The 72089-nt window shown below is 47.3% G+C and overlaps 2 protein-coding genes across 2 annotated transcripts; both read right to left on the bottom strand.

The window, feature by feature from the left end:
• Window positions 1-35818: 35818 nt before the first annotated feature.
• Window positions 35819-37102, bottom strand: LOC123091664 (phytosulfokines 4). The gene is made up of 2 exons (XM_044513249.1): window positions 36354-37102; window positions 35819-36257 (listed from the first exon to the last, which is right to left on the bottom strand). The coding sequence occupies exons 1-2, from the start codon at window positions 36489-36491 to the stop codon at window positions 36087-36089; spliced, it is 309 nt and encodes a 102-aa protein (XP_044369184.1). The 5' UTR covers window positions 36492-37102; the 3' UTR covers window positions 35819-36086.
• Window positions 37103-37502: 400 nt separating this feature from the next.
• On the bottom strand, window positions 37503-42619 carry LOC123091663 (probable inactive heme oxygenase 2, chloroplastic). The gene is made up of 4 exons (XM_044513248.1): window positions 42075-42619; window positions 39517-39740; window positions 37902-38009; window positions 37503-37799 (listed from the first exon to the last, which is right to left on the bottom strand). The coding sequence occupies exons 1-4, from the start codon at window positions 42565-42567 to the stop codon at window positions 37707-37709; spliced, it is 918 nt and encodes a 305-aa protein (XP_044369183.1). The 5' UTR covers window positions 42568-42619; the 3' UTR covers window positions 37503-37706.
• Between the last annotated feature and the right edge of the window lie 29470 nt (window positions 42620-72089).

Below are 72089 nucleotides of genomic sequence, written 5' to 3'. Positions count from 1 at the left end.
CATACGTTGTTCCCTTTGTCATCGGTATGTTACTTGCCCGAGATTCGATCGTCGGTATCCAATACCTAGTTCAATCTCGTTACTGGCAAGTCTCTTTACTCGTTCCGTAATACATCATCTCACAACTAACATATTAGTTGTAATGCTTGCAAGGCTTATGTGATGTGTATTACCGAGAGGGCCCAGAGATACCTCTCCGACAATCGGAGTGACAAATCCTAATCTCGAAATACGCCAACCCAACATCGACCATTGGAGACACCTGTAGTACTCCTTTATAATCACCCAGTTACGTTGTGACGTTTGGTAGTACCCAAAGTGTTCCTCCGGTAAACGGGAGTTGCATAATCTCATAGTCATAGGAACATGTATAAGTCATGAAGAAAGCAATAGCAACATACTAAACGATCGGGTGCTAAGCTAATGGAATGGGTCATGTCAATCAGATCATTCTACTAATGATGTGACCTCGTTAATCAAATAACAACTCATTGTTCATGGTTAGGAAACATAACCATCTTTGATTAACGAGCTAGTCAAGTAGAGGCATACTAGTGACACTTTGTTTGTCTATGTATTCACACATGTATTATGTTTCCGGTAAATACAATTCTAGCATGAATAATAAACATTTATCATGATTATAAGGAAATAAATAATAACTTTATTATTGCCTCTAGGGCATATTTCCTTCAAACCGGTACTAAAGGTCACCTCCCGCCAAGTCATTTGTACCGGCACTAATGGGAGCATTAGTGCCGGCTCATATGCCAACCGGTACTAATGTTTCACATATTAGGTCCTTTTTCTACTAGTGCCAGGTGCTTCAAAATCATGGATTTGGTGCAATTTGTTCTCCATGAGCCTGGGAACGGCCGCGGAGGGGGCGTGGCGGCGGAGCACGAGACGGACGGCGCGAAGGAGGAAGAAGAGAGGAGATAGTAAATGGACCCGGCTGGTCTTCAGGGTGGATTTGGTACAATTTGGGGTGGGGTTGGGCTATTGGGTATGACGTGGCGGGCGTGCCCGGGCGGCCCATATCTGCTTCATATTTGGGCTGAATATGGAGGGTGCCGGTCAGCCCGAGGTGTTTAAGGGCTGTTTGAGGGGCCGCTTGGGTCAAAAAATCGTGACCGGACAGTGACCGGGCGGCCCGCCCGGTCATATGTGGCTGGTTTGAAGCGCCCGGCTATAGATGCTCTAATATGCTCATTTAAGTAATTCCCTAAATTCAGTTTAGGATTTATAAAATACCCAAATTCATTCTTATGAACTCCAGATGATGCAAAAATCATGTGATGCATATAATGATTTGTTAACATCCAACTTTTGAAAAGTCGGGATGTTACGAGTAATTAAACATGCTCTATAAATGTTGGAACATAATCCTTTTGCAATGAGACTGAGAACTGATGCTCAAACAAATGTGTAAGAGTAGTTTAAGATGTTTTAGTGTTCATATGCTTGCTTGAGAAATAGATATGTTGTCTGATGGTCAGTGCTTAATTTGTTCATGATTTCACATTAGAGAAGTTGGTATCATAACCTTTTCTGGTGGCGAATTTTTTATATCCTTTTTTTTGACTTGGCACAAATTCTGGAAGCTGGAGAGAAGTTGTCACAGAATTTGCAGTATACTGTCAGACAAAGCTAGAGAGCAATGAAGACACACAGTAGCCAGCTCTTACTTTGAGTAATGCACATGGTACTGTACCTATACCTGTAGAGATTGTCAGCGTATTAAAATGTGAGGATGCTTCCGCCGGACCCACATCGCCAGATTATGATATGCTTGAACCAATTCATCTGGAAGCACCATCAAGAGATACAGTCAGTGATGCTGGAGCTGTTTCTTCAGATTACATCAGTGGTTGTGTGCCAACTTTTGCCCCTATTTAAAAGATACCAGTGAGTTCTCACAATCTAGCACAAGCACACCCGACTTCCGCACAGATGATGTTGTAGCAAATGAGCAGTGTGTGCCATTTGTAGACACTGCTCCATCGGGTATTCGGATGGGAAGAAGATGAACGGAAACGGCCATTGAGAGCAACTTCAATGGGGCGACCCATTTCATCCGCGCGCGTCCGTTTTTCGTCCGCGGACGACCCATTCCCGGTCCAATTTTGAGTCTGATTTGCGTCGGTGCGGACACGAGACGGATGCGCGCACGCGCCTATTCTTCTCCCCGGGCCCGCCGGTCGGTGGCAGCCACCACCATTCCCCTCCATTTTCCCCAGAAACACTCTCGCCCGCGCGCGCTCGCTCCCGCCCCAACCATGGACGACGCCATCGACCTCGACCTCAACCTCGACGCCGCCGGCGGCCTCGCCTTCCTCGCCTCGTCCGGCACCGTCGCCCCCTCCGGGAAAGGCAAGCCTCGTGCCCCACGGAAGACCGCCACCGCGACCAAGCCGAAGAAGGCGTTGACGCCCAAACAGCGGGCAAGGGAGTCGGCCAAGAGGAAGGGCCGGAGGCACGCCACGTACGCGAGGGATGAGGCCGCCGCCGCCGCCGCCGCGCAGCAGGAGTTCACCAATGCGCGTGTCGCGCGGCAACGAGGGAGGCATTGTACATGCTAGGGGTAAACCCTAGCCAGCACAGCCTCGTCCAAGCCGCCGTCCCCGTGGCCAGTACCGGCTCGTCTGCGTTTTCTCGGATGGTGCTGCCCGAGTCACCCCGCGCGTTGGCTTGCAACCCGGTCCGCGGCTTTCACGTCTACCCGCAGGGCTCCCGCCTCACGGGGAGTGCTCACCCGATGTGAGCGTGGTCGCGCCTTCCACGCCCGCGCCAGCGCCCATCGACCTCAACGCCACCCCGGTGGTTGGTGGCTCGTCGTCGGGCGGCACGAGGAAACGCGCGCGGCAGACGCCGGTCGGCGGGCTCCTAGACGCCCGTAACCTGTTCGAGGGAATGCCGGCCGCCGCCGATGAGGACTTCATGCAAAACCTCATCTTCGAGGGCGGTGCGTGTTGGGGATATAACTATTTGTGTAAGCCGCCTAGGAGGGGCCGGGTTACGCAAAGAAGACTCACCAGAAAGAAGCCCAAGACCAAGCATGAAGATGGTGGTTCAATAAAGGGTCTAAGGCCCGCAGACGGCTTAAGGCCCATAGTGGTAAACCACCATGATGACATGACTTGTAACATAAGGTAGAATTAATTAGTCACTGAGCCGGACACTGTCTATGAGCCGGCAGGGACTCTGTAGGCCGCAGGGCGTCCACCCGTGTATATAAGGGGACGACCCGCTGGCGGTTTAGGGCAAGAGAACAACTCATCGAGCACCAGGCATAGCGTATCTCGCTCCCTGGTCATCGAAACATCAAGCAATACCAACCCAACTAGACGTAGGCCTTACCTTCACCATAAGGGGCCGAACTAGTATAAACCTCTCGTGTCTCTTGTCCTGATTAACCCTTTCAAGCTTCCTAGTTGCGATGGCTACACGACTAAGTCCTCTCACTAGGACATCTGATGTGACAATTCCACGACAGTTGGCTTCCACCGTGGGGCCAGCGCACGGTGGATTTGAGTTCTTGAAGGGCAACTTCGAAGGGCTCAAGGGATACGCAGTGGGCCGGATGACGAAGAGTCATCGCGGCAAGATCTACATCGACGACGAAGGCTGGGGCCCGACGCCGGCTCAATTGAGTACGGGTATCGGGTCCCCTTTCGGCGGAATCCACGTCTTCATCGGCCGGATTGGTGAGCCGGGCCCTGAGCCGGACAACTGCACCGACCTCGTCGAGATGGCTTAGCATGCGAGACCCGCCCGAGTTCAACCCGTCATGAAGCGTGCCTTCGTGGGCTGCATCCACGGAGAGGAACTTCCTGAAGGATCTGAAGATGGTGGAGAGACGGTCGTCCTCTTCGACGGTGATTCGTCTGCCAGTTCAACATATTCGATGTACCAAGTGCAAGACGACATGCTTGGGGGCTGTTCCGATGGCCCCAGTATTCCGGACCCCTATGAGCCGCCAAGATGGGCAGGAGTCTTCATGGTTGGGACTCAACCCGGCCAAAACTCTACAACCGCTGCAGCAATAACGTCCGGGTCAGGAGCGGCCGGGGCAGGAGGCCTTGTGCGCCCGCCGGCTCAGGTGCTGATAGATCTCATGGACAAGCTTACGGCCCTGTTAACCGCCACAGTTATTCCTGCAAATCAAGATGAGCATGACGCGGAGGTGGCACGGGTGCACGAGGAAATAGCTCGGGCCAAGGAGGCCTTGGCAGCTGAGGACACCAGGTTAGCCACAGAACGGGCGGCTTTGAATGCATGGGCACAACAGCTACAGTCAGAGTCCTTCCAGCTCACGATGATCCTGAACGCGTCTAACGAGGTGATGAGGAGGAGACATCAGAAAACCCAGTCCTGTTTACCTCCGGTTTATGACCCTCGGAATCTTTTTGCTACACCCGGAGCCGGCCCAAGTAACCCGCCAGATGCAAATCAGTTTATGACAGCCGGAACAGGAGGACCGGCTCAGCCTCGGGAGATGGCACCTCCTCATGGGAACATGGCACCGCCCCATTACGTGTCGATACCGCCGGGTCACTTTTCCAACCCCATGGAGAACTTAATCGCAGCATCGGCGCGCTTGGCAGCTCTCCTAGTGGACGGTGATGATCCGACAGCTGTGGAGACCCGGAGGATCAGAGAACTTGTCCAGACGGCCCTGGCTCAGCAAGAGACTTATTCTTATAGCCGGGACAGGATTCATTCGACTCCTCCACCTTGGTTAGCACCGCCTCGTCAAAACCGGAGCCCAAGTTACAGCAGGCACATGGAGTCAGAAGCTTTGTCAAGCAACGCCCAGCGCCGTAACCAGCCCGGTGGCTATAACCCGGTACAAGACCGAATACGTCAGGAGAACGAGTGGGCGGCTCAGCTAGCGGCTCAACAGACGGTTCATCAAGATTTCGCAGAGTATCCGACGACTTCTGTTGAGACGGGAGTGGCTACTAGAACCGGCGGTGTTCCTTGTTTGGTGCCGGCTCTGCGTAATGTACGCCTACCCAAGGACTTTAAGGGACCTCGAAAGGTGCCGAATTACACGGCCGACTTACAGCCCGGAGCGTGGATCGAAAGTTATGAGATGGCCATGGAGCTGTTGGAGGTCAGCAACGCGGCAATGGCTAAGTACTTCACCATGATGTTGGATGGAACGGCCCGGTCTTGGTTAAAGGGCTTACCGCCCAATTCCATTAATTCACGGGCAGAGCTAAAGGCCCGATTCATCCAGAACTTCAAAGACACTTGCAAGTAATCCATGTTGATTGTGGACTTAAAAAATTGTAAGCAGGAGGAGGGTGAATCCACAACTCATTGGGTGCGCCGGGTCAAGGAGATAATATATTCGTCTGATAAGCTGGATGTCGGCTCTGCAGTCCTCATGTTGGAGAAGAACTGCCGCTTTGAGCCGCTGAGACAGAAACTGAGGCGCCTTAAGCGTGATTGCAACGATATGGGTACGCTGATGGCAGCTTTAGTCAAATACGCCGACTCTGATAGTACCAAGGATCCCTTATCTGATGAGGAAAAGACAGAGAAGGGAAAGAAGAACGACAATGGAAAGGGTCAGCAGCATAACCCGATGAATCAAGGAGGCAATAAGTGTAAGGCGGAGGGTAACCTGGAGTTTGTAGTTAACGCCAATGCACAGGGTAACAATCAGAGACATAAGGGCAGACCGCCCCCCTCGATCTGGCGGGTCAGGCCCATCTCTTGAGCAGCTACTCAATGAGCCTTACCTGAGACATGGCACCCGGGAACGACCTGCCACCCACTTATGGAAAGATTGCACGATCATGAAGGCCTTTAAGAATTCTAACACGTTTGATGGCAATCATGGGTCGGGTGGCAGCTCAAGAGCTGGCGGCTTTCATGGCCCAGGGGGCGGTTCAAGTTTCGGCTTTTAGGGACATCAAGGCGGCTATAATCAACAGCAGTCTGGTCAAGGGGAACAACAGCAGCAGTAGTCGGGTTATCAAAGCCATCCGAAGCAGCTGAATAGTGGACAGTATCACGTGTTCACCACTAGCTTGTGCAAACGTGACCAGAAGGTTCATAAGAGGGCCGTGAATTCTGTTGAGCCGGCGGTTCCCCGTTATTTGAGGTGGTCAGAACAGCCCATTGTATGGAGCAGGGAAGATCACCCCCTCCGGGTTGATAATCCGGGTCAGTTACCCTTAGTGGTAGCGCCTCAGGTTGGTGGATATAAATTCACTAAGGTACTCATGGACGGGGGTAGCAGCATCAATATCCTCTATTATGAGACCTTTCGACGCATGGGGTTAACTGATAAGAATTTGAAGACGTCCAACACTGTTTTTCATGGAGTGGTTCCTGGTAAGTCGGCTTACCCAGTTGGCAAGATTGAACTGGAAGTGGCCTTTGGAGATGAGTATGATTCTAGAGCTGAGAATTGAACCTTTGAGGTGGTCAAAATCAGGAGTCCATACCATGCTCTGTTTGGACGGCCGGCTTATGCCAGGTTCATGGCACGACCGTGTTATGTTTATCTGCAGCTTAAGATGCTGGGTCACAAGGGCACCATCACCGTGCATAGAAGTCGAAAGGTAGCTCTGGAATATGAGGAGGGCGACGCAGCTTATGCTGAGTCTATTTGTACAGCAGAGGAGCTGAAGTTTTATCAAGACAATGTTGACCCGACGGATATGACCTCTCTAAAGAAGCCAACCACCGAGCATGACCCGACTATGAAGTTTAAGTCGGCTGCTGAAACCAAGCTTGTTGATTTCAATCCAGGTGATTCATCTAAGTAGTTTAGCATCAATGCCAATTTGGATCCCAAATAGGAAAGCGCGCTCATCGAGTTCATCCGTGAGAATCGGGACATCTTTGCATGGAAACCTTCTGACATGCCAGGTGTACCGAGAGAACTCGCTGAGCACACTCTCAATATTGATCTGAAGTATAAGCCGGTCAGGCAGTTTCTTCGACGGTTCAACGAAGAGAGACGGAAAGCTATTGGAGAGGAAGTCGCCCGACTCTTAGCGACTGGGTTTATTGTTGAAGTTTTTCACCCGGAGTGGTTGGCTAACCCGGTGCTCGTGCTCAAGAAGAACGGCACCTCGCGGATGTGTGTGGATTACACGGACTTAAATAAGGCTTGTCCGGCTGATCCCTTTGCTCTCCTCAGTATTGACCAAATCATTGATGCTACGGCGGGCTGCGAGCGTTTGAGTTTTTTGGATGCTTACTCTGGTTATCATCAGATCAAAATGGCAGTTAAGGACCAGGAGAAGACGGGTTTCATCACTCTGTTTGGAGCCTTCTGTTATGTATCTATGCCATTTGGGCTCAAGAGTGCTTAGGCGACTTATCAGCGATGTGTACAGAACTGTCTCCACGATCAAATTGGGCGCAATGTTCATGCTTATGTGGATGACATCGTGGTTAAGTCCAGACAGAAGGAAACCTTGATATCTGACTTGAAAGAGACCTTTGATAATCTTCGGGTTTATAAGATGATGCTTAACCTAGCCAAGTGTGTATTTGGTGTACCTGCAGGCAAGCTCTTGGGTTTTCTGGTCTCAAACAGAGGCATTGAAGCTAATCCAGAGAAGATCAAGGCAATTACCTCTCTGGCTAAACTGGCGTGCATCAATGATGTTCAGCGACTGGTGGGTCGTGTTGCTGCTTTAAGCTGGTTCATAATCTGGTTAGGTGAGAAGGCCCTACCGCTGTATCAGATGATGAAGAAAACGGACACTTTTGTCTGGAGTGATGCTGCTGATACTACCTTTGAAGATTTCAAGAGACAGTTGTCTAAGCCACCGGTCCTTGCGGCTCCCATTGATAAAGAGTCGTTGCTATTATATGTGGCTGCTAATTCACGAGCCGTCAGTGTTGCCATTGTGGTGGAGTGTAAGGAGGCTGGTAAGGAGCATCCGGTTCAACGGCCGGTTTACTACATCAGTGAGGTGTTCATTGAGTCTAAACAAAGATATCCACATTGGGAAAAACTTGTTTACGGAGTGTTTATGGCAAGCCGGAAGCTGAAGCAGTACTTCCAAAGTCATCCTATAACTATGGTAAGTTCTGCCCCCTTGGGAGACATCATCCAGAACAGGGAGGCCACAGGACGAGTCGCCAAGTGGGCTATTGAGCTTGGGCCTCATGGTTTGAAGTATATGCCACGTACTGCTATTAAGTCTCAAGCTTTGGTGGACTTTATCAATGATTGGACAGAGTTGCAGACACCTGAGGAGAAGCTAGATAACACATATTGGACTATTCACTTCGATGGGTCCAGGCAATTAGAAGGCTCGGGGGCTGGAGTTGTTTTAACTTCCCCTTGAGGTGACAAATTTTGTTATGTGCTCCGGCTTATGTTCCTTGTACTAACAATGTGGCTGAGTACGAGGCCTTACTCCATGGTCTCCGGATGGCCAAAGAGATGAATTTGAGCCGGGTAAGGTGCTTGGGCGATTCAGATCTTGTGGCCCAATAGGTGTCAGGCAAGTGGGATTGAAAGTGCTAGTTATCGACTAGAGGGGGGGTGAATAGGCGATTTTTATCAAAGTCTTCAAAACGTGGAAGTTTTGAAGACAAACAATAGAAATGACCTAATTGATATGCAGCGGAAGATAAACTACAACAAGCAAGCCATAGTCAAGTATGCAATAATGTGAAAGTACAAAGACTAAAAGCAGCTTGGTAGTAAGGATCAGGATGGAAGATAGTATGAAGCCAATCAACGATAGTAGTCAAGCAATGAAGTCAAACAGGCAATGACTTCACGAAGACAAACTTAAGGTAAGGGGAGTTAGAGGATAGAACCAGTCACTTGTTGAAGACACAGGATTTGTTGGACCAGTTCCAGTTGCTGTGACAACTGTACATCTGGTTAGGGAGGCTGAGATTCAACTCAGAAGACCGCGTCTTCACCTTATTCCCCTTGAGCTAAGGACACACAGTCCTCGCCCAATCACTGTGGTAAGTCTTCAAGGTAGACTTCCGAACCTTCACATACTTCGTTCACCGGCGATCCACAATGACTCTTGGATGCTCAGAATGCGACGCCTAACCGGCTGGAGGATACATAGTCCTCAAGTGTAATAAGTCTTTAGGTCACTCAGACAGAAAGACTTCAGTGATGCCTAACACTCTTTGGCTTTGGGTGTTTGGGCTTTGTCCTCGCAAGGATTTCTCTCTCTCAAAGGCTTCAAGGTGGGTTGCTCTCAAACGACAAAAGCCGTAAACTAACTCTGAGCAGCCACCAATTTATGGTGTAGGGGGTGGGCTATTTATAGCCACAAGGCAACCCGACCTGATATGTCCGAAATGACCCTGGGTCACTAAGGAACTGACACATGTTCCAACGGTTAGATTTCAAACACACACAACAACTTTACTTGGGCTACAAGCAAAGCTGACTCATCCAGCTCTGGATAAAATTTGCTCTCATTGTCTTCGCTCGAAGACATAGGATTTGGGTTGAGCATCACTTCAGTCACTCTGACTTTGTTCACTTGGACCCTACTTAATAGTACGGTGGTTCCTATGACTCAACAAAGAAGAAAAGGAAACAACGAAACAACACAGTCTTCGCGCTCCATAGTCTTCACTCAATGTATTCTCATGTCATAGTCTTCAATGTGAATATCTTCACATACCACCATTGTCGTCAATGTCTTCATACATTTTTAGGGGTCATCTCCGGTAGGTAAACCGAATCAATGAGGGACACTACCTGCGTTATCCTGCAATTCTCACAAACGCATTAGTCCCTCAACCAACTTTGTCGTCAATACTCCAAAAACAACTAGGGGCGGCACTAGATGCACTTACAATCTCCCCCTTTTTGGTGATTGATGACAAACTGGTTGAAGTTTTCAACGGGAATGAAATATGTGAAATTGTAAAGGATAGGGTATTGTCTTCATAAGTGGCAAAGGCTCCCCCTGAAGATGTGCATATAAGTAATTTGATTTTGGAATGCAAATGCACATGGCTGGTTGTACATGTGGAGATCCTCTTCAACTTATGAAGATAATTCATCATGCATGAAATGATATGACTAAGAGAATGACATGCATAATGAAAAATGGATGTCTGCAAAATGATCTAAGTGCGGAAATTATCATCGCATATGAAAGAGCAAATAAGTAGCATACGACCATCGAGTTTAAGTGTTACAACTCAAAGAACGAAATGTATCAAAAGCAAGAGTTGTAATCACTAGGCAAAATATAAAGCAACCGCCCATATGAACCCGCTTGAAGACTATCAAACTCATATGCTTCTCCCCCTTTTGTCAGTAATGACCAAAAAGGTTTGAAGACATAGAGCATCTACTCGTCCTCATGAGGAGTAGGTGAAGCAGTAGGGTTGTCGTTGTTGTTTGGCGGTGCAGACGAACTTGGTGCAGTGTTGATGCATGCAGAAGTAGGGGGTGGTGAAGTAGCATCGTCTTCATCATCGATCACGTTGGCATTCACAGTTGCCGCGGAGGAAGAATAGTCAGAGTCTTCAAGGGATGGAGTTCGACGTAGGACAGCATTCCGTGGAGGAGTGGAGTCAAACTTGAATCTTTCAGTGAAGCCATCGTCTTGAAGATCTGCTTTAGCACTGAGCAATGTCAAACTCTTCCATGATCGCCGACAGGTTTCGTGAGTGACAAATGCATTCTTGGTGGCAAGATTTTGAATGCGATTTACGTCCACCAAAAGGCTTTGCATCTGTCGCTTGAGCCAAAAGTGATGCTTGTCTTGTTTCTGATGCAGTGCCACAAGAAGTTCTCGGTCATTTAGGACACGAGAGCGCTTCTTAGGCCTTTGGGCAATTGTGCTCTCAGTGGCTTCAGTTGGCGCACAATGAGGTAGACGAGTGTTTCCATCCATCGGATAGACACGAGTTACTGCATGGACTCCTTCCATGGGCTGAGTGAAGCTTTGGTGTTCAGCATTTTGAAGACAAAGAGGCTTCTTGGCATGCTCAGGGTATATGGCTTCAACTGACATATCAACCTCTGGTAGAAAGATCACATGATTGCGAGCAGAGGGCTGATAGTTGATAGCAGAGTGTAGCTTGATGAGGCGCATGACCCATGGAGCATAGAATTTCAGGCCAAAAAGGTCAGATCCAGACGTAGCCAGTTGCCGGAGGAAGAATTCTTGTGCATTGAAGCTGATGCCATTGAGGATGTAAAAGACCAATGTCTTCATGGCTCCTTCAAGTTTTGCAGCTGATGAATGCCCTTTGATAGGCCACAGAGTCCGCCTGATGATGTGATATATTGTGCGAGGCAGATACTCAAGATCATCAACAAAGAACTCTGTTGGGTATTCAGCGTCATGTGGCAGAGGCTTCATCATGCTCAACATCTGGTTCATGTTGGGTTCTGGCTTATGGAAGATGCTCTCCAGTGCATTGCGGTGAAGTTGACAATCAGGTTCGTACAGCTCTCCTGGAGTGGATAGGCCTGTAAGCTCAATGATGTCAAGAGCTTTGGCTTCATGATGAACATTTCCTTTCATCCACTCGAGAACCCATGTCTTTGTATCCCTGCGCGAATGTGGAGGGTAGCATAGAATTGAAGCAAAAGTTCCTCATTCCAATGTTCTTTGTCTGTCACAAAGCTGAGCAGACCTGCATCATGAAAGCAGTCAAGTGCTTCTTCTAAGCATGGCAGTCCTGCAATGGCTTCAATGTCGAGGCGCATATGAGGGAAAATGCGCCCTTGATCATACAGAACGCAAGAGTAATAGCTTCATTGCTGATGACTCCAGAAACGATCATATGATATTCTTGGCCTTGAGTAGGGGTTCTTTGCGCTATCAAAGAAGGTGTTGTGGCTTTTGAAGCCATTTGCATTGAAGGACCCTGTAGATATGGTAGTACCTGGGAACCTTGGCAGTCTTGGCTTTGGTTTCTGGACCTGAGGCCTATGCTCAATGTGATAATCAAACTGAGGACCAGAGACATTAGGCGGAAGGACCAGAACGGGCCATCTAACAGTGATTAGCTGGCCATGGTTGTATGCTTGCTCAATTGTATGGGGCCTTGGTGGCGGAACAGGAGCAGTGGCAACAACAGTGGTTTCAGGCAGCATAACAGAAGCTTCAGGAGCAGTTGCAGCATTGACTTCTGGCATGTTGCTTGGTGCAGGCTCCACACTTGCTTCAGCCATGACTATGTCATGGGCTTCATTTGTGTTGGTGGTGGCAGCCTCAAGATTTTCAACCTCCACTTGATGAGCTGGAGGGTCTGGCACTGGCATGTTCACTTCAGGAACAACTTCTTCAGTAATGGGGGGAGTAGGGAGATGTTCTTCTTCTTGTTCGTCATCGGATGATGCAGCCGGATTGTCTTCAGTAGCTTTGGCTTCAGACACGGAGACATTCACAGTTGGAGTGGCTTCTGGAAGCACTTGACGTGCAACAGATTGGTGGTGCACTTCTCCTTCTGGAACGCTCGGAAGAGAGACTTGAGGCCTTGGTCCTTTGTGAAGCCTTTGTAGTACAGGCGACGCCTTTGGAGATGGAGTTGGTTGGGCCTCATCCTCTTCAACTTGCACAGGTGGTGTGACTTGTTGTTGTTGGGGAGTGCTGGGGGAGTCTTGTTGTTGTGGGCGATCAGCCCATGATGCATCCTGAGCAATTGGTGTCAGAGGACGACCAATGCTGATGATTTCGCTGTTCGTGAGAACAGGCGATGATACCAAGTTGTGTTCAATTTGAGGAAGAACTTCATCATCTTCAACATTGTCATGGTGACCATTGTCTTCAGCAGCGATGGGATCAATTGTTGGAATGTCTTCAGCTTCATAAGCCTCTGTGGAAGCAGGCTCATGAACAATCATCTGTCGTTCTTGGTGTTCAGATGCAGGGCGAACCATTGAGATAGGTTCAACAACAAGGGGCTCTGTGGGAGCAGCCCGATTCTTCTTGGTTTTGCGCTTCTTCTTGGAGGGAGCAGCATCAGAGGCTTCTGTGTTTTTCCTTTTTCTGGCTTCAGCCTCGGCAGCCCTTGTCTTCTTCTGTTCTGAAGCGGTTGACATGGCCTTTGGCTTCGAGCCAGTCATGCTGCTTGGGAAGACTATGCGAGGTTCATCTTGCCTTGAAGGTGCAGACTAAACAGTTGATAGCTTCTTCTTCTTTGCAGCCATTCTAGGGTCAATGCCAGGACGACCAAGAGCCTTGCGCTTCTCAGCCTCATTGTAGGCTAGCACACACTTGTCAGCCAGATTCTTCATGCGCTCTCGAGAGCCTCGAGCTTCTTCACGCTTCTTGTGAAAGGCTTCTTTGAGCTCGTGCAGCATGATCTTGAAGTTTTTGACATCTTGCACGCTGAGCTTGGCCACATGCTTCTTGAACTGAGCTTTTTCATAGTCGATCTTGTGCTTCAGTTCAACGATGCGCTGAGCAATAGCTAGCTCAGAAGCAATGGCGCCATTGAAGGCGACGCTGAGGCCAATAGGAAGTTGCAGATCATCAAAGCTGAGATTTGGGGTGTCAAACCACTCATCAATGAAGTTATGTATGATTGCCACATCAAAGAGAGGCAAATTATTGAAGATCTCTGCTTCTTCCTTGCTCTTGATCAGTTGCTCAAGAGCATCATCTGCAAGATCGTCATCGCTGGACAGATCAATGTGCTCTTCACGCAGAATGGCAGCAGGAGTCAATGTCTGATCAGTATTCTTGACGATTTCCTTTTTCTTCTCCGTCTTCTTGGAGATGCATGATAGATCTTCAGACTGCACACTGTCTTCAGGAGGTGCAGTGGCCAGTGGCTTCGCACGTGAAGCTTTTGGAGGTACAGCTGATTGTGAAGCCTTTCTCTTCTTTGGCTTCTGCGGCCTTGGAGGAGGAGTTGGGCTTTATCAGTGTCAGCATCATTATCAGAATGATCCACTCTGGCACCTTGGACCAAGATGTAAGTGATGAGGCCATCAAGGTTTGAAAAGGGCCCGATGACATTGGGTTCTGCATCACGTGAGCCGTCAGCACGAGGAGCAGAGGGACCAGGGTTGAAGTCTAATCCCAATGACTTCTTGTTTTCCTTGGCCGATGCCTTTGCATGCTGGAAGTTGCGCTTGAAGATATTATCGTCACGACACCATAGCAATGATGATGGGTCGGCATTTTCAGGCTGAGGTCCACGGACCATACAAGGATAGAAATCCTGTGCAATAGCTTCAGCTCTGTTCTTGGGTGGAAGGCCTCGATAGAGAATATCAACCCAAGGACTTTTAATAGCATTCTTCTCAGCATATTCCTGGGTCACGAACTTGTACTTGAACCATTGTTCAGCCCAATATCGTCGAATCCATTGGATACGGGTCTTGCGCTGATTATAATCCTCTTCAGGATCTGTCTTGTAAATTTTTGCGAGGTCATCAGGAAAATCTTTTGATGTTTCCCCTTGACGCTGTCTGCCACCCTTCCTTACTGATTTCTCTACAGCCATGAATTTCAAACTGAATGGCTTCAATACGTTCAAATACTTCAAGGGCTTTCGCTTGCTGGTCAAACAGGAACTAGCTTCAGGAGAGTTAATGTGTTGCTGTAAGAATTCTGCAAACGAATGCAGACTATGAGAACCAAGGGATTCTCCCACGTACATGTACCTGTGACAGCATTAGAGATGCGAGGGAAGGGGAAGAGGTCATATGCATTCTCAGAAGATTTGAAAATAAATCAGTTTGAAGACATTGACCTCATGATGTGAAGACATTCACTTATATGTTGAGAGTTGGTTCCAGATCTGTACCAATCCGTGAATAAGTACAAGTGAGGAATCTAACTAGATATGAAGCTTAAGTGAATATACTAGGCAGTATGAGATGCAGATAGAATAGATCTAACATTGTATAGACAGAAACCAATTTTGGTAAATAGGATGAATCATTGAGGATCAAAAAGATGGTAAAAATAGAGTTATATTTACCACACGAAGAACTGCTAGATGGGATGAATAGGAGACTGAGAAGTTCAATCCACCGTGCCCTAACTTGGCGACGAAGGACACCTACGGCGGCAGCGGAGAGGACGACGTCCGTGGCCGGCGTGAGGACGGTGTCGGAGAAGTCGCGGCAGCTAAGCGCTTCATTGCCGGCGTCGTCGAGAGCTAGTGGTGGCGCTAGGGTTTTGACGAGGTGGAGAGGTGGAAGAAGGTTTTCTTGACCGTAGGGGACACATATTTATAAGAAGGTGTGCGGCATAGCGCAATTACACAGGTGCCCCTGCCTGTTCACATCTGAGGGACACGTGGCAAGCATGCAACATACTCAGAGTTATCCCACGTTCCCACGCCCGCCAAGTTTGTCAGATGGTTGTTCTGGCTTCTTCGGATTTCAAACAATAAGGATGAATCATTTAAAACAAACTTAATGTTTGTCTCTGTGTCTTCTGCTGACAAGGATGCAGAGAAGACATTCGACAGTTTCAATAGAATGCATATGATTTGGACAGATAGAGTTTGAGATAGTAAGCATAGAGAGATTAGGGTCCGATCACATTCACTTAGTTCAAAAGATTCAACAAGGAAGACATAGCTATAAGTGAATGCTGTAGAGGACAGAATACTAGTATATATATATATATATATATATATATATATATATATATATATATATATATATGAGAAAGCAATCAAATCAACATAGTGAAGTAAATCATGAAGATAAGTTGAAAGTTGAAGACAAACCAAATGCGAAGATATTGCAAAAATAACGCCATGAGTGAAACACTTCAAACCAAAAAATTTGGTGGTGGCATTACCCACCGTATAGGAAGTATTAGACTCAGACACGGCGCACAATTATTGTGGCGCTCCAAAGTCAAATTCCACGTTAATGTATTCACACTCAGAATGTAAGTCTTCATTGATTGAAGATATACTTTACTTCGTGTGTTGCACATCTAAGTCATCAACATGCATAAGTGTTAGGATGTGTGCCTGATTACAGGACATTTGAGGATTCCAAGATATTTAGCTCACACCGTAACTTGCAAAACCTTTTCTCATCCAAGGGCTTTGTGAAGATATCTGCCAGTTGCTCTTCAGTGTTGATGTGAATGATGTCAATATCTTTCTTCATGACATGATCTCTGAGAAAGTGATGACGAATTTCAATGTGCTTTGTCTTTGAGTGCTGGACTGGATTGTTGGCAATCTTGATGGCGCTTTCGTTGTCGCAGAAGAGAGGTACTTGTTTCAGATTGACGCCATAGTCCTTGAGAGTTTGCTTCATCCACAGAAGCTGAGCGCAGCAAGATCCAACAGCAATGTATTCAGATTCAGCAGTTGAGAGTGATACACAGTTTTGCTTCTTTGAAGACCAACAGACAAGTGATCGTCCCAGAAAGTGACATGTGCCTGATGTAGACTTGCGATCCACCTTGTCACCAGCATAATCAGCATCCGAGAATCCAACCAGATCAAATCTTGAGCCCTTTGGATACCATAATCCGAGTGTTGGGGTGTAAGCCAAATATCTAAGAATTCGCTTCACAGCTAAGTGATGCGATTCCTTTGGTGCCGCTTGGAATCGAGCACACATGCAAACACTAAGCATAATATCTGGCCTAGATGCACATAGGTAAAGTAAAGAACCAATCATGGAGCGGTATACCTTTTGATCGAACTCTTTACCATTGTCGTCGGGACCAAGATGGTGTTTGGCTGGCATTGGCGTCGTGTAACCTTTGCAATCTTGCATTCCAAACTTCTTCAGACAGTCTTTGAGATATTTTTCTTGAGATATGAAGATGCCATTCCTTTGCTGATGAATTTGAAGACCAAGGAAGAACTTCAGCTCACCCATCATGGACATCTGATATTGCTCTTGCATCATGAATCCAAACTCATCACTATACTTCTGGTTGGTGCAGCCGAAGATAATGTCATCCACATATATTTGGCACACAAACAGTTCGCCATCATATGTCTTCCTGAAGTGTGTGGGATCGAGGGATCCAGGTTTGAAGCCTTTGCTCTTCAGGAAGTCTTTGATCGTATCATACCAAGCGCGAGGAGCTTGTTTGAGGCCATACAATGCTTTGTTTAGCTTGTACACCATATCAGGATATTTTGGATCTTCAAAGCCAGGTGGTTGAGCAACGTACACTTCTTCTTCAATTTTGCCGTTGAGGAATGCACTCTTCACATCCATTTGATATAGTAAGATGTTGTGGTGGTTAGCATATGCTAGCACTATGCGAATAGCTTCAAGCCTAGCCACAGGAGAAAATGTTTCATCGAAGTCAATTCCTTCAACTTGAGTATATCCTTGAGCCACAAGACGTGCTTTGTTTCTGACGACTTGACCATGCTCATCTTGCTTGTTCCGATATATCCATTTAGTGCCAATAATGTTATGCTTGCGAGGATCGGGACGCTTGACAAGTTCCCAAACATTGTTCAGCTTGAACTGTTGAAGTTCTTCTTGCATAGCTTAATCCATTCAGGTTCCATAAAGGCTTCAGCAACTTTCTTGGGTTCTGATATTGACACAAATGAAAAGTGCCCACAGAAATTTTCTAACTGTGTTGCTCTGGAGCGAGTAAGTGGACCAGGCGCATTGATGCTATCAATTATCTTCTCAATTTGTACTTCATTAGCAACACGAGGATGAACTGGACGAAGACCTTGCTCTTGCTGATCATTGTCATCATTGGGACGACTGTCTTCGGTCTGAGCATTGTCTTCAGGTTGGTTTGGTGCAAAAATGATAAGTTCCTCTTCAGGTTGTGCTTCAGAGGGCATGATTTCACCAGTTCCCATCAGTTTGATAGATTCGCTGGATGGAGCTTCATCTAGTGTACTTGGCAGGAGCTCTCTTTGTGAACCATTGGTTTCATCAAATCGCACGTCCACAGTTTCAACAATTTTGTAGTGATAGAGGTTGAAGACTCTGTAAGAGTGCGAGTCCTTTCCATAACCGAGCATGAAGCCTTCGTGAGCTTTAGGTGCAAATTTTGACTTGTGATGGGGATCCTTGATCCAGCACCTAGCACCAAAGACTCTGAAGTAGCTGACATTTGGCTTCTTGCCAGTAAGGAGCTCATAGGATGTTTTGCTCAGAAGCTTGTGGATGTAAACCCGGTTGATGATGTGACATGCTGTATCAATAGCTTCAGGCCAGAACTTTCTTGGTGTCTTGTACTCGTCGAGCATAGTTCGAGCCATCTCAATGAGGGTTTTGTTCTTGCGCTCTACAATGACATTTTGCTGAGGTGTGTATGGAGCAGAAAACTCATGAGTGATTCCCATTGTATCCAGATAAAGATCAAGCCCGGTGTTCTTGAACTCAGTGCTGTTGTCACTTCTGATATGCTTGATCTTGACGCCATAATTGTTCATGGCACGATTGGCGAAGCGTCTGAAGACATCTTGTACTTCAGTCTTGTAGAGAATTATGTGCACCCATGTGTATCTTGAGTAGTCATCAACAATGACAAAGCCATAGAGACAAGCTGTTGTTGTGAGGGTAGAGTAGTGAGTAGGGCCAAATAAGTCCATATGTAACAGCTCGAAGGGTTGAGATGTCGTCATGATTGTCTTCGAGGGGTGCTTCGCCCTAGTCATCTTTCCAGCTACGCAGGCACCACACAAATGATCCTTCTTGAACTTGACACCCTCGATGCCTATGACATGCTTCTTCTTGACGAGTGTGTGTAAGTTCCTCATGCTAGCATGCCCCAGCCTCCGATGCCAGAGCCAGCATTCTAAAGCTTTTGCAAGAAGGCATACGGCAAGTTGTGGACCTGCTGAGAAATCTACCATGTATAGATCATCTTTCCGATACCTTTCAAAGACTAGAGACTTGTCAGATTCCATTAGTACAAGGCAACGATATTTTCCGAATAGCACAATCATGTTTAAGTCACAAAGCATTGAGACAGACATTAAGTTGAACCCAAGGGATTCAACAAGCATCACTTTATCCATGTGTTGATCCTTTGAGATTGCAACTCTACCTAGACCCAATACCTTGCTTTTACTAGTGTCAGCAAATGTGATGTGACTTGTCGGATGGACGTAAGGTTGAGTCCATGAGAAGACTTTGATCACCAGTCATATGATTAGTGCATCCGCTGTCCATAATCCATTCTGAAGCACGAGGTGTCATACCCTACAGTGCAGTTAGGAGGATAGGTTTCACAAAGTATGTTGTGAAGCATAAGCATTTGACGCACACAAGGATTATCACAGCTTAGATCAAGGTTAGAACTCATAGTATGACTGGTAAGCGATTCATATGTGAAATACATAGTAGGACATTTTATCATGCATCCCTTAATGTGTTTTAGGTCCCCAGCAATAGTATTGGACGCCTTTGATAGCAGGCTGGAGACCTTATTCTGCAAAAGAGAGTTAATTCTTCTTCACCACCCACATCTTCAGGGGTGGCTTAGAAGCAATGAGTCTAAGTGCAGCATCTGAGAACTTTGGCTTTGAAGCCCTAGCAAATAGCCTTGCAGGAGATGAATGATACTCATATGAATAAGCAGAAAAATTCTTAGTTCTATGAACATAGCGGTTTGAGGACACACGCTCATATTCACAAGTCTGAGTATGATTTCCCTGCAAAACATTGGCGTTAGGGTGACTCAGGTGAGTCTTGTATGAAGCCTTTGGACCATATGACGCCTTAGGTCTGGGGTTTGTCTTCTTCCCTGGTGGTGTCATGATGACATTCACTGGAAGATTCTTAAGACAGCTTTTGGGAACCCAGATCTTGTTCATAGGTGGTCCATTCCTGCAGTTAGTACCAATATACCTGGCAAACACTTCACCATTCTGATTTTTGAATAGTTTATAGTTTGCATCAAAGGATTCATCAATGATAATAGGATTAGCACAGGTAAAGCCAGATAAGGTGGATGGATCCACTGAAGGTTCCTTTGCAGCAACCCATGTGGTTTTGGGATACTGCTCAGGCTTCCAGTAGGAACCATCAACATTCATTTTCCTCTCGAACCTGACACCCTCTTTCCTAGGGTTCCGGTTCAGAATCTGCTTTTTGAGGACATCGCAGAGTGTCTGATGTCCTTTCAGACTTTTATATATCCCTGTTTCAAGCAATGTCTTCAACCTAGCATTTTCATCAGCAATAGCAGTGGTATCCTCCGTAGAGGGGTTAGTTTCCACATCAGTAGTTGAAGACAATGCAACAGCAGCAGCAGTGGAACATTCAGCAACAGAGGTAGCGTTATCACGCTCAATGCATTTAAGACATGGTGGTTCAAATCCTTCCTGAGCGGAACTGATCTGTTGAGCGCGAAGTGACTCATTATCCTTTTGAAGATCTTCATGAGCCGCTTTCAATTTCTCAAGCTCTTGCTTCCTTTGAAGATAATCATAGGAGAGCTTTTCATAAGTGGTTGAGAGCGTCTCATGAAGACTTTCAAGTTCTTGGTACTTAGCATGAAGATTTTTTATGTCTTCAACTAAGGACTGTGAACGTGTCATTTCCTTGTCCAACAGGTCATCGCTTTTGTCTAACAGTTTTTGAGTATGTTCCATGGCCTTTTGTTGTTCAGTAGCAATTTTAGCAAGTGTTTTGTAGCTGGGTTTGGATTCACAATCAGAGTCATCTTCACTTGATGTTTGAAAGTAAGCATCACGTGATTTTACCTTGGCACCACGTGCCATGAAGCAGTAGGTGGGAACATGATCGTCCATGTCATCAGCTTCAGGGTTGGTGTTGAAGTCATTGTCTTCAGTGTTGAAGATGGACTTGGCAACATAGGCTGTGGCTAGAGCCAGACTTGCAACGCCAGGGTCGGACTCTTCTTCAGATTCCACCTCGGCCTCCTCAGAAGCAGACTCCTCCTCTGAATCCATTTCCTTTCCAACAAAAGCACGAGCCTTGCCAGATGAGCTCTTCTTATGAGATGAAGACCTTGATGAGGACTTGGAAGAAGACTTTGAAGATTTCTTCTTCTTCTTGTCATCAGAATCATATTCCTTGCTCTTCTTCTTCTTCTTCTTCTTCTCATTGTCCCACTGTGGACACTCAGAGATATAGTGTCCAGGTTTCTTGCACTTGTGACATGTTCTCTTCTTGTTGTCATGAGTGGAAGCTTCATCATTTCTTGAGCTAGATCGTGAAGACTTTCTGAAGCCCTTCTTCTTAGTGAACTTCTGGAACTTCTTCACAAGCATAGCAAGTTCCTTTCCAATGTCTTCGGGATCATCAGAACCGCAGTCAGATTCTTCTTCAGATAGGAAACAACTTTTGCCTTCAAAGCGCGAGTTCGGCCATAGTTGGGACCATAGATATCTCTTTTCTCAGAAAGCTGGAACTCATGTGTGTTGAGCCTCTCAAGTATATCAGACGGATCGAGTGTCTTGAAGTCAGGGTGTTCTTGTATCATGAGGGCAAGGGTGTCAATGGAGCTGTCAAGAGATCTCAGTAGTGTCTTGACGATTTCATGGTTGGTAATCTTAGTGGCGCCGAGAGCCTGAAGCTCATTTGTGATGTCGGTGAGGCGATCAAACATGAGCTGGACATTTTCATTGTCGTTTCTCTTGAAGCGGTTGAAGATGTTGCAAAGAACACTGATCCTTTGGTCTCTCTGTGTAGAGACGCCTTCGTTGACCTTGGATAGCCAGTCCCAGACTAGCTTTGACGTTTCCAGAGCACTCACATGACCATACTGTCCTTTGGTCAGATGACCATAGATGATGTTCTTTGCAGTGGAGTCCAGTTGAATGAACTTCTTGACATCAGTAGGGGTGACACCTTCACCAGTTTTGGGAACGCCATTCTTGACGACATACCAGAGGTCGACATCCATGGCTTCAAGATGCATGCGCATCTTATTCTTCCAGTAGGGATATTCAGTTCCATCAAACTCGGGACAAGCAGCGGAGACTTTGCTTATCCCTGCAGTCGACATAGCTAAACTCCAGGTGGTTAAACCGAATCACACAGAACAAGGGAGTACCTTTCTCTGATACCAATTGAAAGTGCTAGTTATCGACTAGAGGGGGGGTGAATAGGCGATTTTTATCAAAGTCTTCAAAACGTGGAAGTTTCGAAGACAAACAATAGAAATGACCTAATTGATATGCAGCGGAAGATAAACTACAACAAGCAAGCCATAGTCAAGTATGCAATAATGTGAAAGTACAAAGAGTAAAAGTAGCTTGGTAGTAAGGATCAGGATGGAAGATAGTATGAAGCCAATCAACGATAGTAGTCAAGCAATGAAGTCAAACATGTATGACAAACAGGCAATGACTTCAGAAGACAAACTTAAGGTAAGGGGAGTTAGAGGATAGAACCAGTCACTTGTTGAAGACACAAGATTTGTTGGACCAGTTCCAGTTGCTGTGACAACTATACATCTGGTTAGGGAGGCTGAGATTCAACTCAGAAGACCGCGTCTTCACCTTATTCCCCTTGAGCTAAGGACACACAGTCCTCGCCCAATCACTCTGGTAAGTCTTCAAGGTAGACTTCCGAACCTTCACAGACTTTGTTCACCGGCGATCCACAATGACTCTTGGATGCTCAGAATGCGATGCCTAACCGGCTGGAGGATACACAGTCCTCAAGTGTAATAAGTCTTCAGGTCACTCAGACAGAAAGACTTCAGTGATGCCTAACACTCTTTGGCTTTGGGTGTTTGGGCTTTGTCCTCGCAAGGATTTCTCTCTCTCAAAGGCTTCGAGGTGGGTTGCTCTCAAACGACAAAAGTCGTAAACTAACTCTGAGCAGCCACCAATTTATGGTGTAGGGGGTGGGCTATTTATAGCCACAAGGCAACCCGACCTGATATGTCCGAAATGACCCTGGGTCACTAAGGAACTGACACGTGTTCCAACGGTCAGATTTCAAACACACACGGCAACTTTACTTGGGCTACAAGCAAAGCTGACTCATCCAGCTCTGGATAAGATTTGCTCTCATTGTCTTCTCTCGAAGACATAGGATTTGGGTTGAGCATCACTTCAGTCACTCTGACTTTGTTCACTTGGACCCCACTTAACAGTACGGTGGTTCCTATGACTCAACAAAGAAGAAAAGGAAACAACGAAACAACACAGTCTTTGCGCTCCATAGTCTTCACTCAATGTCTTCTCATGTCATAGTCTTCAATGTGAATATCTTCACATACCACCATTGTCGTCAATGTTCTCATACATTTTAGGGGTCATCTCCGATAGGTAAACCGAATCAATGAGGGACACTACCTGCGTTATCCTGCAATTCTCACAGACGCATTAGTCCCTCAACCAACTTTGTCGTCAATACTCCAAAACCAACTAGGGTTGGCACTAGATGCACTTACAGGGATTCCAAGGATCCCCTTATGGCGGCTTATCGTCGTGAAGTGGAGGCTGTGGCTGGGTACTTCAAAGGTTATCAAGTGGAGCACATTGATCGAAGGAAGAATGAGGCGGCTGATGCTTTAAGCCGGTTGGGATCTCAGCGTAAGCCGATGCCGCCTAACACCTTTCTCGATGCCTTGCATAATCCTTCTGTCAAGGTACCTACAGAGGAAGAACTAGTAGTGCCAGACCCGGAGGCACAACTGGTGGCAGCCCTTCATGTTATCCCGGATTGGACAGTGCCATACTTGGCCTATATGACCCGGGGAGAGTTGCCTGAGGATGAGACCTTGCCGAGACAAATTGTCAAGCGGTCTAAATCTATGACGATCGTTCATGGTGAGTTACATCACCGTAGTGTCACTGGGGCGTTTCAACGTTGTGTGTCGCCTGCGGAGGGTCAGGAGATACTCCGTGAGATCCATGAAGGAGATTGTGGTCATCATGCCGGTTCAAAATCTCTTGTGGCCAAGGCTTTCCGTCATGGTTTCTATTGGCTGACGGCTCATGCTGATGCGGAGGATCTAGTCAGCAAATATGACGGATGTCAAAAATTCTCACGACGAGCTCATGTGCCGGCTCAAAAATTGAGGATGATTCCAATTACTTGGCCGTTCACAGTCTGGGGGCTTGACATGGTTGGACCTTTCAAGAGGTCTAAGGATAAAAAGACACACCTCCTGGTGGCAGTGGATAAGTTTACAAAGTGGGTTGAGGCAGAGCCGGTCAGTAAGTGTGATGCAGCCACGACGGTTCTGTTCATGAAAAAGGTGATCTTTCGTTTTTGTTTCCCACACAGCATCATAACTGATAATGGCACTAATCTCTCCAAGGGTGCCATGGAAGAGTTCTGTCAACGAGAACATATCCGGCTTGATGTTTTGGCTGTTGCTCATCCTCAATCCAATGGTCAAGCAGAAAGAGCTAATCAAGAGATCCTGAAGGGTATCAAACCCCGGCTCTTGGTCCCCTTGCAGCGGACTCCGGGTTGTTGGGTGGAGGAGTTACCCTCTGTACTATGGAGCATCAACACTACGCCTAATAGATCTACAGGTTACACACCTTTCTTCATGGTATACGGAGTAGAGGCAGTCCTGCCAAGTGACATCCGACATGATTCACCCCGCGTGGCGGCTTACGTTGAGGCTGGTAACGAAAAAGCTTGTCAGGATGCACTTGACTTGTTGGATGAGGAGCGAGACTTGGCAATAGCCCGCTTGGTGATTTACCAGCAAGACCTGCACCGCTATCACAGCCGCCGGGTTAGAAGCAGAACCTTTTAGGAAGGCGACTTAGTGCTCCGGCTCATCTAGGATCAGTCTGATATGCACAAGTTGTCCCCACCTTGGGAAGGACCCTTTGTGGTCAGCAAGAATCTGAACAACGGGTCATACTACCTCATCGATGTTCGAGAGCACAAAGACTCACGTAAGTCGGAGGAGGAGACCCGCCGGCCGTGGAATATCGCTCATCTCTGGCCTTACTATACTTGAGCCACCGGCTCTCAAGATATTTTGACGATGTATATATTATATAAAGCAATAAAGCAGGACCTCTGTCCTTTTCACCCTCAAAGGTTTATATGTCTTCTTTATCAGGTGGTGGAAACAACCAACTGGGAGCGGATCATATCTGAATTCGGCTTTCCCTTTGGTCTGGCTTATGATCATATCTGAATCTAGCCATGATTACTTGGGGGCTTCCTGTTCAAACATAGGTCGTATTCGAACCAAAGAGAACATAGCTGCGATACCCATTTGATCGGCATACTGCCAAACCCACTTGGGGGCTTCTTGATCATATTTGAATCATAGCTTAACCACTTTGGGTCTGACATGGATCGTATTCGAATCAGCGTCATTAAACAACTCTTATGGTCACTTGGGGGTTTCCTGTTCAAACATAGGTCGTATTCGAACCAAAGAGAACATAGCTGTTGATACCCACTTGATCGGCATCGCCAAAGCCATTGGGGGCTATATGATCGTATTCGAATCTTAGCTTAACCCCTTCGGAACGGTTCACTAATCGTATTCGAATCAGAGGCCTTTTAAATTTTGTTTATTATTCATCATACTTTGTAAGTGTAAATGTTTGACTACCGTGAGGCCTTTCTCGAAAGTACTATGGGGTTCTCGTTCCACCGGTTTAATATTGGTCACTTTAATTGTTAAGGGCCAAGTGAACATCATATGTGCCAACTTTCAGGAGTTAAAATTACCCTCATGATTTAGGTCACAAAAACCGGCGAGATTACCAAAAGGATCGTAGGTATGCTATTGTTATTATGTTTAACAAATATAATCATAAACCGGCCTTTATATGATGTTTTGGTTCACACTCCGGGTTATCAATACCTTATGTGACCCCCAATGCGATAAATCGCCAAGGAAATTTTTGCTTGTTTTATATACAGGGTAACGCAAGCAAATTTTTAACATCAAGGAAATAAAAGATCAACATAAGCTGGAAGTATATAGCGATGGTGGCTTATGAAAGTATTAAGCACCATAAACATGCGCAAAGGCATGACAAAAATTGAGAGGTTTTTCTACCCTTACAAGACTCCCCGAGTCTGAATAGTGAAGCATTGTTTTCGCAAAGTCAGAAATGCCTGGTGGTTCACTCCGTTGGTTGGCTTGAAGATTCCGGGTTATCCTTCTCCGCTTCTCCGTCGGCTGCCCTGTCCTGGAAGGTTGACGAGGCCCAGTCAATGCCACTCAAGGCTTCAAACTCAGCTTCATCATCTATTAAACCGGCTGGGTCCACTTCAGGGGCAAAGGTATGCTTACGAGTTGGAGGGATCAGGTTGACTTCATCATAGTGGGGTGTTGGAACTCTCCAGTTCTCACTGTCATAGCCCGGCTGGTACTTGGTAAGATCAGTATCATTCCCAATAAGAGTAGCCATGGGGCGTATATCTTTGACACAGGCGGTAAAATCCTGTTCATCAAATACGGTCCCATCCTCTTTCAGACTCGGGTATCCAAGAGCGAGATCGGCTGGGTCTAGTTCTGGAATCCATGCTTTTGCCCGGCTCAGCACGGCTATGGCCCCGGCTCTGGCAGACGCCCGCCTTAGATCTTGGACCCGTTGAGGTAGTACAGCAAGCCGCTTCAGCACGTCTTGCAGGAGGTGAGGAATGTCATTTGATAAAGCTACAACGGCCAAAGCACGTTGTGACCCGGTGTAGAGCTGTTCCACCAAAGTATAAACCGCTTTCAGCTTGACCAACATGTTCTGCTTGAGGTTCGTGCTCCTGGGGCGTACATTATTAAACATAAGGTGAGCCAGAGGTGACAATTGAAGTAATCATTGAAAGAAGGTTTGCAAAGTTTAAAGTTTATATGAGTAACTTACCAAAGATGGCTGACACCATTTGAGATATCTGGCGCTTTAAGCCGGACAGCTCCGCTCTTGCTTCTGCAAGCAATGCCTCTGCCGTCTCAGCCCGGGTCACCAGTGAAGCCTTTTCATCAGCCCAGATTTTCTTCTCCACCTCAAAGTTCTTCTTCAACTTATCTTGTTTAGAGACGCTGAATTCAAATTTGGAGTTGGCCTTTTGAATTTCAAGTTCTTGAGCTGCCAGACGGCTCTTCAGGTCAGCAACCTCCGACTCAAATTGACTTATGGTGGCCTGCATTGATGCCGGGTTGTAGTCAGAATCATGGTAAGATAACATTAAGTCCCAAGCACTTTGCAAGCAAAGATACTTGACACTTGGGGGCTAATGTATACTGAAGAACTTTAAATTGCTACACCGGTTCATGGAAATTTAAGTCCCAAGCACTTTGCAAGCAAAGATGCTTGACACTTGGGGGCTAATGTGTATCGCAAGTTCAAAGTGTCATGCTACAATCATGTTAAATAACTTTCTTTCCAAACCGGACAAGCGGTGTTAGGCAATTTTTAAGTCTACAACATATTTACTTATAAGCAATAGACTTGGGGGCTGGTACAGTAAGTATGGTTAAGGAAAAGTAACATAGGTCATACCTCAGATTTTTGCTGTATTTGCTTTACCATGTCAATTTCCAGGTCACGGCTGCTATGTACTTGATTGAGATAGCCAGTGACTATATCTCCACTGCTCAAATGAGTATAGTCAGCGATGTCTAGCTTGGCCTTTCGGTGTTCCAGAAGCTCCTCCTTGGCAGAGCACTTGGCAAGGACAATGGGCCGCCCGACTCAACAAACCGAGTCTTCAAAATCTCAACTTTGGGATCAATTGTCTTGGCCGGGCTAGGAGCTTCCAGGTTATCAGACCTGTTGAGGGTATCTTCGGCGGGTGGATCAAAGGTTGGTGCTGGAATGTCATAGGCTGGCTCAGGCGGCGGCTGATGGGTAGAACTGTCAGGAGCAGCCATGCCAAGCTCCGGTTCAGTCGGGACCGGGTGTTGGGACGACTTACTCTTTTTGCCCTCTTGCTGTGTTTCACTTGCACGCTGTGGACAAAGGCAGAAGGATGAGTACAAAAGCATGAGTAAGGTGAAGCATAAGGTAAACAAAATTACATTACCCAAGGGAAGTTTTGAAAGCCGGCATGTTAGATTGAATAGACTCGCCGGAGGAAGGAGAGGTATCCTGATAATTGGAGTCAAATGAATCAAGAGGTTGATGAATTAAACCCGCCAAAGGTAAAATAGAACGTAAACCGGAAATAACCTCAGTCCGACGCTTCCTGGTTACGTCAGGTAAGCCGGAGGAGAGCTCTACATCCTTGCTGGTCCGAGTCTGCCTCCGGCTTTCAAATTGATGTTGCTTCAAAAGAAATTGAGGATCTTGGTAAGCCAAAGGATGTGAAAATCTTACTTTCCGGGTTACTCTTCGAATTTTCTGATGCGGCAGGGGCTCGGAGTCGGAGGAGATTATACTTACCTCTTCCTCGACGGCTCGGCTGTTCCCCATGTCTTCCTGGAAAGATTTAATGTCAGTAAGGTGATGATAAAGAATCAAGGGAGTTAGAAGTTACCTCTTCTTCATCGTCATCAGTATCGTCAAGTTTAAACATATCTAAAGTGCTTGGCTTCCTCTTCTTCGAAGTTCCAGTCTTGGCGGCTTTCCTTTTGGCTCTTTTTGCCGCTCTGGCTTGTTTGGCCACCTCATGGTCATACTTGACCTTCCAGAAGTTGTCATCGGCCTGTGAAAAATGATAAGGGGTTATGAGTAAAAGCAAGGTGTAACATAGTAAAGAGTATCCATTGAGGTTGATGACTTACTGTGGGGGCCGGGTTCTTCTTGTAGAAGGGAAGTAAGCCAAAGGCACTACTAGTCACCGTGCCTTCTTTCAACAAGGTCTGGGTCATAACTTCAATCATATCATCTGGTAAGTCATCAGGATTGTGGCGCAGCGGGTCATCCTTTTCGCCAGTGTAAGAGCACATTAAACCGGGGCGGCGGCTTAACGGGATCACCCGCCAGGAGATCCAGACTCGCACCAAATCAATACCGTTCAAGCCATTGCCTAAGAGGGCTTTGATCTTCTTGATGGTAGGGGCAAGTGATAGACGTTCAACAACGGTTAGCTTATCCGGCAGAGGTGATTTGATTCAAGGCGCAGAGCGCGGAAGTTGGGCAGAGGGTTCTCGTCAGCCGGATAAGTGTCCTGGCAATAAAACCATGTCTGGTTCCAGTCCTTTGGGTGGCTGGGCAGTTCGGCATAAGGAAAGAGGCAGTCTCTCCGCCGTTGAATTGAGATGCCACCGAGTTCTAGACTGGGCCCGTTGGCACGTTCATTATGCCAATTTAAATAGAATAGTTCTCTGAACAAAAGTAGATTGGGCTCTTCTCCCAGGTACACTTCGCAGAAAACTTGGAAGTTGCAGATATTTGACACGGAATTGGGTCCAATGTCTTGAGGTCTGAGGTCAAAGAAATGCAAAACATCCCTGAAGAATTTTGAACCGGGTGGAGCAAATCCCCGGCTCATATGATCCGTAAAAACTATCACCTCCCCTTCTTTGGGCTGAGGTTTCTCCTCGGACGGGTCAGTGGCACGATAAAACATGGCCTCCTTCTTGGGCAGATGGCCAGACTTCACAAATTCACACAATTTGCTTTTTGTGACAGTGGATTGGACCCAATTACAGGTCACAGGAGCCTTGGTTGCCTTAGGTGCCATGACGTAAGTGGAATCCTATGACAAAATAAGAAGCTCCGTTTCAATTTTAACCCGGAAGGAGAGTATTTTTAAGTCTATTCAAAATGGCGGCTTAAGACGGGGCCTAATGACATATGGCTAATTATATCTGGTTATCTAAGCCGCTGTGGGAATCAGTAACAGTTAAGTTTTTTTAAGCCGCCAGGAGCTGGCAAGGCTATCGATTAACATTGTCTATTTTAAGTCGGCAATGAGAGCCGCTAGAGTTAATGGGCCTAAGAAACATATTTTCACCTAAGTGTCGCACAAACAAGTTTTGCAACTGGCAGAGATTAGTTTGGATAAAACAGGTGTGCAGAAAAGAAAAATTTCTAGGTCTAAAAACCAGTACAGAGAAATTCATAAACTTGAAGGAGATCTATCTGCAAGCGAAAAGGGATCTATTTGCATTCGAAACGAGTGCGAAACAGCTACCGCAACGGTTTTATACCGTCTTAAGATCAGAAAGAGGCGTCGGAGGTGGAATCTATCAAGAGTTCGTAACGGACGGCGATGAACACTGACGAACTCGAAAATCTTAATGCAGATCTGAGGAACAGGGAGGAAGAAACTTACAGATGCAGAGTTGCTGCGGAGGTCCGTTGCGTTTTTCTGGTCAATTCAGGTTGATACAGCGGCCTGAGTTGGTGAAGACGAGGAGATCTGCGGCGGCGGTGGCGGCGAAGCTCTAAGCAGCAGAGAGACAACGAGAGGAAGAAGACGAACGAAGGGGGAGAATGGAAGACCTAGGTCGTGCCTATTTATAAGGGAAGACCGACTAAGACGGCGCGAGAAACGAGGAGACTAAACATCATTATCTAGCGGCCCCGACGCCTCGGTTTTCGGAACGGTCAGTAAAAGTAAAGATCCGTTGGAGGACATGGCGGAGTAAAATATGAATTTAAGTAAAGATGACGTCACAACGGGTTAATGCGAATTCAGAAGGTGACGTCATGGCGGGTTAAAAGCCTTTGCACAGACAGAAGGCTGAAGCTTTATTTCTTAAGGTATTTTAAGATTGATATGAACTGGTTCAAATCAATCCGGGGCCTAATGTTGGGGATATAACTGTTTGTGTAAGCCGCCCACGAGGGGCCGGGTTATGCAAAGAAGACTCACCAGAAAGAAGCCCAAGACCAAGCATGAAGATGGCGGTTCAATAAAGGGTCTAAGGCCCGCAGGCGGCTTAAGGCCCATAGTGGTAAACCGCCATGATGACATGACTTGTAACATAAGGTAGAATTAATTAGTCACCGAGCCGGACACTGTCTATGAGCCGGCAGGGACTCTGTAGGCCGCATGGCGTCCATCCGTGTATATAAGGGGACGACCCGCTGGCGGTTTAGGGCAAGAGAACAACTCATCGAGCACCAGGCATAGCGTATCTCGCTCCATGGTCATCGAAACATCAAGCAATACCAACCCAACTAGACGTAGGCCTTACCTTCATCGTAAGGGGCCGAACTAGTACAAACCTCTCGTGTCTCTTGTCCTGATTAACCCCTTCAAGCTTCCTAGTTGCGATGGCTACACGACTAAGTCCTCTCACTAGGACATCTAACGTGACAATTCCACGATAGTGCGCCAGGTGCTGGCTATGATCCCGACGAGACACAAAGCCAGGACGGTCGCGGGGCGTTCACGCCGGCCGCTAGCTATGATCCCGACCAGGCGGCCTTCATGCATGATCAGGTCGGCGTCGACCTGGACGACTTCCTCCTCGACCACGAGTTCCCGGACGACTACGGGCTAGAGGAAGAGGACGAGTGCGACATCGACGTGGAGCCTTTGTTCGAGGACGAGTTCGCCAACCAAGCCACTGGTCCTAAGCCCAAGCGCAAGAGCAAGCGTGCGAAGGCGTACACGACGGCCGAAGACAAGCTTCTTTGCGAGTGTTGGCGAGACATTGGACAAGACCCGAAGACGGGCGCCGAGCAAAAGCATTCGACCTTTTGGACTCGTGTGCACCGAGAGTTCCATGAGCGCAAGAAGTTCCCACCTTACCAATTTGTGAGCATGCGCGGGTGGGTCTCCATTTCCAAGCGGTGGAGGGTGATCCAACAAGAGTGCAACAAGTTCTACGCCACACTTGAGAGCGTCAAGGCCCGCCCCGTGAGCGGCATCGGCATGCAAGACATGGTATGATAGCAAGCAAGCCACCCTCTTTTGTGTCATCAAGATCATCCTTTTACGTCTTCATTTGCTATCACTTGCCCATATGCTTGCATGGAAACATTTTGTAGGCATTTCAAGCTTTGGAGGCATTCAAGGTTCAACACAATGGCAAGTGCTTCAACCTCTCCCATTGCTACCGGGTCATCAAGGACGAAGAGAAGTTCAAGGCACAATATGACGCACTCAAGGCACGTGGGAGGAAGAAAGCCGTGGAGGGTGTTGGGGGGGGGAGCCGGCACGGCCGCGGGGGAAGACCAACTCCAAGAAGGAGGACAAGCGAGATGCGGCCACCAACGCCTTGATCGCAAGCGTGGACGGTATGATGAATACGAAGGACTCAAGGGAGGAGGAGCGCCGGTGTTTCAAAGCGGAGCAAATGGATGCTTTCATGGAGATCCAAAGGAGGAGGCTTGATCTTGACGCCGAGAAGCAAGCCAAGATGTTCGAGCTCGAGGCGGATAAGCAAGCTAGGATGCTAGAGATCGAGGCCGCCAACGCCAAGACCAAGGCGAAAGAAGTGGCTCTTGCGAGCATGATGACCGGGGTGGAGATCATGAAGGTGGATCTCAACACCGTGTCGCCAAGGAAGATGCCGTGGTTTGAGAAGATGCAGGTCGACATGCTCAAGTTCACCGACAAATGATCTATGCGCGGCGAGGGCCATCTTTTTTGTATGCCGGCAGGTGTGCCGGCATGACCACGGGAGCCGGGATGGCGTGGTCGAACTCAAGTCCCACCCTTTTTTGTGTGCTGGCATGTGTGCCGGCCGGCTGGCGAGTGCGCCAGCATAAACTATGGTGATATTTTCTGAAGCCGGCATTGTATGCCGGCGCTGGCATGGTGCCGGCATGAGACATGGCCGCTGACATGATCGGCCGCGGGCCCTTTTTATTTAAAAGTTGAATGCGGGCATGAAATGGGTCGGCGCGTTGGACGCACTGCCGACCCAAATGCAAAACTAGGCGGGCGGTCGACCCAAACGGATAAAAAAGGACAAATGCGCCGTCCGTTTGGATCAGCCCGTTGGAGTTGCTCTGAGTGACCTCCACCAAGAGTTGTGATTCACAAGGCTCATAGCGATGACAGTGATGATGATGGGGATGAATGGTTGGAAGAGGACACGTACGGGTGGTCCATGCAGAAAGCATGCACGTTCCAACAGCAGGCGACGATGAGGACATGTCTTTGGGTGACCTGGAGGAAGATGGCGATGCAGCATGCAAGATAGCAAATGCGATCGAGCTTGGTCATCACCTTCTTGGCGCATCTGGTTTGAATCCATATATATGTATATAAGTGGGCTTGGGTTCTGACCACTGTACGTTCCCATGGGCCTGCTATGATAAATTCCCACTGCAGCAGAATTGTTCACCTTCTGCTATTATCTCCGTGCCACACCATCAGTTTGGTAATCCAGGACTCCCTTTGCTAAATTCATAATGTCAAAAAGCGTCTTATATTTTGATAAGCAGGGGCGATTTGGATCAACTATTTTGATTCTTGGAGGGGGTCAAGCATGTGTCATTGAGCAATGATGAAAAGAAAAACAATCAATGCCATATCACATATTCCATTTTGCAGAAAAGTCCCCGCATGTTTGTGATATGCATCCATGGTCCCGATTTAAGTGGGAACAAAAACGTCTCATGTTTTGCAGACAAGCTCTGAGGTTTCGGTTAATCAACTCGGGATCCTATTTTAAGTAGAATAAAAAATGTTTCACTTTTTTGCTGAAACACCCCTGAGATTTCAGTTAATTAACCCGTTGTTCGTCTAGAAAATAAGGTTTTTTACAGATTCAAATATTTTAAAAAATATTCATATCTTTTAAAGCATAACTCCAACTTTAACATGTTATATATGAAAACTGATTAAAAAATGTGTAGAATATGAATATGATGTTAGTTTTACCCGTCAACCATTTTAAAATGATGTTAAAGACAGATACAAATGCTTTAAAAAATATTCATATCTTTTAAACCCTAACTCCAATTTTAACATGTTGTATATGAAAATTGGTTAGAAAAATATGTAGAATCTGAATATGATGTTGTTTCACATGTTAATAATTTTTAAAATGTTGTTTAGGATGCAACCTTAATTAGTAGTGCACGACCCGTCTTTCTTTTGTACATGTGCCGATTCAAACTGAAAATAAACACCTCAACAAAAATAAATTGAAGACAAGAAATCATCTATAACCATGCATGTCCGTCGGTGAGAGTGGGAAGAAGGATAAACAGCGAGACTGATAAGATGCCATGTTGAAATAAAGGACGTGGACCTATTGGGGTCTTGAGTCATGGTTATTTTTTTTTTTGAAAGGGAGTCATGGTTATTGTGTTAGGGGCGTGTGGTATTTTTTTTTGCTAGTAGCATGCCTAAGAGCACCTCTAGCAAACCCCTTAAAAGTCGACCCTTAGAAACGCGTATAAGATGCACTATAAACCGTTTTATGGTGCGAAATTGCCCCGGGCAGAGCAAACTCCGTAAATGAAATTGTATCCCACTATAGCCCATTTTTTCCTTTTTCTTTTTTCCTTTTTCCTCCTGTCCCGGCAGAGCCCGTCTCCGGCCACGGCGTGTCTTGCCCCCGCCCGCTCCGACCGCGCCTGCCCGTCCCCGATTGAGCCCGGCATCGCCTGCTGCCACGCGCGGGAGCTCCTCGCCTCCCCCCCCCCCCCCCCCCCCCCCCCCGCCCCCGCGTGGCCGCGCAAGCTCCCCGGCGTCCCCCCCCCCCTCTCTGGCGCCGCCCTGCCCTGATTCGGGCCGCCGGTGGCATGCTCCACCCTAACCATGGGCGTCCTCGCCTCGACAGTGAAGGTCGAGTTGGCCGCAATTCGGACCGGTGACAGCAAATTCCGGCGTGCGACAGCTTCTTCCGACGTGCGGCGACGGATTCCGATGAGTTCCGGGTAGATCCAAGCCAGTTCCACGGTGGCGCGTCTGCTCCGACAAGGTTTGACAGGTTTACGGGTTAAACTGTATACCGCCTTCAGAACTGTACATATGAGTTTCTCACAGATGGATTTTCAGTGCCCTTTAAAAAGTTCAAGAGCCGAACGAGTTTTACGGGATTTGCTAGACGCCATTTTTTCGAGAAACTATAAACACCTCTTCTTTTTTTTACGGGTTTGACCACTTTAAAGGGTGTGCTAGAAATGCTCCAAGACCTTATAAAACATCCATGCAGACCCAAAAAGTAGTACGCGAGAACATGAAGAAGTTTGGCAAAGGAGGGACCATATCTTTCTGCAGAACTAATTCAGCATCTTTCTCTTGTTGTTTATGCGTCAGATTGTTTGGCAGATGGATGCCTTAATTTGGCCGGTGCGGCTTCATCCATAGTTTAACGCAGTCCAGTGATGAAGTTGAAATAAAAGGATTTCGGTGATGAGCCTCACGCGTCAGCTGGGCTCTACCTCGTTCGCTGCTTGTACCATGAGCATGATACTGCATAGGACAAGAGTCACAACTCACAGGCTTGTCATACTGCAGCTAGCGCTCTGGATCCCTCCATTTTTATATTAAACTTTTTAGATGTGGAGTGGATCCCTCTATTTTGAAGTCATGTTTGTGAGTTGTTCTCGAGTTGTCCTCTTGGACCTTGGCAGCATGAAAGGTTGGTACGTGGTCTCAAGCTAGCTAGCTAGCTATAGCTGACGAGTCATGACACGAGGTGTGCTCCTCCGATCCATCATTGCTTCGCTTGCTACCATGTACACTAGTCTTGATAAGTCAAGATTGAGTTTTTGACTGTCTGGTCGACGACGACACACCCACCGGTCATATGTGCCGTCCTGTACAGGTGTGCGTCCAAGTCAAGCAGGCCTGGAGTGGAACTGTGGAAGACCTGCACTCGGCTGGTGCTGCCCATCTGCGTAGGGTACGGTCACGTACGTACTCCATGGGACACGCTACACCCACTCCGCGCCGTGCCTAACCCGGCCGCTAACCGTGGGTGTGATCAACATGATTTCTTTCTCCAGCTGCATCATAATCTAATCTAATCCCGTGGTCTGAACTGCAAGCGTTCAAGCATCGGTAGTGGTTTTTTCTCCTACGCATGTACGTACGTAGATGTAGTACGAGCGAGCGATCGAGCTTACACGCATATGGGTCAGCGATCGAGAGGGACATGGCGATTAGATTTCCAAAGTTGAGCAAATAATGCATCACCCATACACAACAGTAGCATTATCATTATTGCTCAAGGGTGACCTACAAGATTCTTTCCTGTGTTCTTACTCAAGCTAGCCAACGCACTGACTTGACCAGCAGATCACAAAACAACTCAACAAGATTTCTCTAGCAGCTTATATACAATCGAGTACCCCGATTCACAGAAAAAGAAAACTGCCCAATTACTGATAAAATCTCCATATTGATCATACAAATATGATGCTATGATTTCAGTCCCAGCTAGGGTACCAGCTACGTAGCTAGCTAGCTAGTTGTGGTTTCCTCCCTGGGTGTAGATGTAGTCGGTGTGCGCCACCAGCGTCCTCCTCATCAAGCACTCATCATCGTCTCCATCTCCCCCTTTGGCGCCACCGCCGCAACCTTCATCCCCCGCCTCCGCGCTGAGGAAGCTCGCCGCCGCCTCGCCGCTGGCGTCCACCTGCGTTGTTGAGCCAGCAGACGTTAATTCGCCGTCACCTCGCCGCTGGCGTGCAAACATCTCTCATGTCCACACACATTCAGGATGTATAAGTACCTCTCCGCGGTCGTCCTGGGCTGCCTGGTTTCTTGCGGTTGCTCCCACTCTCGCAGCGCGGGAAGAGACGACGAGGAGCAGGAGGAGGAGCAGAGATGGCAACAACAGATAGGTGTGCGGCCGAGGTGATGCCGCCATGTGCGTACCTTGCTGCTTCCTTCTCTTCGTTTGAGAGAGAGAGAGAGAGAGAGAGAGAGAGAGAGAGGTTATGTGTTGGTTGGATTTATTGGGGTGTTTGTTCGGAGTTGTAGCGTTGGGACTTGGGAGGGAGGGCAGGGGAAGAAGTTAGCAGGGTGGCCTTAAATAAGCGCGCATAAATGAGCTAGGTTGACGTTGCTGTGGGCTGATTTATTTTGTTCGGCAACTGACGTTTTCAAACGCTGCAATGTTAAGAGTTTTGGTGAGGTTTTTCTCCTCTTGCCGTGATCTTCGGAATTAGGTCTATATTGATAGATTTTGTCAAAAAGAAAAAGGAAATCTGAGGGCAAGTTGTACTCCAAACTGTAGTTTACTTGCACTTGCCTATGTAGTGCAATTGTGCTCCCTTCAACAATGTACAACTTTTTACTCCCCAACGTTAGTACACTTTGTGTTCCCCCTGTGTAGTGCACTATGTACGCTGAACTGCAGTACTTGTGCTCTCCGCAACAGTGTATTGGTTCTCACCCGTCTGTGTGCTACATTAGTGCTCCGAACTACAATAACCATGTACTAGCGTATCAATGATCAGTCAAACTATCAACCCAAGGAGAAGCGCCACCGCCTAGGGAGACTTTCTGTCAAGAGAGCACTACATATACGGAAACACTATGACATATACTTATAGAAGGACCATACATTACCGCCGACTCCTATCCATGAACGTCCTCACACACTGTCATCTATGATCATTGTAATAGAGAAAGAAATCAAGTAGCTCATGAACTTACTAGGATAGCCAGATTTTCTCCTCCAAATATCTGGATGGACACCGCCCAGGATGTGGTTATTCCTCTTATTGGTAAGTGATGCTACGATCCTTATGAATAAATAAAGCAGGAGATAATTGTCAAAAAAAAAAAAAAAACGTCCTCACACACTGGCATGGAGTCTCCATAACCGGAGAAGGACCTTTGACCTAGATTAGGCTACACTGCATAGAAGATTTCCAGCATTTACCATCAAAATCACCACCATCATTATCACAAGTTACTGAGTTCGTTTTCCTTAAGTACCCCCTACATTATCAGAAGCCAGGCAGGAAGTAGGCCGTCAACTGCCAAGGGAAGCACCTGCCAGTAGATGAAGAAGGCGCGGAGATGCATCTGCAGCACCAAGAATCAAGTTAAGCCTGTAGAGTGATTGGTCGTTTGTCTATGAAACGATTAACCGCACGATCCGCCCCATGTACTGGAAGCATTTTGCGGCTTCTTTCAAGCACAAGTTCCTGTCCTTCCGAGACCAGTGCTGCACACCAGAAGAGACGCACTAATCAGATCAGCAATCACATACCTCATGGGGACGGTTTCAACTTCACATGAAAGCAGGAAAACATTGCGCAATGTGTACCTTGCTAAGCTCATTAAGCTTCTCCCTAGCATCTTTTAGTAAAATTTCTGGGTCAGAATCCCATTTGTAGAACTCCAGCAATCTCCCTTCCAAAATTTTGTCGCATGTCTGTTACATGAGAAAACAGCAATACTTCTTCAGAGGCTTTCATAAAATCCAAGACAAATACAGTACCAGTTATGCACTGTTACATAAAACCAATACTTCTTCAGAGGCTTTCATCCAAGACATCATAGGAAATCTTTTATTAAGTTCCGGCTACGCAATAAGTGGAGATGGTTTTGAATGGATCCTTGTTGCAGTTTATGGGGCGGCACAACCTGAATCCAAGCATGAATTTTTAATCGAGTCAGTTCATGCTTGCAAGAAGGAAACCCTCCCAATGCTCATCGGTGGGACTTCAATATCATTCATAGGGCTGATGATAAGAAGAATGGTAATTTTGAATCTCTCTGGCCATTCCTTCTCAACGTAGTCATTGCTAGTATCTGCATGAGATAGATTTGGCAGGGAGGCAATATGCTTGGGCTAATTCACTTGATGATCCTACTTTAAAAGTTGGACCGTGCCCTTATGAATTCAGACTGGGAATATAAGTTTCCTTTGGTCTCTGAGACTTTTCTTTCTGACCATACTCCGCTGCTCCTTGATGCCGGCAATGCTGCCCATGTTGGCAACCAGCCCCTTATTAAAGTTTGAGCTGGGTTGGCTAAATCGGGATGGTTTTTATGATTTAGTCGCCAAAGTTTGGCAACAAGAGCAGCGAGGATTCACGTCAACCGAATGTTGGCAATTCAAGATATGCCGGTTTTTACAAAGGTTGGGCCAAAAATACAAGTGGTATTTACAACAAGGAGTCAGAGGTGTACACAGTATACTAGGCTATGTAATTTCTGAGTTTCCGATGATTCGTAGTTTGCTGCTTTATTTTGTTTTGCTTGAGAAGCACTAGACTTCAAAATTGATGTACAGGCTGGGGGGGATGTTCTCTTCCATCATCTGAAGAAAAATGCAGTATACTAGGCCAAACAGCACAATTACCTGAGTCCAATTACCAAGCCAAAATATTCAGTTAAAGAAATGTCAGGTAAAATGATTGTGAAGACGGTTTTTGGGCAACATGAAGGCTTGCACGGAACATACATGTCGCCTTAAAAGTTCACGATAAAAACATACTTGATCTCACAAAGGACAGAGGGGGCACACTGCAACTATCTCATGATTGTATTTCACAGTGATCCATTTTCATTAACAAAACTTATGAACATTTCCTGAACAGTCCCATCATAACTTGTCTAACATATAAACTGATTGTCCAAATAAGATCATGCCACCTATAAACAGGAGGACTGTAAAATTTCTACCAGGAAGAGATACTCTGCAGTACTATAAGTATTAAGGCTAATATATTGGCCCGGGCATAGAAAAAAAAGTACTTTGTATAAGCAATGCAACAGAATATGACATGACTTGAGAAAATAAAATACAGCACAAAGCATCTAAATTTTTTTTTGTATGCACAATATGGAACTCAATCTGGTTTAGTGATGGAAGAATTGCCAGAATAACTGAGACAAGATCATGGATATTTAATCAGGTACGGAAAGGGAGTTACCTTTTTACCAATCGCCAAACCTCCAGTTGTATGGGAAAAATAAATATTGTAATAGTGAGAAAGGAAGGCCGGGGCACTGCTCCCAGCCAATTCAGACAGATAAGCTGCATATGTTGATCCAAAAGTACTTGGCTCTGGAATTTCAATTGCTTGTTCTCTGAACCACTCCAAATCTTTTTCAATGCTAGCCGAACGTTCCAAACCACTTTTCCTGAAGTAAACATCTGAATGAACATTAAATTAATAATATGCAAGTAGTAGCTACAGTTTCTGTTGTACTGATTCAAGAAGTTACTTAGGAGCTACAATAGGCATTAGATGTTTCTTGGAAGGCCATGAGCTTGCCCAGGCTTCGACAGGTTCCTAGGTCTGTCATTGCTACGCTCGTTAGGAACCGTATTCAAGGATTCCATGTTTGCGTGGCGAGCCTTGTCAACCCAACGGTGGGCATGCTCTGTCAGTTTGGAGGCAAATTGTTAAGTGGAGTACTTAGTGTCAACAAGTTTCTTAGATGGGGTACATTGGTGACAAAATCCTTAAACGGGATACTCACTGTCACAAAAGCTATCTTCGGAAATACAAAGTTGATCTTAAAAAATCAATCTTCAAGCAAATCACTTCATGGCCATAATAGGTCCAATTGATTTCTAAAAATGTATCTTACACCATTTGCTACCGAAAGCATTAAAGCTGCAGAAACTTGGACTTCACATTTTCACAACATGCCTCAACTCAGCACTACCACTACATGGCTCTCTTAGCTAAATGATCTCTTAGGGCTCATTTGGTAGTCAGTTGGAATCGAGGTCTAAGTACTAGGGGGGGGGGGGGGGGGGGGGGTCCTTTGACAAATTTCTACTCCAATTTTAGGGTTGACAGTTTTTTAGTAACATAACAAGGACTTTCCAAACAACTTAACAAGCAAACTATCAAGAGTATTGAGCGGCGGGAAGTAAAAACTTGCAACTAATTAGGAGGTATGGTAAAAAGAGAATGCAAACACTCGTGACGCAAGCATGTTTTTCTCGTGGTTCGGATGGTTGGCGCTATCATATGTCCACGTTAATGGAGGCTTCGAACCAAAGGTTTCAGGATCAGAAGGATCCCGGTTGTGTGGCCCACTAAGCGGTCTACTGAGCACAACCAAACTATACAATCATGGATTGCACCAGAAGCCTCACTAAGGGGTAGATCTTCACCAAGTAGGCCATCTCCGAGCCTGTACAAACTCTTAGTCCTTCACACGTAGAAAATGATAGGCTCTCAAGTGACTCCTAACTGCTAGGATGCGCACACCATCCAAGAGTAACAAGCAAAGCAAAGTCACTCGACAAGAAGTCAAGAACTCCTTAAATGATCTTCAATCAAAGCTCCTCATGAATCTAAGAGAACACTCTCTCACAAGAATAGGATTGTGGTGAAAGAGATGAACTTGAGGTGTAGGGATTCAAAAAAGGGAAATTATTGGCCTTCAAAGAATCAAAGTGATCATGGAATCACCAAACACTTCCTTCTTTTCTTGCCTTGAATCTCTCTTCATCACTTCTGGTGGTTGATGGAGGGAGTGGAAGGGATGGAGTGGTTTGAGTGGCTTGCAAGGGGTGGAATGAGTGAGTGGAATGGCTTCAAATGAGTATGGATGATTGCAGCCACGAATGGGTATGGGAAGATATTTATAGAGATGATCCAAGATTTGACCATTACTAAAGGTTGCCCTGTGGTTTCTGCGCCATGATTTTAAGTGGAGATCCCAGAGGGATCCACTGCAACCAAATGAGCCCTTAGTAAGAAGGTTATGATAAATTTTTGCATTGTAAGATATGTCTTCTCTTAGTTACATATTTTCTAGTTTACTTCTAAATCACCCGTAATTTTAGGAGTATGCAAACATTAATTGCTAAAGATAACATGAAAGGCACAGAAAGACTATCTTATCAACAACTGTTGTGCATGCCCTCATCAGCACTAAGGGCTCTCCCAATGCATTATATCCTAGGTTATATCATACTCCCTCCGTCCCAAAATAACTGTCTTGATAACTGTCTTACAAGACAGTTATTTTGGGATGGAGGGAGTATGCATTAAGTATGTACTTAGATGTAGCTCCTCCAATGGATTATATCTTATTGTTGTATCTAAAAGCTATATCTATATTAGGATATGGTAACTCTCTCTTTCATCGTTGATTAAATAGGCGCCAAATCAGATTTTTGCTTAGGTGTCATGAACTCATGATTAAGATATAGTCCAAGGTTGAGCACTGAGACTGCCCTAACAATACAAGTCATACTGTGAGCTTCTAGTGCCCAAAGAAATAGCAAGGGAAACAAAACCTTTTGCAGAAAATGACATGGGGTCACAGCTTTTAATAACATGATAATGAAACACTCTTAACATGAGCCCAATTGGCGATTACCACTACAAGCTGGACCCAAATTCGAACTGCAGGATCACATTGCCGCTCGGGAGAAGAACATCTGCACTAATTACTGTCTGTCTGCAGTAATTGACAAGAACAAGAACCGTAGCAAAGAATGGGGAAGAAAGATCTCACTCACAGGCGACGTCCGTGGACCCGGCTACGATCCGCTCGACGGTGTCGAAGACAAGCTTGCTATCCACGAGGTAACTCACGAACCCTTCCATGCTGGGCATCCACTCCTCCACTTCACGGTTGTCCTCCTCCTCCTCATTCACTTCTTCGTCGTTGCCCTCCTCGTCCATCTCGTCGTTGTCCTCCACCTCCTCCTCCTTCGATTCATCGTCCTCCTCGGCTCCGTCAGCCCTATTATTGTCCTTATTACGAGTGGCGCGCTTAGTGTTGCGGAGGCGCATGGCGACGAACCGCATCTCCTCGGCAACGCCCACCGCCTCGCCTGGGTACTGCCTCGGGTACCGCCGGGGTTGCGGAGCCACTGGCTGCGACTCTGCCGGGAGCGAGGGGGCGCAGCGTGTTCTGGATAGGGCAAGCTTTCTGGATGGGTGGAGAAAGCGGAAGTGATGTGGTCGCCGGAGCGGCGCCGCCGAGGGGACGGCAATGGCGAGCAGCATGGTTATCCACTTCGACTTGGGCAAACAGTCTTCATTGTCACCACCGCTCCTATTCTCCGCTCCTTGGGGATGGTCGGGCCGGCCCATTTGTTGTTTCTGATTATTTTTCTGAAATTCGAAAAAAAATGGAAATAATATTTTTCAATGCTACATAATGTAGAGAGGAAAATGCTCCCAAATCTTATAGAAGAACAGTTACATGCTTGCTATCTTTGTGAAATTTTGTTTCTGGTGTGTACAATTTTTGTTGCACCATGCATGGAAAATCTTCATATAACCCTTCAAAATTGTTTTGGATGACACGTGTGTAAAACACCATTTGAGTTATGTTATTACTCCCTCCGATCTTGTCGCGATTTCAAAAATATTCATGTTTTCTTTTATGTGTTGACCAATGAAGGAATTCACCATACATATGCACCCTGTGCAATGGTCGAGCTCGGTGTCGTAGCATGCATGAACCCCGGTGAGCTTTCAAAGTTGCAAAATTTGTTGCAACGCCAGGAACATTGATCTAGCTAAAAAAATTGGCTTGTTCAAAGGATTCTCGAAATGTTGGAATAGGATAAATGAAAGATTAGAGTGTCATGTCATCTTGAATCCTATAGAAATTTGGATGGAGGAGATTTGAGTGTTGGAAATTTTATTTCAAATAGAGTGCAAACGAATCCTGCAAATCAAACTACCAACACGGGAACAAAACTAAGGATACAAATCCTCCAAAATTCATGTAAAATTCTCTTGAATCAGAGGAGCCCTTAATTGTACCAAGCTACGCTGCTCTCTCGTTTCTTCGCCTTAGTCCATAGTGGTAGCTAGTCGCCCACAGGCATAATTCCCTTCCTTCATGCTTGAGCCACTCACTGAAGGCAGAACCAAATGAGGTCAATCCCATCTAACACAATGAGGCAGAATAGTCACCCAATCGCACAGGGAGAGCATGGTGGGTTGATCCAACTTGAACCAACACCAGTAGTTCCTTTCCACCATTTTTTCTTCTATGATTTCTCTTTCCTAGTTTGACTCTGGTATTGGTTCCTTTTTCTTTATATATTTTTCAAAAAAATAGTCTTCTGTTTTTCCTTTTCCTTGTATTTTTTTTCTTTAATTTTTTTATTTTTCCCTTTGATTGTTTTTCTTTCCCATTTGGTTTTTCTTTTTTGTACTTTCTCTTTTGTATTTATAAATTTTTCTTCTACATGAGAAACTCAAACAAAATTTTGGCTAGCTATATTAATTGCACGTAAATATTAGGTATGATATTATTTGCATATTAATTATGTGATTAGCTCTAATGTTGATATTTGGTACGTATGATATTAGTTACACGCTAAAAGTGTCGACCGCTCACCATTAAAGCGATTTAAGTCGTTGGGTTGACCACGTTTAATAGTTGTGATTATTTAGATCTATCCATTTTGGTTATTTTTATATTAGTATAGATATAGATATGGATATAATTATAGATATGTATTGCTTTTCGTCGGGCCCATGGGACTGGGGTGCCCAGGCCCGTCTGCCTGTGGCCCAGTACGCGACGCCTGCCAAAGGGTCCAAGGGACGACCCACTAGCAAACTTCACGAGCAATACCCTCACGATGCACAAGTCAGCAAGTGCCCCAGGCAGAAAGTAGGCGCCACAAGGAGCCTCGTAAGGCTCCCCCTCACGAGGCAGTCTCCCGAGGCGGGCGAGTCAAGGACCGTTCGGCTGGTCGCGTGGTCGCGCGTCTTCACGTGGGTGACGCGCGCGACTACGAGCAAAGCCAAAGGAGCACCAGCAGGCGCGGATGAGTAGGTTTTCCTCTTTCATGCTAAGGGGGGCAAGGCCGACTATCAGTTCCCAAAGCAATCCCCAAAAGTGGCCAGATCGGTGCTAGAGGACCAAGACGGTGGGCGCGCTAGGACAGAGGTCATCACCGAGCCCACCGACGCGTCATGGACGGTTGCTTTGCAGACGAAGCCCGACTTTTGTCAGGATAGAATGCGCTCTTGTCCCCCTTCAAACTGGCTGTTGTGTGGCAACCCTTCCCGCCAATGTTTTCGGGGGAAGAGGACCAAGGCTAGTATAAAAGAGGGCAGGGTGCCACCGTAGTGAAAGGGGATGACTCTCACTCCCCACGCCTCTTGTACTCTGATTCGGCCTCACGAGAGCAATCCAACCACCAAGTAGGAGTAGGGTCTTACACTGCAAGGTGACCCGAACACTAGGTAAACTGTCGTGTCCACAACCACCCGCGCTCGCACGCCCTCGCCATAGCCTTGTCGTAGTTGAAGCAGAAAGGAATAGGGCGTGAAGAACAAGTGCACCCCAGTGTTCAAACCTCAGGGTCCCCGGAGCCCCGATTTCGACATTTAGCACGCTAGGTAGGGGTGCGCCGCCGTTGCTCCGCTCCGCTTCGACTTCCGCTCGCCAACTCATGGCTGATGCTCGCCGTGTGCGTGCCGAGCGTCGGGAGGCTCACGTCGCCTAGATGGCGCATGTGGGCCGTGATGGCCGCCACCACTCTGCGAGTGTCGCCGCTATCGACCCTGCCGCATGCGAGCAACATGACTCTTCCATGCACCCCTCCATGCAACAGGACGACCACACCGCTACGACCTCTTCCTCCTACGCCCGCCGCGGGCCGATGAACATGCAGGCTGTGCTGCTCATGGTGCGTGAGCTGCTCCGCTACCGCCTGGCCAATGCCGGCTATGATGCCTGGTTGGGCCGCATCACCGAGCTCATCAACACCGACGGAGAGGCCAAGGCGCACTCAAACTCGCTCCACCCTCCGTCGTCTCGCGTTGGGGATGTGGCGCACGGGGCCCCTCCGCCCCCTCCCCTGCGCAACAACCTTGCCGAGCCCCGGTGCGACGTGCACCCACGCGACCCGCCCCGTGGAGCGCCCACCCGGCCGGGGATGAAGCCAGCTGTCCATCATGGCCCACCCAACGCATGCGTGCTTCTCGAGCAACAGTGCCAGCGCGAAGACCGGATTGTCCAGGAGGTTGCGGTGGCCAGACGCAGAACCGGGCCGCCCTCATGCGCGATGTCGTGGTTTTTTCACGTCAGATGTCCTAGTGTGAGGACAGTCGTGAGGCCATCGCAACTAGGTAGTCGCTTGAACGGGGTTGGTCAGAATTGAGAGACACAAGATTTTACCCAGGTTCGGCCCCTCGCGATGGAGCTAAAAGCCTACATCCCGCTTCATTGATATTGAAGATGATGATGATCTCGGTTACAAGGGCGGTGTTTCGCTACCTCTATCTCGAGAGCATCTACTTTGATCTTGTCTAAGACTTGTCTGTCTGTCTCAACTTCTCCCTCTTGGGGTGCCTTGGCCCTCCTTATATAAGTTGAAGGGGATGGCTTACATGTAGAGCCCTAGTATGATTAGGACTAGTCTATTATCTATTACAAGTGGAATCCTAGTCCAGATCTTACTTCTCTTGTAAAGGAAATATTCCTTATTCCTTTCCTCTTAAGTCGGCCCACCGGATACTATAACATGAGTCGGCCTTCCCATGAGCTGCCTTCTGGGCCATTGGGTCTTGTCGTTTGTCTGAACCGCCTGCCGGGTCACCAATGAACCGCCGTCTTTGGCCGGGTCACCAATGAGCCGCCAAGTCCGGCCAGGTTATTAATGAAGCACCAAATCCCGGCCGGGTCGTACTTTGGGTTAGGTCATACTGTGGGGTATATCCCCGACGTGCGGTGTCCCTTCTAGTAGTGTGGGTTGCCGGGCATTCAGTCGTGAGTTGCACCGGGTGGCTTGGCCCGTCAAGTTCAAGCCGGAGCTGCCCCTGTGCTATGATGGCATCCCCGACCCCATGGAGTTCCTGCAGCTCTATGCGTTGAACATCAAGGCGGCAATTGGCGGTGACAAGGTCATGGAGAACTGGTTTCCTATGGCCCTCAAGGATGGTGCGCACTCCTGGCTCATGAACCTACCCGAGGAGTCGATCTCTTCGTGGAGCGAGCTCTGCGAGCAGTTCATCGCTAACTTCAAGGGCACACATGATTGTGCCCTCACCGTCAACCGCCTGTGGCGCGTGAAGCAGTGCCCTCACTGTCAACGACCTGTGGCGCGTGAAGCAGTGCCGTCACCGTCAACGACCTGTGGCGCGTGAAGCAGCGCCCTAGTGAGACCTTCCGCAAGTACATCCAGCGCTTCAGCTAGGTGCGCCACAATATCCCATGCGGCTTGGACGAAGCCATCATCTTGGCGTTCTCCAATGGCGACACGGAAATTAGGATGAGCGAGAAGCTCGCCATCAACGATGATCTGAGTTCGGCACTGCAGCTGTTCAACCTCGCCGACAGGTGCGCCAAGGCTGAAGAAGGCCGCCTCTTCATCCACAATGATCCAGACGCCGCGCACGACGACAGCAAGACCAAGGGCAAGGAAGTCAAGCGCAAGGGCCCTGCCGTGCTGGCGGTGGAGCCTGAGTAGAAACGCTTCCGAGACCATGACGAGTCCGAGAAGGACAATCGCCCGTTCTGCGTCTACCACAACGTGTACACCCACAACACCGAAGACTGCCAGGAGATCAAGTCACTCCACGATGAGCGCTTGGGCCACCGTGGAGACCACAACGACCGTGGCGCCAGCCGCGGAGGCGGCCTCGGTGGCGGTCGGTGGGACAACCGCAACGACAACCCCCGCCAGGGCTAGCGCGACCAGCCTCGCGAGGAGGCCTGGCATGACCAGCCTCGTGAGATGCGCCCTCAGGCTAATGATCCCCTTCTGCCGCTACCGCCACCGCCCAGGAGAAACGACGTCAACCAGCATGACAAGGGGGCTGTGGCTACCAGGAGCCTCGCGTAGTGACCTGCACCCTCAGGGGAGCTCAGGCCCTCGCGTCCAATCGCCTTTTCAAGCAGTTATCTTAGGAGGTGAATGCTGCCCTCCAGAGGCCCGAGGTTGCGCGACCCCTCAAGTAGTCGCAGTATGCCATCACCTTCGAATCCAAGGACCGCCTCAAGTCCACGGCCGCTATCGGTGCGCTCCCCATGTTATGCACCCCCACCAGCAGCAACGCGCTGTTACCAAGACCGTGATCGACGGGGGCGCTGCCTCAACGTGATTTCCGCCAGGACCTTCGAGATGCTCCAAGTGCCCTACAACCAGCTGATGCCGACCAGGCCCTTCTCTGGGGTGACTAATGGATCTACCACCTCCCTTGGGCAGGTGCGCCTCTCTGTCACCTTTGGCACCCGCAAGAACTACCACACAGAGCTCATCGACTTCGACATGGCCACACTCGCCAAATTCACGACAGTGACCCATCACGGCTACAATATCCTCAAGATGCCTGGCTGTAGAAGCATCATCGTCGCCTGCGATGAGAAAGACATGGTTTTCTCCCTCGAGCATGCCTACCAGGCTACCACGGCCAAGGATTCTGATGGTGAGGGCATCGCCAGGCCTCCGGTCGTCGCCCCCATGAAGAAGAAGCAACTGCTCTCCCAAGACCGCCCTGAGGTGAAGAAGGCATCGGCTGGTGGCAGCGGCCAAGGCCCTGCCCTCGCCGTCGGCACCGGCCCTCCTCCCGCATAGGAAGGCACGTCCGATGCCTTCCCCAACGCCTTCTGCCAGGCAGGCTCGAGGGCTTTAGCCTGGAAAGCATCCGACATGATCGGCGCGTCGAGGGAGGTGTTCGGGCACCACTTGAAGGCATGCCTTGATGAGCGTCCTATCAAGCAAGAAGCACAACACCCAGCGCCAGGACAACAAGAGTTCATCGCCCAGGAAATTCGCAAGTTGCGGGAAGCTCAGGCCATCCGTGACGAGCACCGTTCTGCGTGTCCTGCCCACCGAGTTGCCAGTCCGCAAGGTGCACGTAAGCGTTGACGTCACGAGCCTCAACAGGGCCAGCTCCCAAGACCTCTTTTGGCCTGATCAGGGGTCTCGCCACCAACTACACCCGCATGCCCTTCGTCCTAGAGAACGCCGGCACCACCTTCCAAAGGTTGGCATGCCTCATGATGGCACCTCATGAACTGTGAGCCCCCAAGGCCTCAGGAGTCCTTCGGCCCTGAGAGGTGAACCCCGCGGCAAACTTCGTCAAGCAGCCTGACGCTCCTACAACACATGTCGCCAGGTATTTTTTTTGGTTTGTCCAACATTGATGGCACCCCACGGGTTGCATCATCCTCAAGCTGGTCTGGGTCCATCCTTGCAGCTGCCTTACTTTTTGGTCTTGTATTGAATCTGACTATCCCTAATGAGTTTGTGCTACTTGCTTAATCCTATGCTCGGTGCCACGTCACCGTTGAGAGTGTCGCACCCTCGTGACCTTCCTCCTGATTGTCCCATGAGCAGGGGCTGGCACAACGCTTGTGCTCGGGTCTGTCCCTGCAGATAAACCCAAGTGATCGAGCTCTGCCTCGCGGGCCTGCTCCTGTGCACATCACCTCACCGAAATCCTTGGTGCCTCATCTCCTCATGGAACAGACACGAGTAGGCCAGCGAGCGTGCGTCGCCCCTATACCTCAAAACTTTTGAAGCATGCAGTGCCCCAGGAACCAAGTGCTTGGGAGCCCAAACGACTACCCGAAGGGCCCCGCATGACATAAACTCCAGGGTTTGAACGTGCCTCACTCGATGCCGCTCCGCGCGAAAAGCTAAGCCTCTAGAGTTCCTTCCCCTCATGGCCTAAGCGGAGGCGGTTCCTTTTTTCCAAGCGAGTCGCTTGAACGTCAAGGGGAGGTCCCTGAGCATCGCGTCTCAGGAGTCCTCACTAGCCTCCGGAGCCCCTCACCTCCTGGCCTTGTTTCAGGCATCGCGACCTAACATACCAGCGGCGACTGAGGCTCGCTCGGGGGCTGGGTCCTGCCGATGTAGAGCACCTTGGCAAGCAAGGAAAAAGGGGGTGAACCCCGCGAGGAGATATCAGGGGGACATACGATTTAAATCACAAAAGCGATAGTTAAGGCACAAAAGGCATTAGTTTTCCACGCACCCTCTACGGGGTTTACATTGATCCAGTGCAGATAAAAGACGAGATAAAGAAGAGACTTCAGGGATGTGCATCCTGAAGCTACGCGAACTCCCTGCAAGTCGCATCCGCTGCGCATCACACACCGAAGAGCTAAGTTAACCGCCCCGGGCGACTCGATGGACTTTGGTGGTGTTCCTTCTTTTCATGACCTCGCCCAAGGCGGAAGCCTCTTCTCTCGCCGAGCCGCTTGCGCGTCAAGGGGGAGCTTCCTGAGCACCATGCCTCAGGAGTTCTTACCGGGCCCCGGAGCCCCTCACCTCCTGGCCTTGTCCAGTCACCGCAATCGGACTACCAGCGATGGCTGAGGCCCTCTCGGGGCTGAGTCTTAGCAATGTAGAGCACTAGCGTGATCGTGAAGAAGAGGGGCAAGCCTAACGAGGAGCATTGAGAATGAGCTTGATTTTGAACCACAAAAGCATCAAATCTAAAATGCGAAGGCATAGTTCCTTACACACCCCCACATTGTTCTAGTGCAGGAAAAGGAAGACAACAAAAGAAAATCTCCTAGTGGAGGCCGCCGCCCCCAGGGCGCCGGCTCGGGCATTGACCACGCCCTAGTCTGAGTCCTCGTCCTTGCTCCTGATGGTAGGGGAGTCGTCGCTGCTCCCGCTTCCACCGGAGGGGGACACATTGCCGTCATCGTCACCGGGGGCGTTGCTATCGTCCATGCAACACTTCAGACGGCAGCTGGTGACCCCGAAAATCTTCATGAAAAGCATGGTGGCCCCGTCGTACTTGAAGTAGAGGGCGTGCCCCTTCTTCAAGCCGTGAGCGAGGGCGAACGACTTCCATGCTTGCTTCAAGAACATGAGGCTGGTGGGGGAGAACTCTGTCGCCACCCAGGAAGGGCCGTTGCAGCAGCCGTCCGACTGCACCCATAGGCCCAGCGGTGCGCAGTGTGTGGTCTTCCATCTCCTCCGAGAAGGAGTCTAGGAGCCGAAGCCAGGTGCAGGGCTCACGGTGCATACGCATGATGAATTCGTGGGGCGCTTCAGCAGAGTGGCTCCACGACTAGGATGGCAGGGCGGCCATGCTGCCTTGACCACCTCAGCCACGGACTCCACGTCCTTCGTGCCCCCGCCCGGAGGCGCCTCTTTCGTGGCTGCCTGAACCAGCATAGGCCGTCGCCGGAGGGCGCCCGCGTCCTCGGGGAGGCGCCCCGGGCGTGGCGGCAGAGTGCGGGGACGACCTCTCTCCCTCCCTGGCTTCAACAACTCTACCTCCTCCGTCGCCGCCTTCCCCTTTGATACGTCTCCAACGTATCTATAATTTTTATTGTTTCATGCTATTATATATCCATCTTGGATGTTTTATATCCATTATTATGCTAATTTATATCATTTTTTGGGACTAACCTATTAACCTAGTGCCTAGTGCGAGTTGCTATTTTTTCCTTGTTTTTGTCTTCTACAGAAAATCAATACCAAACGGAGTCCAAACGAAAGAAAACTTTTTGACGATTTTTCTTGGATAAGAAGGCACCTAGGAAGCTTCGGGAGGATGCCAGAAGGTCCACCGGTGAGCCACAAGTGCACTAGGCGCGCTCTAGGGGGCGCCCTATGAGCTTGTGGGCCCCCCGTGGCTCCTCTAACCCTAATCTCAGCTCTATAAATACACAAATATTACCCATATACCAAAGGGCATACAAAAAATACTTTTCCGCCACCGCAAGCTTCTGTCCTCTCGAGATCCCATCTTGTGACCTTTTACCACTACTAGGGAAAAGGCTAGCAGCAGCGCGGGTTTTAGGTGTATCAGTAGCGCGGGGGGAGGCGCTACTAATAAGGCGCTACAGCTAACACATAGCAGTAGCGCGTGCTCACCGACGCTACTGCTACACAAGTGTAGTAGCAACACGGTTTTTGGGAGCTCGCTACTGCTAATAGCTCTAGCGCTCTTTGCCTGGACGCGCTACTGCTATCGCGGCGCTGCTGCTAACTTTTATACACTCGCTACTGCTAATTTAAGTAGTTTTTTTTCGGCATATTTGTTTTGTATTTGAACAGGCTTTATAGAAGAATCTTTAGCACATAGAAATATCATCATGATACACATACAAATGCCTGCGAGACCACAAATGTAATCATAGCATATACATACAAATAGTCTCATCATAATCATCATCCAACATAAAGTGATATCTTGTCATCATCTCAAAAATAGCGATACATGCAAGTCTCGAATACTTGCAACTACAACAACGTCATCCATCTAAACAAAGGTATACGCAAGAAGTGCTATCACTATGAGTGAGAGCGGAACTATGCAGTACATGAGGTGGCGGTTACAAGTCCTCTCTCGCGCTAGCGTGAACCTCAAGTAACTAGCTTCTCCTTCTTGTCTGCTTTTGAAGCCTTTATGGCTGGCGCCCGTGAACCCATTCACTTGCGCCTGACACTCATGCCACTCGTTGTACACCCCCGAAACCTTCCCTTTGTACACGACATAGCAATTCCATCTCGCCATCAAGAAACTAGGTACCTAGTAGCGGCATCGGGGCCGGTACCTTCCCCGCCGGTACCTTCCCTGCCGATCTCGGTGCCGCCATCAGTGCCGGCACCGTCGGTGTCGATGTCGGCGTCAGTACCATCATCGAGGCCGACCTACAAACCTTGCTTAGCAGTCAAATAGTCGAGGTACTCTTGTTCACCCTCATAATCCATCTCGTCTGCATCTTGGTCAGAAGGCCCAGTTTCTTTGTTGTTCGACATGTTTCCTATGATTAAGTGTCCTCATTTATTTCTAAAAGTATGAATAAATGAGAAATGACATAAAAAGAAATCTATGTGCTAGCACTCGATATGCCAACTATGTAGCACAAATCATGCCTTTATTCACGGGAAATTTCGGCATGACCTTTGCTAAAAAATGGACATATCGAGCGCCTGAAATTCACCGGAATGGAAATGAATCAACATTCCGGCATAACATAGGCCACTCGGATCATTTTCCAAACATGACATGTCCAAAACATGACATATGCACATATCACATGTCTAGTTCAAATTTGCATATAAATTCAGCTAATTTTGAAACCTAGCTAAATTCATAACTAAATAGATAACCTAATTAACATACTGCCCTAACTAAATTAAAACCTAAGTAAAGTAACCGAAGAACCCTAGCAGAGAGAGGGGGGTTTACAGAGGGTGCAGGGGCAAGGAGGCAGGCCCGACGACAGCCGGGAGGGAAGAGGAGGGAGGCGAGGGCCGATGGGTCGGGGGCGAGCGTCGGCACCGGGGTCGGGGGCGAGGGCCGGGTCGGGGGCGAGCGCCGGGGTCGGGGTCGGGGGCGAGGGCCGGGTCGGGGGCGAGCGTCGGGGTCGGGGGCGAGCGCCGGCGCCGGAGTCGGGGGCGAGCGTCGGGGCCGGGTCGGGCGCGGTGGTGCGACGGGGGAAGAGAGAGTGGGGATTTGGGGGGAAAAGGCGGGATGAAGCAGGGCGAGTGAGAATTTTGGGTTAAGTGGACGTAGCAGTAGCGCATTTGGACAAAACGCGCTGCTACTACCTTCAGTATCTGTAGCACTTTATACGAAATGCGCTACTACTAACTTTAGTAGCTGTAGCGGTTTAGACAAAACGCGCTGCTACTACCTTTGCTACTGCCAGTTTTCCTTTTTCTTTTCCTTTATTTTATCCCACTTTTATTTCCCGAGGGCAGTGAACGAAGGGAGGGTGATATATATTGCATCATTTGACGGTTAAATATGTATGCAAAATAGGAACATATATATTACATCATTGGACCCATGCATAATAATGGCTAAGTGTGTATACAAAATAGGAACATATATATATATATATATTACATCATTTGACCGATAACATACGGTTCCTCAGTGCTGACGTTTTCGTTTTTGAGTCAGCTTCTTTCCCTTGTTTGTCGAAGAATAATTGAGCCCCTCATTGTGACTTTGCCTTTTCCATGGAGTACGATTTTTCTTATGTAATGTAGTATTGATTCTTCTTTTGACGTGTACTTCATCATCATCGTCATCTTCCCTCATTGGGTTGCCGTACTGATCATAGTCTTCCTCGTTGGCGACTCCATCCATTCCAATGATGTTCCTTTTGCCTCTCCTCACGACAACACGGCTGGGATTGCGCGGGTCAGTTATGAAGAAGCATTGTGTCACGTGCTTAGCGTGTACCCATGGCTCGTTTTTTGCGATAGCGTTCACGGTAGCGCTCTTGGTGTCGGGTATAGTCATGGTAGTGAAAATCCGGCTTTCTCTTTCGACATTCTTAGCCCATCTGACACGGAACATCGTCGTGTTGTGCAGTCCAGAGTAGTCAAGCTCCCAGATCTCCTCGACCCTTCCATAAAATCGTTCAGTTGCGCCATTGTCGCTGCCGGTCATGCATTCCATCGTCACCCCCGAGTTCTGATCATCACTGTCCATATCTTTGGCCTCCGTGTAGAATGTGTATCCGTTGATATCATATGCCTGATAGGTTACGAGGTTGGGCGAGGGGCCATGTGCTAAGGCATATACGAGCAATCCGTCCTTAGAGCCCTCCTCCGGGGAATTAGCAATAATATGCTCTTTGAACCAATGCAGGAAAGTGGAGTTGTGCTCTCTAGTAACTTCGGCATCCGTCCTGCATACCCCCCGGTCATGATACTTCTTTGCGATAATTTCTTTGTGCAGTGCCACGAAAGGATCTACCTCGTCTAGGTGTTGTAGCACTACCAAGTTTGCTCTGTCAAAGTCGCTGCATCGATCTGAGTATGCCACGTGCAGTTCCCTGCGACCGTTGCAGTGACCATCTCCTTTGAGCCTCCCATCGTGCTTGTTAACGGGCAAAACAACACTAACACCAGGCGGCTGGTCTGCGCCATATAGAAAATTCTCACAGAAAGAGATGCACTCTTGTGCCAAATAGCCCTGGACGACGCTTCCATCCGGATGGGACATGTTACGAACGAATCCTTTGATGATCCCATTCAGCCTCTCAAACGGCATCATGTTGTGTAGGAATGACGGCCGCAGGTCTATTATGTCATCCACAATATGGACACACAGATGCACCATCATGTCAAAGAACGCGGGCGGGAAGTACATCTCAAGCTCATTCAGTATCACAACAATCTCTTCCTGTAGCCTTTGGAGATGCTTCACACTGATCGACTTTCGAGAGATGACGTCAAAAAAGTTGCAGAGACCAATAAGCGTGTCACGGACGTGCTTGTCCATTATCCCTCTAAGGGCAACAGGTAGTATCTGCGTCATCATCACATGACAGTCATGAGGCTTCAGCCCGCTGAACCTTTTCTTGTCCGTGTCTAGATATCTGCTTATCTTGCCAAGGTAACCGGAACTAACTTTGACTCTGGTAAGGCACTTAAAGAAGACATTGATCTCAGCCTGACTTAAGGTGAAGCAAGAAGGGGGGCAATAATCCTCTTTCTTTATTTTCTTGCCCTTCTTCTCACGTGCCTCTGTCTCCGTCTCTGTCTCGTCTGACATTTTACGGGGCGACATGTGCAGATCTTCCCTGATTTTCAAATCTTGCAAGTCTTTTCTTGCCTTCGGCCCATCCTTGGTCTTATCCGGCATGTTCATCAGTGTTGCGAGCAAGCTCTCAAGGACATTCTTACAGATATGCATTTGATTAAGGCAACGAGGTGTATCGAGTTTGTGCCAGTACTGCAAGTCCTAGAACATAGACCTCGTCTTCCATACCTTCAGCAGTGGCTCGGGCGCCTTTCTCATCGTCTTTCCCGGTGCAGGGCACTCCTTCCAGTTTTTCAACAGCTCATCGATTTCGGCACCACTCCGCTTACGTGTAGGTCCTCGATGCTCAGCATGACCATTGAATAGATCTCCATGGTTTCTCCACGGGTCGTCCTATTCAAGACATCTTTGATGCCCTATGTACACGATTTTCCCAGACCCACCATCTTTCCTTGACGTTAGCTGCTGAGACATCATATCATCCATGCACCGCGTGCATCCGCAATATCCATGGCACACCTGGCCTGCCACATATCCGTAACCGAGATAGTCCTGCACTGTCGTGATCAGCACGGCTCTCATGTTGAAATACTCGCCTTTGCTGGCGTCCCATGTCTTGGCCGGTGTTTTCCATAGCGTGTCTAACTCCTCTTGAAGTAGCCCCAGATACAAATTAATATTATTTCCTGGTTGTTTCGGCCCTTGAATAAGCATGCTCATGTGAATGTACTTCGATTTCATGCACAACCACGGGGGGAGGTTGTACATCCATACAAACACGGACCATGTTCTATGGTTGGTGTTCTGGTTGCCAAACGGAATCATGCCATCGGTACACGCGCCGAGCACGATGTTCCTTGCATCACATTCAAAATACCGATAGAAGCTGTTCAACACTCTCCACTGGCTTCCATCCTTCATGTGTCTCAGCTTCGGATCATCTCCATCCTTCGGGCTTCTTCCTCTCCATGTGCCAGCGCATTAGCTTTGCTTCCTTGGGATCTACAAAATACCTCTGGAGACGGGGAGTGATCGGTAAGTACCATACAACTTTCTGGGGACATTTCTTCCCGGCCTTCTTGTATCGAGAAGCATTTCACACCGGACAACTTATTTTTTCCGCGTGCTCCTTCCGATAAATTATGCAATCGTTGATGCATGCATGGTATCTAACGCGTGGCAGATCAAGAGGGCACACGATCTTCTTAGCCTCATCAACACTAGTAGGACATAGATTACCCGCGGGAAGAACATCCTTTAGGTACTTGAGATGCTCATCGAGGCTAGTGTCGATCCATTTGTTTTTAGCCTTCGTCTTCAGGAGTTGGAGCATGAAACTCGAGCGGGTCACCTCAGGATTGCAACCATCATATAATGGAGTGTTCGAGTCTACCACCAGTTGCTCCAGCTTAGCCTCCTCTCTAGAAGCAGCTCTCTCAGTACTCGTCTCCTTGCGAAGCAATGCTTGAACATGAGGGTCCCGCACGATTGAACTTAGTACCGACGAACTCTGCTGCGTGGAGTCCATGTCGTTCTCTCCACCGCATGTCCGGCCCCTTCTCCTCCACCATGTCCAGCCCCTTCTCTGCCGCCATGTCCGGCCTCTTCCCCGCCGCCATTATCGATCATCTCTTCGTCTTGCCCCGTGTCATCATCGCCTGCCCCGTCGGCATCCTCAACATCGTCATCCTCATCTTCAGTTATCCACCGAGTATAGCCATCCATAAAACCAGTCATGAGCAGGTGCGCTTCGACACGACCATCGTCATAGGGGTCGAGCCAAACTATTCCTTTGCATTTTCGACACGGACATAAAACCTCTGTCAGGTTATTTTCTTTCATGTCCTGCACCGCCGACCGCAACCACCTGTCCACCATCGTTCCACTAACCATCATGAACGTCTGCACGGTAATAATAAAACAAATTGATTATAAAAATGCGTGCATGCATCAAAGTCATACAAAAATTTGGCATGACCTTCCCTAAAAATAGGGCATATATGGATCTAGAGTTTGCCCGGAATTCGCCGAAACGGAAATAAATCGACATTTCGGCAAAACATAGGCAACTCAAAAGCACAATTTGGCGTCAACTCATGCCACACACACAATTTCCACAAACATATCACACACACATAAACATATTTCCATTTTGCAAAAGCATGAAATTTTCATCACCTCTATCTCGAGACCGAGCACGGTGATGAGATGATGATGTAGGGAGACCAAAAGTGCCCAAAGCTCTTCTTGACAAAGATAGATCTAGTTAGGGGGCAAATAGGTCACTTAACTAAATGCTACATCTACCTAGCTACCTAATTTGGGAGGAGACAAATTCAACTAGTGGAGGGGGAAGGAAAAAGAGAAAGGAGATGCATTAATGGAGATGGTGTAGTTAGGTAGGAGTAATGAAGAGAGAGAAAGGTAGGTTGAAGAGGGAGAGTAATGGGGGAGAAGTGTTGAGGAAGAAGAAGAGTGAGAGTGGGAGGATGTGGGAGGTAGAGGAAAGGGAAGAGAGGAGGGGGAGGGGAGGGGACGGGTGGGGAAAGGTGGAGGGTTGGTGTGGATTAGCAGTAGCGCGGGACGTAAAATGCGCTGCTGATACGAAAGTAGCAGCAGCGCGTTTATGTCAGAAGCGCTACTGCTAACCGGGACAAAAAGTGTGCCACATTTGAAAATTAGCAGCAGCGACCTCAGAAAAAGCGCGCTACTACTAAATCCATAGCAGTAGCGCAACTCGTGGGACCGTGCTGCTACTAAATGGAGTTTTGGGGGCACTGTCGGTCGCTATTTGTAGCAGCGTGGGTAACACAAAGCGCGCTACTGCTAAACGATTGTCAGTAGCGAGTTTCACATGCCCACGCTACTGCTAATTAGCAGCAGCGCTCCTTTTTGAGCCGCGCTGCTGCTAAGATTCTGTGTATAGGCTTTTCCCTAGTAGTGTACGGTACTCTGCCGGGAGGGGGGGAGGATCGATCATGGAGGGCTTCTACATCAACCTTACTGCCCTTCTCTCTCTTTGATTTTGAATACAATGTTCTCCTTGATGTTCTTGGATATCTATTCGATGTATTATTATTTTGTGGTGCATTTGTTGAGATCCGATGAGTGGATTTATGATCAAATTATCTATGAATATTATTTGAGTCTTCTCTGAACTCTTTTATGCATGATTAACATGGCTTTATATTTCTCTCCGGTCTATTGATTTGGTTTGGCCAAGTAGATTGATTTTTCTTGCAGTGGGAGAGGTGCTTTGTAATGGGTTCAATCTTGCGGTGCTCAATCCCAGTGATAGAAGGGGACATGACACATATTTGTATTATTGCCATTAAGGATAAAAAGGTGGGGTTTATACCATATTGATTGGATCTATCCCTCTACATCATGTCATCTTGCTTAAGGCATTACTCCATTCTTGTTAACTTAATACACTAGATGCATGCTGGATAGCGGTCGATGTGTGGACTAATAGTAGTAGATGCAGGCAGGAGTCAGTCTACTTGTCACGGACGTAATGCCTATATTCATGATCATTGCCTTAGATATTGTCATAACTTTGTGCTTTTCTATCAATTGCTCAATAGTAATTTGTTTACCCACTGCATGCGTTCTTTCAAGAGAGAAGCCTCTAGTGAAAACTATGGCCCCTGGGTCTATTCTCATCATATTATTTTCAGATCTACAAAACCAAAAATCCAAAAATACCTTGCTGCAATTTATTTACCTTTATTTTATTTTGCAATTTTATTTATCATTTATACCCATCTCTATCATATCTCATCCTTGCAAGTAACCATGAAGGGATTGACAACCCCTTTATCGCGTTGAGTGCAAGTATTTGTTTGTTTGTGTAGGTGCTATCGTTGATGACTTGTGTGTTCCTCCTACTAGATTGATACCTTGGTTCTCAAAATGAGGGAAATACTTATCTCTACTTTGCTGCATCACCCTTTCCTCTTCAAGGGAAAACCAACGCAAGCTCAAGAAGTAGCTGTAAGAATTTCTGGCGCCGTTGCCGGGGAGGATCTACATCAAGCCTACCAAGTACCTATCATAAGCTCTCCTCTCTTGCATTTACATTAGTCAACATTTTCCTCTTGTTTTCATCTCCCCCACTTATAAAACGTTTTCAGAAAAACATAAAAATATTTGCCTTTTTATTCGCCTTCTTTTCGTTTGCTTTTTGTTTGCTTGTGTGCTAGATTGCTTGCTTTGCTATCATGGCTAGTACTTCTATCATAGTTAGTACCCCGAAAAGTGAGGTTCTTAATTTTAAACAAAGAGGAGGAGTGAATTTGAAAGATGCTTGGTATAGAATTTGCGATGCTCAAAACAGATCTACCCGTAAGGAATCCACCACAGTTCTTCTTCAGAAAAATTATGTGGGTGTTACTACTTGGTATAGATATGTGCTAGACACTATTACTGGGGAAAATTTCTTGGGAAGTCACCCTATGATGCTTTTAATGCTATAGGAAATTTGGTATGATCACCACCAATCATGATTCATGAAACAACTTTAATGTTGTAGGGTGGAACCCTAGATCGAGATCTTTCACAAATTGGAGGGGAAACCCCCAAGAACATGAAGAACACAAGAGAGGGGAAACACTCAAATTGACTAGATCCAATCACACATATGCTAGATCCAAGAACACACAAGAGGTCAGAATGAACCCAATGACAACAAAAGAAAGACACAAGGTACTAGTTCATCCCAATCCTATGAGGAGAGAGGTCTTGATGATCCTATGATGGGGATCCTTCTACAAGAGGAGGCCTTGATATCCGCAAGTGGATCTTCTCCCTTAGGAGCTCATGATCTCCATGAGGAGGAAGATGAGAAAAGCTCTCTCTTTTTCTATCAAATACTTTGCTATCCCTCTAAATGAGCTAGGTGGGGGGGTGCTTATATTCTAGGGACGAATTGTGAGGGAGAGGGGGGTACAAGGGTCAAAACCCAAAAAGTGCACGCATGCACGCGGAGGGGTCCGGGCACCCGAGGTAAAGTGGCCCGGGCACCCGGACCGAATAGAGGCACATGCTCAGGAGGGGCCGGGCACCCGGCCTGGTCAGGGGGCCGGCTGGGAGGGGCCGGGCACCCGGGGGGTGATGGCCCGGGCACCCGGGCACGTGGCAGCAGCACCAGCGGGAGGGGGGTCAGGCACCCAGAGCCGACTGGGGCAGCGCCCGTGGGGGTGCGGGCACTCGGTCCCTCCATGGCCGGGCACCTGGGGCCGGCATGGGCTGCGCCCAGGTTAGGACCGGGCACCCGAGGCCAGAGTGGCCGGGCACTCGGGGTAGCCAGGGGCTCCGCCGGCTGTAGGGGAGGGCCGGGGTGGTCCGGGACCTCCTTTGCTTTGTGCTTCTCGCACGTCCTTCTTCCTTCTCCTTCTTCTTGGGTCTCTAGTGAACTTGGTGATTCCTCCGTGCTTCCTCTTGACGATCTCCGAAGTACCTAAGAATGCACAATGCATCTCTTTGAGGTAGAACCCCGTTCTCAAGTGAATCCGGATGAAACTCGGAGAGGAAAGAATTAATCTTGATTTCGATGGTGTGTGCACGTGCTCTTGTCATTGGTCCTCGAGGTGCTTGACAAGTTGTAGTAGAGTGCATGGGGATGACGTAGGGATGCTCCGCATCATTTAACTTTGCAACATGTGATGCAAAGGCTTGATATTATTGAGAATAAAAATTCTACCGTAGGGCATATTGAAAATTTGAATAAAAAGATTCATAATCATATTACTCAGATTGGATCAAAGGTAGGAATCACTTTAAAAACCCTAAAGGAGAAGGAGCCTATAAATGATGAGCGGTTAGAACAAGGTTCCTCTAGAATCGATAAGTTAGAGGATATTATTACCAGTTTGGGTTCCACGTTTGCCACTATCAAGACTACTCCTAAATTTCCTACAAATAAATCTACTAAGTTTATTTATGTTCGTAAAAATAAGGGTGGATCATCTACTAAGGTAAATGAGGATCTTAAGATGATAAGTATTTGCCCTAGCTTTATCAATATTATTGAGGAACCAATTCTTACGAAAGAATTTCTTGATTTTTTACCTAGGAGTGTGATCATCAACAAACCTAATGAAATCCCTAGGAAGTATGGATGTGCAATCGAGGTATTAAATACCAAAGATGACAATACCTAGATCTATGCAATATTCCTAGCTAGTGGCGTAAAGCAATAACGCTTGTTGGGAGGCAACCCAATTTTATTTTATGTTTTTTGTTTTTGCTTCTATTTTCAATAAATATGCAATTATACTTCTATTATAATTGTGTTTTAGTGTTTAATTTGGTCCTTGTGCCAAGTAGAGCCTTTGGATGATCTATGCACTACAAAAAAGACACACCCATGACATTTTGGGCCGAACGAATTTTTTCTGTCATGCTTATGACACTTCTATGACGATAATTGTGACAAAAGCACATATCATCATAGATGTGGTGGGCTCCTACTTCTATGACAAAAAATCATGATAGGAAATGGGGTTTTCGTCCTGGGCGGACTGGGGATGCACCTGCATGACATTCTTTGGGCCGTCCATGACGGAAAAAATCATGGTAGATGCGAGGGCGAGGAGAATATCGGGGATTTCCAAGTTACGGAGGGTGGTCGGGGCCGAGATGCACGAAGGTTTGTGCATTTCTCTCGCATACGTATGTGCATGGGTGCGAGGCATTGGGTTCTAACTCAACCCGAGCGAGGTGTTCGCTTACTGAACCCGAACGATTGCATTAGCTACGTTACTGAACCTGAGCGATCGATCCCTTGGCTGTTAACTGAACCCGAGCGATTCCTTCACTACTGCTGCTAACTGAAGCCGATCGAACTTGCCTCTTGATGAACAGTGTCTGTTGTTTTGGGGGTTGGATGAACAATTCCTGATGGGGGTTGGATGAACAGGACCCCGTGGCAGTAGAGGCTGTTGCCGCTGGATGAATAGGACCCCGATCGAGGAGGACGCCACACTCGAGCAGGTTGGGGTGGATGAACAGGACCCCGTGGAGGGCTGGTTGAACAGTAGCCGGTGGAGGCTAGATGAACAGGACCCCGTGGAAGGCTGGTTGAACAGTAGTCGGTGGAGGCTGGATGAACAGTAGCCCGTGGATGTACAATAGCTGGTGGAGGCAGGAGGAAGGTCGTAGTGGATGAACAGTAGCAGGTGGAGGCTGGAGGAAGTCGATGGTGGATGAACAGTAGACCGTGGAGGCTGGAGCGGGGAAGTAGATGGTGGATGAACAGTAGCCCGAGGAGTCTTGTTTTGCGGTACACCACACCCCTCTCGATGAACAGGACCCTGTTTCGACTATAGGCGCTCCAACACAAGTCTGTTCCCTTCGTTTTGCGTTACGCCACACCCCTCCTGATCAATAGCACCCCGTTTTGACTGTAGGAGCTCAAACACAAGTCCGTTTCCTTTGTTTTGCGGTACACCAGGCCTCGTTCCGGCTCTTCCATCCAAGCCGGTTGGCTCCTGATGAACACGACGCATTTTGTTGCCTCCCAATGAACACGACACAGTTTCTCCATTCCGACCCAGCCGGTTGGCTGCCAATGAATAGGACGTCGTTGCTGCCACCTACTGCCTCTCCATGTACACGAGCCCTGGCCGTACGTATGCACGAGTAGGCGTTTGGGACCCCGCCCGTATGTATGTATGTGGCCATATTTTTTAGCATCTAGTTTTATGTACGTGTACACGGTTTAGACTAGACTGCGTGAACTACTAATCCAGGGGTTCTACTACTACACGTGCTGCTGCTTGCTCGGCCACGGGTCATCATTGCAGAGACACCGATCTGCGAGTTGTACGTACACGTTGGCGACCAACCAAACAACGCAACATATGCTTCGACCGATGGGTCCCAGCAGTCAGGGAGGATAAGGAGGCACTTCTTTGCGTGCAAAGATATAACTGGTGGGTCCCAGCTATCAGCGGGATGAATCATTTTTTTGCGCGTAATATGGAGGCACTTCCTTGCATCCGAAGATGTAGCTTGTGGGTCCAGCTCTCAGCGTCACCGCATACAGTCGTCTTTCGATGGTTGTCATTCATTGACCACGTTGACCATGCCGCACCGAGAGCACCAAGGCGGTGGACGACAATGAAGCCTAGGAAGGGAACGACACGGAGCCAGGGAAGACGTGACAGTGGATGCCCACACGGAGGGGACTACAAGGGTTGACTGCTTCGGCTGTGGTGTGAGGCTTACGTAGCCAGAGAATAACAGGAGGTGTAGGTGAGTAGAGGGATGGCATGGCCAGTGATGGCAGCACTGCCGACCACGGGAGGCAGTAGCAGGCAGTCCAGCCGGTGTTGTTTTCGGCGGCTGGAGCAAGAAGAACATAGATTGAAGAAGCGGCATGGCCGTTGGATGTTAATCCAACGGTCACTGCTGCTAGAATCTTTTGTTGACTAGGTTAACAAAGCCCTGCATACGTGTCAACTTAGTAGGCCCAAAAGTCAGCCTCCAAATCAGGTGGGTCTGAGCTAGCAGGGGGAGGAATCATTTTTTCTGGCGCGTAATAAGGAGGCACTTCCTTCTGTGTGAAGATGTAGCACATGCGTCCCAGATGTCATGGGGGGGATTTATTTCGCGTAATAAGAATGAACATCCTTGCGTGTGAATATTGTAGCTGGTGGGTCCAACCTATCAGTGGGAGGAATCATCTATGCCCGCATAATTAGGAGGCACTAGCTTGCGTGCAAAGATGTAGCTCGTGGTTCCCAGCTGTCAGACTCTCGACGTACTTGTTGGGAAATGTAGCATGCAATTTCAAAAAAATTCCTAGGCTAATGCAAGATCTATCTAGGAGATGCATAGCAACGAGAGGGGGAGAGTGTGTCCACGTACCCTTGTAGACCGAAAATAGAAGCGTTAGCTTAACATGGTTGATGTAGTCGAACGTCTTCTCGATTCAATCGATCAAGCACCTTACGTACGACACCTCTGAGTTTTGCACACGTTCAAATCGATGACGTCCCTCGATCTCTTGATCCAGTAGAGGGTCGAAGCAGTAGATGAGTTTTGTCAACATGATGGCATGGTGACGGTGATGGTGATGTGATCCGCGCAGGGCTTCGCCTAAGCACTACGACAATATGACCGGAGGAGTAAACGGTGGAGGAGGTACTGCACACGGCTAAGAAACGATTGATCTGCCTTGAGGTCCCCCCTGCCCCCGTATATAAATGAGGGAGAGGGGAGGGGCCGGCCTAGGGCGTGCCCCCAAGTGGGGAGGAGTCCTACTAGGACTCCAAGTCCAATTTGGACCCCCTTCCTTTTATCGGAGAGGGAAAGGGGAAAGGAGAGGGAGAAGGAGAAGGAAAGGGGGGCTCCACCCCCTTCCCCACTCCAATTCGGATCCCTTCCTTGTGGGGGCGCACAAGCCACTTGTGGGCTGGTTAGCCTCCCTCCTATGGCCCATATGGCCCATATCTTTCCCCGGGGGGTTCCGGTAACCTCTCAGGTACTCCAGTATATACCCGATGCACTTTGGAACCCTTCCGGTGTCTGAATACTACCTTCCAATATATCAATATTTACCTCTTGACCGTTTGGAGACTCCTCGTCATGTCCGTGATGTCATCCAGACACCGAACAACCTTCGGTCACCAAAACACATAACTCATATAATACATATCGTCATCGAACGTTAAGAGCGTGGACCGTACGGGTTCGAGAACTATGTAGACATGACCGAGACACCTCTCTGGTCAATAACCAATAGAAGAACCTGGATGCTCATATTGGTTCCCACATATTCTATGAAGATCTTTATCGGTCGAACCGCAATATCAACATATGTTATTCCCTTTGTCACCGGTATGTTACTTTCCCGAGATTCGATCGTCGGTATCTCCATACCTAGTTCAATGTCCTTACCGGCAAGTCTCTTTACTCATTCCGTAATGCATCGCCCCGTAACCAACTCATTAGTCACATTGCTTGCAAGGCTTCATATGATGTGCATTACCGAGAGGGACCGGAGATACCTCTCCGATACTTGGAGTGACAAATCCTAATCTTGATCTAGGCCAACCCAACAAACACCTTCGGAGATACCTGTAGAGCATCTTTATAATCACCTAGTTACGTTGTGACGTTTGATAGCACACAAGGCATTCCTCCGGTGTCCGGGAGTTGCATAATCTCATAGTCGGAGGAATATGTATTTGTCATGAAGAAAGAAGTAGCAATAAAACTGAACAATCATTATGCTAAGCTAATGGATGGGTCTTGTCCTTCACATCATTCTCCTAATGATGTGATCTTGTTCATCAAATGACAACACATGTCTATGGCTAGGAAACTTAACCATCTTTTATTAACGAGCTAGTCAAGTAGAGGCATACTAGGGACACAGTGTTTTGTCTATGTATCCACGCATGTATCAAGTTTTCGGTTAATAAAGTTCTAGCTTGAATAATAGACATTTATCATGATATAAGGAAATATAAAATAACAACTTTATTATTGCCTCTAGGGCATATTTCCTTCAGTTTCCCACTTGCACTAGAGTCAGTAATCTAGTTCACATCTCCATGTGATTTAACACAAATATTTCACATCTGTATGTGATTAACACACATAGTTCACATCGCCATGTGACCAACAACCAAAGGGTTTACTAGAGTCAATAATCTAGTTCACATTGCTATGTGATTAACACCCAAAGGGTACTAAGGTGTGATCATGTATTTCTTGTGAGAGAAGTTTAGTCAACGGGTCTATCATATTCAGATCCGTATGCATTTTGCAAATTTTCTATGTCTACAATGCTCTGTATGGAGCTACTCTAGCTAATTGCTCCCACTTTCATTATGTATCCAGATTGAGACTTAGAGTCATTGATACGTCTCCAACGTATTTATAATTTTTTATTGTTCCATGCAGTTATATTATCATTCTTGGATGTTTTACAATCATTTTATATCATTTTTTGGGACTAACCTATTGACCCAGTGCCCAGTGCCAGTTGCTGTTTTTTGCTTCTTTTTTACATCGCAGGAAATCAATATCAAACGGAGTCCAAACACCGCGTAACTTTTTGGAGATTTTTTATGGACCAAAAGGAACCCAATGGGCCTGAGCTGCACCTGGGGGTGCCCACCTCGGTGGTCTCTCGCACCCCCTCTTTACACTATAAATTCCCAAATATTCTGAAACCCTTCAGGAAAACCTAGATCAGAAGTTCCGCTGCCGCAAGGTCTCTGTATCCAGAAAACCAATCTAGACCCCGTTCCGGCACCCTGCCGGAGGGGGGGGACTCATCTCTGGTGGCCATCTTCATCATCCCGACAGCCACCACAATGAGGAAGGAGTAGTCCACCCTCGGGGCTGAGGGTTTGTACTAGTAGCTATGTGTTTGATCTCTCTCTCTCTCTCTCTCTCTCTCTCTTGTTATCTATATCATGGGCTTTGTCAATATAGTTGGATCATATGATGTTTCTCCCCTCTATACTCTTGTTATGATGAATTGAATCTTTACCCTTCAAAGTTTTGTCTTGTCGGATTGAATATTCAGATATGAGAACACATTATATATGTTATGCAATATAAATACGTGAGTGACAATGAGGTATCTTATAGATTCACCTGATATGTGTTATGTCATTCAGCTCGCGGATTCCTGCGGTGATATTTGGGTAATCTATGCATAGGGGTTGATGCACGTTTTTCCCCGACATAAACTTTGGGGTCTCTTTATAGTTCTTTGTGTGGATTGAGTATTATGAATATGAATTTGCTTTGGTGTTATTCTACTATGAACTCTAGGATAGATCGAACGAAAAAATTAGCTTTGTATTATTTTAGTACGAACTCTTGAATAGATCGAACAGAAAGAATAGCTTTGAGGTGGTTTCATGACCTACAAACAATTCCTATCTTTTGTTCCTACTAATCGGAACTCGGGAGTGATTCTTTATTGCACTTTGAGGGATAATCATATGATCCAACTATGTTAGCATTGTTGACAGGTTGCACTAGCGAAAGTACGAACCCTAGGCCTCATTTTTAAGCATTGCAACACCGTTTTTGTGCCCGTTTACTATTTGTTACCTTGCTGTTTTTACTTATTTAGATTATAAAAATATATTTCTACCATCCATATTAACTAGTGCACCTATACAATTTGCCATTGTATTGGGTGTGTTGGGGACACAAGAGATTTCTTGTATTTGATTGCAGGGTTATTTGAGAGAGACCATCTTCATCCTACACCTCTCACGGATTGGTAAACCTTAGGTCATCCACTTGAGGGAAAATTGCTACTGTCCTACAAAACTCTGCGTTTGGAGGCCCAACACGTGTCTACAAGAATAAAGTTGCGTAGTAGACATCAAGCTCTTTTCTGGCGCCGTTGCCGGGGAGGTGAGTGCTTGAATGTATATCTTTATATCTTGCAATTGAATCTTTTAGTTTCTTGTTTTATCACTAGTTTGGTTTATAAAATAAAACTACAAAAAAATTGAATTAAGGTTGCATCATATTATTGATCATCTTTATAATATCTTTCTTGAAAATGATGGTTCGGAAAATTGTGCTCAATTGGTAGAAGAAGAATTTAATAAAATGATTTGCATGAATGATGAGCATGATGGCAATGTTGTTAGTATGAATTCTTTAAATATCCATGATGCTAACGATATGCAAATACATAAGCTTGGGGATGCTATGTTTGATGAAGATGATATTTTTAGTCCCGCAAGTTTTGGTAAGCAAGTTTATTGTGATGAAAGTATGCCTCCTATCTTTGATGATTATGGTGATAACATTTATGCTATAAAGAATAATGATAACCATGAAACTTGCATCATGATTTTAATTTTCACTCTCATGATAGTTATTTTGTTGAGTTTACTCCAACTACTATTGATGAGAAGAAATTTGCTTATGTGGAGAGTAATAAATTTTCTATGCTTGTGGATCACGAAAAGAATGCTTTATGTGATAGTTATATTGTTGAATTCATTCATGATGCCACTGAAAATTACTATGAGATAGGAACATATGCTTTTATATATTTCAATAATATCAAGTTTCCTCTCTATGTGTTGAAAATCTTGAAGTTGTGCTTGTTTTGCCTTCCTAAGCTAGTTGATTCTTGTTCCCATAAGTTGTTTGCTGACAAAATCCCTATGCATAGGAAGTGGGTTGGACTTAAATGTGCTAGTCATATGCTTCATTATGCTCTCTTTGTGTTTTAATTCTTATCTTTTATGCAAGCATCATTGAAATCATCATGCCACTAGTAGAAAAAGGACCTAATATGAGACACATTAGTGCCGGTTTGGTTTTGAGCCGGCACTAATGTGTCCATTAGTGTCGGTTCCAACGGCTAGCCGGCCGTTCTCATTAGTACCGGTTCGTGGTGAACCTATAGTACCAGTTCGTGCCACGAACCGGTACTAAAGAGGGTGGTGGCAGGGTGTTGTTAGTCTGGGGCCCGTCCAGCACCTTTAGTACCGGTTCATGGCACGAACCGGTATTAAAGGTCGACGTACATAAACCCTTCGTCCCCCCGAGCCACTCTGTTCTTCCCCTTTCCCCTCACTTCCTCTGTTCTTCCCCCTCTCTCCTCGAGCTCCTCACAAATTTTGCCCAAAATTTGTCAAGATTTGAAGGCCCCCATCCATTCAAATGATCACAAAGGTTAGCAACTTTGTCCTTTCAACTCTCATTGCTAGATTAGCTCTTGCAATGCTTTGTATAGTGATTAATATGGGAGGAATAATTATATTTGCTAGTATTTGATTTATATGCAATTTGAGCACAAAAATAACACTTAGTTTGCATATGTAGGTGTTGTTTACTTAGTGCCTTCTAAATCTCCGTCGTAACCACCGTCGATCGCCCGCACCGTCCCGTCGCCGGCACCACCTTCTGGTGAGGCTCTTGTTCATGAATGTTTTACATTACCAAATTGATGTTTATGTGATTTGGATATATAGTTACTCGTATAATTAATTATCTTACCCTGAAATTGAAAAGCATTTGAAATGAACTCAGAAAAGGTTGAAAGTTGGCATGGTATCATAATTTCATACAAATAGCATGTGCAAAAAAGTAGAGAGGGTTACGGCAAAAACTGGATACACTTCGTGTACAAAATGGACAATCTTTTTCGAAGTATCAGGGTTTCCGACGAAAACTGAAATGTCACAAAGGCATTTCATTTTTTAAATAACCTAAGCATTGCCAAATTGAATATAATGATAAAACACACTAATATTAAACATAAGAAAAAAGAATCACTGAAAAATCTTTTTCCAAAGTTAAGTTATTCACAAACTAGTGATTCACACAAATTTCAAATAATTCAAAATTTAAACTATTCTAATTTGAAAACTACCGGCACTAACAGATCAAAGTTTGTAAATTTTTGTACCTAAAGCAAAAATATTCATAAAGAAACTCTAAATACAGCAAAAAAACTCAAAAATAAATAAAACAAATAAAAAAGCAAAAAAAATTAAGAAAATAAAAAAGCCCGCCTACTGGGCCAAAGCGGCCTGCATACGACTAGAAACTCAACCTTTTGTTGGGCCAGGATGCAGGCCCGCAAAGGCCCAGTAGGCCCACATGGGAGCAATGAATTGGTAGGCCCAGTAGGCCTGCTTAGGAGAGGAGCTCAAGAGAGCTACCGCACTGGGGCTTATAAACCAGTGCGGTAGCCCTTCGACTAGCAAGGTGGGACTAAACTTGCCGCACCGCACTGCGCCAGCGCACCACCTTTAGTACCGGGTGGTGGCACAAACCGGTACTAAAGGGGGGCCTTTAGTACCGGTTCGAGCCACCACCCGGTACTAAAGGGGGTGCGCTTCCCGCCGCTTGGCCTGGCCAAAACAGACCTTTGGTACCGGTTGGTGGTTCCAACCGGTACTAAAGGTCCATCCTATATATACAACACTTGAAAAAAAATTCAGTTTCCCTCTCTGTTCTTCCTCCCTCCGTCGCGCCGCCCTGCCCCGATCGTCGCCGCCCCCGCCCCTCGTCGCCGACCCCGGCCGTCCCCGCCCCTCGTCGCCGCCCCCGTCGATGTCGCCGCCCCGGCCGTCCCCGTCCCCGTCGTCCCCGTCGCCGCGCCCCGCCCCGCCCCGTCGTCGCTGCCCCGTCCCGTCGCCCCGGCCGCCCCGCCCCGTCGTCGCCGCCCCGTCCCGTCGCCCCGTCGTCGCCGCCCCGTCCCGTCGCCCCGTCGTCGCCGCCCCGTCCCGTCGCCCCTTCGTCGCCGGTGAGCTCGCCACGGCCGCCAATGTCCACACACACACACAGAGTACTACACACACACACACTACACACACATACACTACACACATTAGTTTGTTTGTTATAAATTTTTCTGTTTTTTAGTTATAGAAATGTTAGAAATTATTCTATTTTTTAGTTATATAAATATTAGAAATGTTAGTTTTATAGAAATGTTATAAATGTTTTCTGTTTTTTAGTTATAGAAATATTTATAGAAATGTTAGCAATTTTTTTGTTTTTTAGTTATATAAATATTAGAATTGTTATGGAAATGTTAGTTATATAATCATGAAATTTTAGAATTAGTTTTAGTTAGATGAATTAGATTAATGTCAAATTGTTAGAATTTGCATAAAATTTAGAATTTTAGTTATCACAATCCAATCATTTAAAAAATGTTACTTTTTGCGGGCATATAGTATTTGTTCTCGCCTATATGGCCGGCCCGCATCCTCGCCATCGACCCGTTCACGACGATGTCATGCTTCAGGGGACCCATGTCCGGGACTGGGCTCCGCCGGGCTGGCACTGGGAGGTGCTACCTGGAGGGGCGTGCCGCTGGGTGAGGAACCCGACCTCGGGTCCCGTCGTCAACCCTGATCTTCTTTGGTGGCGTTCGCGTGGGCCACATTCGGTGCAGAGGCAGCCGGCCCCACCGGAGGTGGTGCGTCGCCGTGTCAGGGAGGAAGATGAGCACGCCCATCGCTACATGGCTGCTATGGACGACGTCAGGTTCTCCACTACTTGGCGGGTTCTTTGGGCAGATGACCGGAGATATGATCCTGTGATGGTTCCTTCTCTTTGGGTGTGCACCACCCGCGCCCCAGGAACCGCGAGTGACGCCCTAGATTCTTCTGTAGTACTCGATCTTTATTAGGTACCTAGCCAGTGATGTATTCGATATATAGTATTAGAGACGATGTATTCGAGATTATATATATTAAGACGATGATGTATTCGAGATTATATATTCGAGAGGATGTATTCAAGATTCAGATTTTCCTTATTGATTAATTGCATCCATGCATTGTAATTTGAATACTAAATTGTTTTATATTTCTTCTGTATTATTAGTAAAGTAAAAGCTATGGCGGACAATACCGACAGAGAGAGAGAAGAGGAATTTTTCGACATCATACGCAGCCCTCACATGCTAGATGATCTGAATGAAGCAGATGACGGCTCCCAATATCTTAACAATACCGGAGAGGGTGATGAAAAGATATTCAATCTCGACGACCGGGCTGATGAAGTCATGAACTATGATTATGATTATGACACAGACAATGCTGATCTTCAAATAACAAACACTACCGGCGAGGTATATTTATATAAGCATGCATCATGGTGATCATCACATGTTTTTTTATTGAAGATATATTAATGAATCGATCTTTCTTCTTTCAGCCCTCCGGATCGAGCAAATCTGCTTCTACAGACAGCAAGACAAAGCAAGGCCCGGGCAAATTGTTGAAGGATGGTGTAAAGTACCACATCGAATCCATCAAACCTAGTGGCGAACCCCTCACGCCTAAGAACATTGCGAACAAGTGGACTCGTCAGTGCGGAGTTCTTGTGAAGGACAAACTCCCGATCTCCATTCAAGAATGGAAAGAGCCAAAGATTAAACGTCCAGGTGTTACTTGGGTCGATGGCAGAGCCAAAGAAGACCTGGTGAAATCTCTGATGGAACATTTCACCCTACCAGATCATTTCACTAAAGCAGATGTGGACAAAGTCAAGGCCGCTGCTCTTAAGAAGATGGCAATTACATTCAACACCCACAAGAAAACTGTATGGGCCAA

Source organism: Triticum aestivum, chromosome 4B (assembly GCF_018294505.1).
Source record: "Triticum aestivum cultivar Chinese Spring chromosome 4B, IWGSC CS RefSeq v2.1, whole genome shotgun sequence".
Classification (NCBI taxonomy): domain Eukaryota; kingdom Viridiplantae; phylum Streptophyta; class Magnoliopsida; order Poales; family Poaceae; genus Triticum; species Triticum aestivum.
The sequence above is the reverse complement of the archived record's forward strand: the minus strand, read 5'-3'. Positions and strand labels throughout refer to the sequence as shown.

Bases quoted from the DNA above. Each gene is read 5' to 3' on its own strand.
- LOC123091663 (XM_044513248.1), bottom strand. From the start codon at position 42,567: ATGCTGCTCGCCATTGCCGTCCCCTCGGCGGCGCCGCTCCGGCGACCA. The intron at 39,741-42,074 runs GTGAGTGAGATC...ATGTTCATTCAG, and splicing joins CGGGTCCACGGACGTCGCCT to ATGTTTACTTCAGGAAAAGT. The intron at 38,010-39,516 runs GTAACTCCCTTT...CTCATGTAACAG, and splicing joins GTTTGGCGATTGGTAAAAAG to ACATGCGACAAAATTTTGGA.
- LOC123091664 (XM_044513249.1), bottom strand. From the start codon at position 36,491: ATGGCGGCATCACCTCGGCCGCACACCTATCTGTTGTTGCCATCTCTG. The intron at 36,258-36,353 runs GTACTTATACAT...TCAACAACGCAG, and splicing joins CCCAGGACGACCGCGGAGAG to GTGGACGCCAGCGGCGAGGC.